Below are 72089 nucleotides of genomic sequence, written 5' to 3'. Positions count from 1 at the left end.
GGCACCGACCACTCTGGTGAAATGAACGGTGACACCAAAAGCATAACCCTGCCCTTGGTGCGGTAACCACAGCAATAACCACTGTGAGAAAGCGGAGGAAAGCCACCCCGGAGGCCACCAACCCTTTGCGCGGACGTCCTGGAAAACCAAAAGACCGAACGTCGACAAGAGTCGGAGATCTCCAAGTAAAAACCGCAAGGCCCAAACAACTCCCAAACCGGTGAAGTGTCCGTTCCCGGGGTTGGGAAGGGGAGGACGAAAGCCTCGTTAAAATGAAAGACAAACACCACCTTCAGAAGAAAGGAAGAGACGGGATGGAGAACAGCCCTGTCCTGAGGAAAGAGAAGGCTCGGAACAAGAAGGGCCGCCACCCAGGCACCCGCCAGAGACACGACGGCTACGGAAACATAACCGTACAGGACAGAAGGAGTAGAGAGAACTTCTGTAACGGCTCCAAGGGAAAGATTGGTGTGCCAAGAGCCCAGTATGCAATGCCCAAGGCGGTACCCAGGGGCAGTACAAGGGAACCCCAAGCCGCTCCACGGAAGAGGGTCCTGACAGGCCCAGAGGGCCGGGGAACGCTGAAAGGGGAAGGACAGCGCTGACACTTGACACTTCAAGCAACAGCGTCCCAGTCCCAGATCTAGGTCGGACTGGAGAAAGACAGAACCATGGAGAGAGAAAGGCAGAGTGGGGGAACGCCCAGCTTCCCACAGAACCCCCGGTAAAACCCCTAAGTCCTACAACAGATCCTGGACAAAACTCGGCCAGGAGCGAACACTAGCGAGCCCGCTAGAGTCGCCTGGGCAAGCGGGAAAAAACCCAATGCGAACAGGCGCAGACCAGTAACACGGGCAGAACGGTCGGCAAAACTGGACCCGTCGGCCCCCGAGCAACGTTGTCCTGTAACCACCCGGAGTGGGGGAGCAGAAGGACAGACGGAAAGGAACCGAAGGGTCCGCCCAGCAACCGCCAGGACAAGACAGGCTAAAGTCCATGTCGATGTAGCCACCACAGGAAGACGTCCTACAGTCCCGGTGTGGGAGATCTAATGACAATCTCGACCGAATGGGAGTCCTCCCAAGTTACAGCCAGAGTGAACAAGGGAGACAGTACGAGGCCAAGAGGAACATCAGAACCACCCACATGAACAACCAAGCTCTCCCCAGAGGGGAGGGCAGCGAAGGAACCGCCACTGAAGCGCAGCCGGGGCAAAAGCCACATCGGAGGGAGCCGAGCCGAACCGAGCGGGAGCCAAGCAGAGCCGGCGAGAAAAGGCAGTCGAGACAGAGGCCGGCATAACACCCTCCAACCGAAAGGAGGAGTGGGCAACAGGGGAGCCATAGGACAGCTCAAAGGCAGAACCCCGCTCACTGAGACGCCCGGTTCACAGCCACGCAGAAGGCGAATACCCTGAAGAACCCAAGGTGGAGGTCCTACGGACCTGGGTAAGCGAGCACCCAAGAAAAGTTGGGTGACCATCCCGAGAAAAGCGGCCCGAACCCGGTAGCGGACCAGCCTGAAGCGCAGAGGGGGCGCCAAAAGAAAAAACTCATACTGCACGACACCCGAAGAGGAGGAAACAGTAGTAGGCGAGGGAACAGCAGTCCCGCCAGAGCCAACGCAGAAATCGAGTGGCACTGCAAACGGCACTCTCGACCCAGTGACCACTTGCGCCGGGAAGCGAGTGCACGGGAGAACGAAAGGGTACGTATCAAAGAACCACGAACACTCCCCAGGTGGAAAGGCCAACGGACATGGTGGATGCCGACACAACGGGACCACAATATACAGGCCAAACCAGAGAACGAGCACCACCCAGCACGGCGAAGTAGAGAGCAAGTAGAGCCCATCTACTCATATCTAAAGAATACACCTTTGAATACAATGGCATTCTTTTAATGTTTGTAATACAGCACCCAAGGGTTATACAGGTGGACAGAATGATCTCTTTAGAGAAGAGTGCAAGGCCCGTGACAAGCACCACATCCCAAGAGAAAGTGGTATGTCGCAGGAGGAAGTGAGGCATACGTACGAGCAGCCCCGCAAGCAGTGAGAAGGCCAACCCACCTATAGGAGGAGAAGGCATACACGGCCCAAACAACGGACAGAGCGCACCAGAAAATTCCGCTCACTGCAAAAAAATAGTCACCCAGTGAAGGGGATCAGCCACAGAGTCCAACAGTATCAACGGAAGTGCAAAGTGCAACCTGAAAAGGAGTTATGCACAAGACATCAGTATGGCATGCGATGGAAACGCAGGCAGGCCCCCCAGAAAAGGGGGAAATGTACCTGGCAACACTGCAGCTGGTAAGAATGCAAAGGCCCGTCCCAAAGGGGGGATGCCCAAGGCCAGTAACAACTTCAGAGAAGTAGAGCATACCATAGTTTGCCCAGAAGGTGACCATGCACATGGCCGCACAGTACCCAGCGGGAACGCAGGAGGTCCGCCCAGTGAAAGGAGGACATGCACGGGGTTATCCTAGCATTAAGCGAGTGCGCAATAACCCACCTAACACCGAATACTGTGAGAGTGCAACTACTCCACATTGAAGGAGAACATGCAAGAGTCCCACACAGCATATCAAGGACAGCCATGGGTCACGTGAGGGTGCAAATTTTCGCCCATGGATGAGGAGGGCCGTGTATGGCCCGCAACACATCCGGCGAAAGAGCAGTATTCCACCCAGAAAGGGGCGGGGTAATGCACACGGCCGTCATCGCATCCAGCAAAAATGCAAGCACCCCGCCAAGGATGCGGGACATGCACATGGCCAGCAACGCACTGGCGAGAAAACAACCACAGTCAGTGGCGTTGTGCGTATGCCGCCTGAGGAAAGGATACATGCTCATTGCTGGCAGCGATTCCAGTGAGTGCAGCACACCACCCAAGGAAGGGGTCGTGCACATGGCCAGCAGCGAATCCAGTGATAGTGCAGCAATCCACCTATGGAAGGAGTTCATGCACATGGCCGGCAGCAAATCCAGAGAGAGTGCAGCATTCCGCCTATGGACGGAGGTCATGCGTATGGCCGGCCGCGAATCCAGAAAGTGCAGCATTCCGCCTATGGAAGGAGGTCATGCACATGGCCGGCTCATGCATATGGCCGGCAGCGAATCCAGTGAGAGTGCAGCGTTCTGCCTATGGACGGAGGTCATGCATATGGCCGGCAGCGAATCCAGAGAGAGAGAGCGCAGCAGTCCTCCTTTGGACGGAGGTCATGCGTATGACCAGCAGCGAAGCCAGAGAGAGTGCAACATTCCACCTATGGAAGGAGGTCATGCATAAGGCCGAAGCGAACCCAGCGAGAGTGCAGCATTCCACCTATGGAAGGAGGTCATGCATATGGCCGTAGCGAACCCAGCGAGAGTGCAGCGTTCCGCCTATGGAAGGAGGTCATGCATATGGCCGTAGCGAATCCAGCGAGAGTGCAGCGTTCCGCCTATGGAAGGGGGTCACGCATATGGACGTAGCAAATCCAGCGAGAGTGCAGCGTTCCGCCTAAGGAAGGGGGTCGTGCACATGGTCAGCATCGTATGCGGTAAAAGGGCAGTATTCCGCCTACAGAAGGGGGTCATGCACAAGGCCAGCCCGCAGCCAGAGAGAGTGCAGTATGCTGCCTATAATGGGGGGTCATGCACATGGCCAGCACCGCGACTGGAGAGGGCGACAAATTCTGCCTATAGAAAAGGCGGCCTGCACCTGGCCAGCGCCGTACCCTAGGAGAAGGCAAGGGTCCGCCTAGAAGGGGAACATGTATACCTGGCCAGTGCCACGGAGCGCAACATGCCACCTATGGAATAGGGGCAGGCATACGGCCAGCGCTCTAAGGTCAGGCTGCAGTATCCTGCGCAGCCAACATAAAATACAGATATTTCTTATATATATATATATATATATATATATACACACTTCATTATTAGTATTTATTTATTTTATTTTTTTATTTATTTTTTATTATTGTAAAACACAGCCTCTTTGAGGCAGAAAGGGGCCACCATATAAGAGCACAGCCTCACTGAGAGGCTAGCCATCCTAGGGTCTCCTCCAGATGGGAGCCGTCGGCATCCAAAAGGTTAATACGGATCGGACCTGAGGGCGGTGCAGCGATCCCCTGGGGGCGGGGGGACCTCCGGCGGGAAGAACTCGCGCCTGTGAATGCCCGCCCCCTCCAATCGAAGCCGGGGCCTAAATTTTGCGGTGCCCGGAGGTACCGGCCGGGATCTGGAGGGAGCGGAGCGGCGCATGCATAATACCGGCCGCGGGAGCCCACCCCGCGGGCCGGAGAGTCAGGGGGCCCAGGAAGGAGCCCGGGATAGAATCTTTCTGCGGCGCCCGACCGACCGGAAGACAGCCTCTCTGAGAGCACCTGCGGTCGGCCGGGGTCTGCTGGAAAACCGCAGTCATGCCGGCCGCGGGTGCCCACCCCGCTGGCCGGAAACAAGGGCCCTACGCCGCAGCAGTCAGGAGAGGGCCCTGGCCCTGAGCCGTCTCAAAGGAGGGATGCCTGCGCACCGGTAAGGCGATAGGGGGAGGGGATGGGGGACCCTGCAAGGAGAGAGGCAGCTCCCTGGGCGGCATGATAGGGACGCCAGCATAACCCCTCAGTGGATGCACCTATAGTGGAGGGGGGGAGAGGGAGCTAATAAAACAAACTAGGATGGCCAGACCAGCATGGGGGTCAGTCAAGCAGGAGACCGGGGTGGGGGGGAGCGGGTCGTAGGGCTGGAGAAGCCACTCTCTCACCACAGCCGACTTCACCCTCGGTCCGTTCCAGCAGGGTCGCCCCTTCAGCTACTGGCACCGTAGTGGCAGGACGCTGGAAGAGGGACTTGGCGTGCGGGCGACCCTTACGCTGGCGGGATGCAGGGGAGCTGGGCTGCCCTGGTCCACCTTGCCTTCTGTGGGGGAGGCAGCAGTGCGGATGACCGGCACTGGCGCAGCTCAACCCCGGGAGAAACAGAGAGGTCTAGTGCGTCTCTGTTGTCCCGTATTCTGGAACAAAAAGAAAAGAAAAAGTAAAAATCAAAAATTTTAAAAACAACAAAGGAGAAAACAGCCCTGCAGAGCAGGGAGTGTCTTGCCTCCTTGGACACTAAGCAAAAAACTGGCAGCCTCTCTCTCCAGGCTGAGGGTATAGCTGTGGAGGAGGGGCTTAACAGTTTTCACTTAGTGTCACGCCTCCTATGGAGATGAGCTATACCCAAGGTCTTCTGTGTCCCCCAAGGAAACTGGGCGAGAAATAGGCCTTTGCTAGTATGTCCATTTTTAAACCTGACGATTTGAATCTCCTGCATAGTGAAAAGAGAGCAGAAAGAAAAGTAAGAAAAAACATAAGGCATGCAAGCTCTACACATAGATAGGATATTCGGGTTAGACCTTTTACTGGGCTAACCCCGCCCTCCATGGCACATGGCTGCCTAGTAATGTTACAGATAGGCAGGTACATTACACCTCATGCCTTGACCAATAGAAATTCTTTTTAGACCTGGAAGGTACACATTCACACATTTCCTGAGAGTGCCGGTGGGTGGCGCTCAAACAATCACCATCCACTACCACACCCAGAACACGCGCAAATGCTCCCAAATGAATGAGCCCCTTTTTTTTTAAAACAAATGTGGCCCTAATCGGACAGCATCTATTTAATCTGGTACAAAGATGCTACTAACCCACAGTGAATCTCTGTTAGACATGGTTCCGAAAGGGGGGATCAGTCCCTGAGAAAGGTCTTTTAAAACAGGGTCGACCAAGAAAGGTGATATAGCATTCACATGGACACCAGTCCCACCAACCAATGTTTCATATTGGGGCGCCCATGGTTCAGTGAGATCGGCCTTAGCGTGCTATACCCCACCGTTGCTGATGAGGACCCACTGGCAGCTTTCACTTAAAGGGAACCTGTCACCGGGATTTGGGGTATAGAGCTGAAGACATGGGTTGCTAGATGGCCGCTAGCACATCCACAATACCCAGTCCCCAAAGCTCTGTGTGCTTTTATTGTGTAAAAAAAAGATTTGATACATATGCAAATTAACCTGAGATGAGTCCTGTCCCTGACTCCTCTCACATACAGGACTCGTCTCAGGTTAATTTGCATATGTATCAAATTAGTTTTTTTACACAATAAAAGCACACAGAGCTATGGGGACTGGGTATTGTGGATGTGCTAGCGGCCATCTAGCAACCCATGTCCTCAGCTCTATACACAAAATCCCGGTGACAGGTTCCCTTTAAGAACATTGCTCTCAGAGCCAGCAGCCATTAGATCCCTCTCAAACCAACGGTGGCGGCTTTCACATGGGAAGTAGGAACCAGAGTGCTGATCTATAGACCTACATACCATTCTTGAGCTAAAAAGAAAGTCTACTATAGTCATCCTATGCTTGATAAAACTTTCCACGACAGTTCCCTCCTCTCTGTAATATGTCCCCTGTGTTTTTTGAATCTCTTGCTGAATCTTTGGTTTCCTCAGCTTGCCCTCGTCACTTGTGGTGCTCCTTGGGTGTAATTGCCTCCATGATGATGCTCCATCCTTCGGTTCGATTCTTCGGAGAGTTGACTCTGAGCGATGTCCTGATGTGGTAAGGTGTGGCGTGGCGATGAACGTTTAGTTGGACATCATTTCCATCAAAGACATAGGTTGATCCGTGGTGTATCTGGGAGCTGCGATGAGGATGTGATTATCTGCACGTGACTGGGCGATCCGATCGATCAAACGGCAGGAGCATCTCACCAGGATATATATGATAAAGAGAAAAACAACAACATGAGGATATATACTCCTATTTCCTTCAACCAGTTACCTATGGAAAACAGGAAATCTCCAAAACCACCCAAAGCTGTGAAAGGATTCTATCTCTCATTAGTAATAGCCCTATCTATGCCCTGAATTACAATGACTTTATCCATATGGGCCTGGACTTTATCCCTGGTATCTGCAGTCCTCTCCTATAAGCTCACAGAAACCCCCCCTTAGAAGCTAAAAGATAATCCAGTGCCATCTTTTCCTCTAAGACGAGGGTTGGGTTGGTGCACCTGTTGGCAAGGGAAACAAAAGCGAAATATCATCATAATCAATGTTTTTATTTTTCAATCAGTTTTGTCATATATTCCTTTTGTATCTGCTGCAAGTCTCCAGGCATCAGAGTGGGTCTCCCCATCCAAATACTACTCCTCCCTTTGACTATAGACCGTTAGCGTCTTTGGTCATCCCTTGAATCTTTGATGCCCTTGCATATATTGTTCTATTGGGCTGTGCAGACTGTACAATAGGCTGATTAGTATTCTCAGACAAAACTTGTTCCTCAGGTTCTGTAAAGCCAGAAACTGTGGTAGAGTCAAGTGTGCGCATATCTCGTCATCTGATTCTGTTGTTAATTTTATTACTAAATGGTACAATAGCACATATGGGGGTGGGACAGGAGTTAGAGTCACAAAGGGGGTTTCACTTTGCTGTCTTGTATTTGAACTGCACAAGTCAGTCCCAAACTTTTACACAGATAGCCATGCTTGGCCGCAAGTATTCATATATATTTTATTCCAGTCAGGGTCTCTTTGTACCATGAAAAAGTGTCTATGTCATTCAGACATAGGCTCTTGATCATGGCCATATGAAAGTCTGAAAAAGACCCTTCTTTTGGGAACGGGTCAGTACATTTCATTCCTTCTGTCCATTTACAAGGATCAGTATAAAATGGACCTAAACACCTCTGGACAAACATTTTTGGACTTTCCCCCAAATCATTTTTAGGAGACAGAGCCATAGAGCTTTGCAGCAGACTTAGGGTACATGATTTTCAGTTCCACATTTTAAAATTATGTTTCTTTATGGGATCCTTCTTACCATAAGAATTGCCCATTTTTACTTAGCTAAAATATACAGTGAGATCAGCTGAATTTGGAGGTTTATCAAAGGATGCCTGTTTGTGTTCAGTGCAAAAATACTTACTGATAAACCTTATGCTTATCAGTTTATGTGGTTTTTTATCCTATTTCTTCTAATTCAGGTTCATAACTACTCCTGAATTTATGGCAGATTTTTAAACTATTCTGGATGGTATTACTTCTAATTCAGGCTCATATTACTCCTGAATCTATGGCAGATTTTAAACTATTGATGGCCAATTTTATACGTTCAATTTCAGCATGAACTCACATACAATCTATACATAATCTATACACAGTCTGTACAGTAAAATTCAACCTTATATATATATATAATGACTAAAAATGCTTAAGCAACTATACAGCTATATACAGGTTTTAGCAAAGGATGTTCGTTGCACGCAATACTGTTTTTCAGATTAGGGGACTACAGACCCCATTTTTTCTTCAGGAATATCAGATTCCTGCGGGATTTCAGATCCCTCTATTTCTTTAGGAATATCAGATTCCTCTGGGACTTCAGATCCCTCTATTTCTTTAGGAATATCAGATTCCTCTGGGACTTCAGATCCCTCTATTTCTTTAGGAATATCAGATTCCTGGGAGACGCTTATCAGAAGCACTTACTGGGTTCAAATAATCCACTCTTACAGTATAGGGCAGTAATAATATATATCTTAAATATAGAATCACTTACCCGATACTGTATTTTTGGTGGATCCCACCTTCTAACACCAAACTGTTAGCGGTTTTTCTCAGGCAGGTTTATGATGGTTATATGATGAGGCATCAGACCTCCAACCCGTGAATATTTCCCTGTGCAACGAATATCCGGTTTGCTTCTGATCAAGAGACAAATTTCAACTGTGACTCAACATAGGTTGTTAAATGTCTGAAATCTTTATTTCCCAGCACATATTTATAGGGCTTATTGGGGGTGGGAGCATATTGTTTCTTAAGATCCAATTGGAACAATCCTGGTAGTTCTTAGCAGGCCTTGGGAACATGTTTGTCAAGATACAGTTGAAACTTTGCTAAACAATACTGGTATCTGCTATATACAATTCATGAAAAGGGTTATTTTACATTGAACAGGTTTTCTCTACATGCTAATAAGTTGAATAAGTTGCTGTCATTGTATGTGAGGTGAGATGTTAAATAGCCTTTTGTTCAGGAAGGCTGCTATTGTGTCCAGGACTGGCAGAGTGTGTGAGATATGTTAATGCAAGGTACTGTATTCCACAAGGGATGAGGTTTGTATAATATCTATGTTTAATCTGTGATGTATCAAAAGTAAGATTATGAAAATCCCTTTCAGTTACCATCCACAGGGTTTTGTAAAAACAACCAATAACCACGTACAATACACTCAGACACTTCCACACAAAATCCTCCCCTCTGCCTGTGATACAATTACCTCACACAATGGGTTGATGCAATTGTATCACAGGCAGGAGAATACACAGTGTCTTCTGTCCTGGAGACAACCGAGGAGTAAGTCAATTATCTCTCAGGACAAAGGAAAATCGCCAATACACATGTGGGGACAATAGGACAGACATCACAATTCAAATATACAATGTCCCACCCTTTACAGTACACATAGACATTTAAAATATCCAAAAATGGCACGAATTAGACCAGGGGTTCAAACGTTAGTAAAAGTCCTTTGTGAACAAAGGAAGCCTGGCTGATGAGAGGGGCCCTAATCCTGGGGCAAGAGGCTGGTAGCCAGGCCTCTCCACTACCCAGTGGCGAGGTTGGTTTCGTCACACTATCTTACAGCCTGCAAAGTCTCCAGCTGTGCAGAGAATGACATGCATTCCTGCTCGTACAGAAAAGAAAGGGTCACAGGTAAGAATGCCTGCAGAACAGGAAAACGATTTCACTTGTCATTCAAAATATTTGTGTTCCTTTCAGGAAATAGAACATCGATATTTTATCAAATTGGCTTTGTTGGAGAATTTCCTGCAAATCTGGCTTTACAGGGAGTGCAGAATTATTAGGCAAGTTGTATTTTTGAGGATTAATTTTATTATTGAACAACAACCATGTTCTCAATGAACCCAAAAAAGTCATTAATATCAAACTGAATATTTTTGGAAGAAGTTTTTAGTTTGTTTTTAGGTTTAGCTATTTTAGGGGGATATCTGTGTGTGCAGGTGACTATTACTGTGCATAATTATTAGGCAACTTAACAAAAAACTAATATATACCCATTTCAATTATTTATTTTTACCAGTGAAACCAATATAACATCTCAACATTCACAAATATACATTTCTGACATTCAAAAACAAAACAAAAACAAATCAGTGACCAATATAGCCACCTTTCTTTGCAAGGACACTCAAAAGCCTGCCATCCATGGATTCTGTCAGTGTTTTGATCTGTTCACCATCAACATTGCGTGCAGCAGCAACCACAGCCTCCCAGACACTGTTCAGAGAGGTGTACTGTTTTCCCTCCTTGTAAATCTCACATTTGATGACAGGTTCTCAATGGGGTTCAGATCAGGTGAACAAGGAGGCCATGTCATTAGATTTTCTTCTTTTATACCCTTTCTTGCCAGCCACGCTGTGGAGTACTTGGACGCATGTGATGGAGCATTGTCCTGCATGAAAATCATGTTTTTCTTGAAGGATGCAGACTTCTTCCTGTACCACTGCTTGAAGAAGGTGTCTTCCAGAAACTGGCAGTAGGACTGGGAGTTGAGCTTGACCCCATCCTCAACCCAAAAAAGGCCCCACAAGCTCATCTTTGATGATACCAGCCCAAACCAGTACTCCACCTCCACCTTGCTGGCGTCTGAGTCAGACTGGAGCTCTCTGCCCTTTACCAATCCAGCCACGGGCCCATCCATCTGGCCCATCAAGACTCGTGTGTGTCTTGTTCAGTGGTGGTCGTCTTTCAGCCTTTCTTACCTTGGCCATGTCTCTGAGTATTGCATACCTTGTGCTTTTGGGCACTCCAGTGATGTTGCAGCTCTGAAATATGGCCAAACTGGTGGCAAGTGGCATCTTGGCAGCTGCACGCTTGACTTTTCTCAGTTCATGGGCAGTTATTTTGCGCCTTGGTTTTTCCACACGCTTCTTGCGACCCTGTTGACTATTTTGAATGAAACGCTTGATTGTTCGATGATCACGCTTCAGAAGCTTTGCAATTTAAAGAGTGCTGCATCCCTCTGCAAGATATCTCACTATTTTTGACTTTTCTGAGCCTGTCAAGTCCTTCTTTTGACCCATTTTGACCCATTTTGCCAAAGGAAAGGAAGTTGTCTAATAATTATGCACACCTGATATAGGGTGTTGATGTCATTAGACCACACCCCTTCTCATTACAGAGATGCACATCACCTAATATGCTTAATTGGTAGTAGGCTTTCGAGCCTATACAGCTTGGAGTAAGACAACATGCATAAAGAGGATGATGTGGTCACAATACTCATTTGCCTAATAATTCTGCACTCCCTGTAATGGATACAGGTATTTTTAACAATTACAAGATGTATCTTCTGAGAGGTATAAGTTGAAAAGTTTTAACGCTAATATTGAAAGCGTTTCAGGTTCCGCCCTCAAGGTTTTAGGTAAGGCGTGGCTGGATTTCAAAGTAGGAAATAAAGTAATCAGCCATCCCACATTGATAGTGGATATGCCCTGTGATCGCTTAATTATTGTCATGGAACCATGAACCAGACGTACAACAGAGATGAGTGGAAATAAGAAGGCTTTATTGGAAATCAAGCCGTAGCAAAAGTCCAAACGGATGGCTAAACCGAAGCAGGGTCTTGCGTAGACAGAGGTCAGGAACCAGGAGGGTGGTCAGACGAAGCCAGGATCAGGAACCAACGGGGTAGTCAGACGAAGCCAGGATCAGGAACCAACGGGGTAGTCAGACAAAGCCAGGATCAGGAACCAACGGGGTAGTCAGACGAGGCCAGGATCAGGAACCAGAAGCAGCAGCAGTCTTAGAAGCATGTGAACACAGGAGGACCAAGCAAGGAACTGAAGCCACAGACCTTCTATATATATGAGCTAGGCATCCAGCTCCTCCCAGTGGGAAGGAGAAGCCGCAGGGTGGGAGGCTACAAGAAACCCAGAAACCAAGATGGCCGCCAGCACATGTCAAACGAAGGTAAGACCATGACAGTACCTCCCCCTCAAGGGCCCCTCCTCCGCGGAGTAAGGAACGGTTTCTGAGGGAAGCGTGCGTGGAAGGCTCGGAGCAAAGCAGGAGCATGGACATCTGCGGAGGGAACCCAGGAACGCTCCTCTGGACCATAACCACGCCAATGGACCAAAAACTGCAACCGACCGCGGACCAGGCGTGAGTCCAGGATATTGCTCACCTCATATTCCTCACGATTGCCCACTTGGACCGGACGGGGCCGAGGAACCGAGGAAGTGAAACGATTACACACCAACGGCTTCAACAGGGAGACATGAAACACGTTGGAGATCCGCATGCCAGGAGGAAGCGCAAGGGCATAGGCTACCGGGTTTACCCTGCGAAGCACTCGGAAGGGACCAACAAAGCGAGGCGCCAGCTTGGGAGTGGGCACTCGAAGGTTGAGGTTGCGGGTGGACAACCATACACGGTCTCCGACCTGGTAGGAAGGAGCGGGCGCTCGTCTGCGATCAGCCTGGAGTCTCTGGCGCTGCGCAGAGACCTCAAGGGACCTCTGGATCTGTACCCAAGAAGCACGTAGGAAGGAAAGGTGATCCTCCACAGCCGGAGTATCCTGGGGAGAGAATACCTCCGGTAACACGGCAGGTTGGAACCCATAATTGGCCATGAAGGGAGACGTCCCAGAGGAAGAGTTCACCGCCGTGTTCCTGGCAAACTCAGCCCAAGGCAGGAGGTCAACCCAATTGTCTTGGTGATCGGAGACATAGCAACGAAGGAATTGCTCCAAGGCCTGATTAGATCGTTCTGCGGCCCCATTGGACTGAGGGTGGTAGGCCGAGGAGAAAGAGAGATGAATCCCCAACTGGGAGCAAAAGGCGCGCCAGAACCTGGACACAAACTGACTCCCCCGATCCGACACAATCTCCTTGGGCAAACCGTGCAACCGGAAGACCTCCCTGGCGAAAATCGTGGCCAACTCTTGTGCAGAGGGTAACTTCTTGAGAGGAACACAGTGGCACATTTTGGAAAACCGGTCCACAATCATGAGAATGACCGTATGGCCTCAGGATGCAGGGAGGTCCACAATGAAATCTATCCCCAGGTGTGACCATGGGCGCTCCCCGGTGGCTATGGGTTGCAAAAGGCCCAACGGAAGGTGCCGAGGGGACTTACTCTGGGCACAAACGGAGCATGCCGCTACATATGCGGCGATGTCGGAACGTAGAGAAGGCCACCAGAACAGACGTGAAACAGCCCAGGACAGCTGGTTCTTTCCAGGATGCCCCGCGGCCTTGGAGTTATGGTAGGTTCGCAACAACCGAGTGCGCAACTCCTCAGGCACAAAACACCTGCCGTTGGGTCTCCCAGAGGGAGCACCAGATTGAGCCGCCAAAATCTGCTCACCCAGGGGAGAGGTCAGGCTGGTGCGAATGGCGGCCAGGATCTGATTCGGAGGTATGACCGAAGTCGGAATCGACTCCTCCCCGGACAGCTCGGAGTACTGCCGTGATAAGGCATCCGCTCTGATGTTCTTGGAACCGGGTAGGTAGGAGACCACGTAATTAAAACGTGACAAGAACAGAGCCCATCTGGCCTGACGTGGTGTCAATCTCTTGGCCTCAGAAAGGTAGGTCAGATTCTTGTGGTCCGTCAGGATGAGAACCGGAACCACCGAGCCCTCGAGCAAGTGCCTCCATTCTTTAAGGGCCTGCACGATGGCCAATAACTCCCTGTCACCAATCTGATAGTTGCACTCCGCGGAAGACAGTTTCCGGGAGTAAAACCCACAGGGAAGCAGAGGACCCTCTGGTGTTCTACGCTGAGACAGAAGGGCGCCTACTCCCGTCTCAGACGCGTCCACCTCGAGGACAAAGGGCAACCCAGGGTTGGGATGCGACAGAATCGGAGCCGACACAAAGGCGGACTTTAGAGCCTCAAAAGCTCGGATGGCCTCGAGCGGCCAGACCTGGAAATTACTGCCCTTCCTGGTCAGATCCGTGAGAGGCTTGGCTAGCATGGAAAAGTCCTTGATGAACTTCCGATAATAATTGGCGAAGCCCAAAAAGCGCTGCAGGGCACGGAGACCACTGGGCTGGGGCCACTGTAAGACAGCCGAAACCTTCTCAGGATCCATGGAGAACCCCTCAGCGGAAATGATGTAACCTAAGAAGGTTACCTGGGATCGGTGAAATTCGCATTTCTCAAGCTTACCGAACAGCCTGTTCTCTCGTAACCGTTGCAACACTCGTCTGACATCCATAATGTGGGCCTCCATGGATTCAGAATATACCAAGATGTCATCCAAATAGACCACCACACACTGCTGCAACAGGTCACGGAAAACATCGTTGATGAATTCCTGGAAGACTGCGGGCGCATTGCACAACCCAAAGGGCATAACCAAGGATTCATAATGACCGGTCCTGGTGTTAAACGCGGTCTTCCACTCATCGCCCGCCTTGATCCTTACCAGGTTATATGCCGCCCTCAGGTCGAGTTTGGTAAAGACCGTGGCCCCTTTGAGGCGATCGAACAGCTCGGAAATCAAGGGTATCGGGTAAGCGTTCTTGATCGTGATGCGATTGAGACCCCTGTAATCGATGCAAGGCCTCAACTCACCGCCCTTCTTTTTCACAAAGAAAAATCCAGCCCCTGCCGGGGACGAGGATCTGCGAATGTGTCCGCGTGAAAGCGCCTCCCTCACGTACTCCTCCATGGCCTCATTCTCCGCTACCGACAGTGGATAGACTTTGCCACGAGGAGGAACGGCACCGGATTGTAACTCTATGGCACAATCGTATGGGCGGTGCGGAGGTAGGGCAACCGCGCGCACCTTATCGAATACATCCCGGTACTCTTCGTATTCAGGAGGCAACAGAGAGTCCGAGGAAGTACACAGCAACTTGACAGGCCCATGGATGCAACTAACCCCACACTGCGGTGACCACGAGAGGATCTCGACCGATCTCCAATCGAAAGTCGGATTATGCTTCTGGAGCCAGGGGTACCCCAAGACCACCGAGTAGTGTGGAGACGAAATAACCTGGAGACAGACCGACTCTCTGTGAACGGCACCAATGGCTATCCCCACTGGAAGGGTCTCATGAGTCACGTGTGGCGGCAGAAGGGGTCTGCCGTCTATCGCCTCAAGAGCCAGTGGGGAACCTCGAGGCTGCAGAGGAATGGAATTGGCGGCAACGAACACTCTATCAATGAACAAACCACCAGCACCAGAGTCCACCAACGCCTGGGTCGTCACCGAGCCCCCGACCCAGGAGAGGACAACCGTGATCAGTGGTTTGTCAACACGGGAAACCGGGGACGAGGAGACTCCACCCAAGATCTGCCCCCGACAGGACCTCAGGTGCGAGCGTTCTCCCGGACGGTTCGGACATGCCAACCGAAAATGCCCACCGAGACCACAGTACATGCATCGGCCCTCGCGTCTCCGGAGTGCCCTCTCCCCCTCGGACAGGCGAGCAAACCCCCGCTGCATGGGTTCATCCCCAGACAAGTCATCCCCAGGAGGCGTGGGAGGAGAGGGAGGCACGGGTGGGACAGCAAACGTAGGCGCCAATCTGTTAGGAGACCTCCGCAGGCTCTCCTTAAAGGAAGGTCTCTCCCTGAGTCTGGTGTCAATCAAAATCAGGAAAGAAATAAGAGACTCGAGCTCCACTGGTAGGTCCTTAGCTGCAACCTCATCCTTCAAGGCATCCGAGAGACCATGAGAGAAAGCAGCGACCAGAGCCTCATTATTCCAGCCCACCTCTGCTGCCAGGGTACGAAACTCAATGGCGTATTCAGCTACGGATCGTGAACCCTGTCTGATGGACATAAGGAGCTTTGCAGCAGAGGCAGCACGAGCCGGCACATCGAATACCTTCCGAAGAGAAGCAACAAAACCGGAAAACTCGGCAACCACCGGATTGTTGTTCTCCCATAAAGGGCTGGCCCAGGCCAAGGCCTTGTCCGAGAGCAGCGAGATCAAGAAGCCCACCTTTGATCTCTCAGTAGGAAAGGCATGTGGCAGCAACTCAAAATAAATGCCCACCTGGTTAAGGAAACCTCGGCACTGAGTTGGCTCTCCCCCAAAGCGCTGTGGAAGGGGGGCAGAACCGGTCATACCCCGAGACACCGCAGGCGCAGCAACAGGTGTCGGGGTAGACTCTGGCGCAACAACCGGGGCGGCAGTAGGAGCGGGCCCAGGAGCGACAACCGACCCATCGGCAACAGAAGCGAAATGAGCCGTGCGTTCAAGCAGGGTTTGCAACGCCACAGCGAACCGACCCAACAGGTGATCCTGCTGATCAAGTCTGGCAACCAGCGTAGGTAGCGAGGATGGCCCTGTACCGTCAGAATTCATGGCTTGGTCCTAATGTCATGGAACCATGAACCAGACGTACAACAGAGATGAGTGGAAATAAGAAGGCTTTATTGGAAATCAAGCCGTAGCAAAAGTCCAAACGGATGGCTAAACCGAAGCAGGGTCTTGCGTAGACAGAGGTCAGGAACCAGGAGGGTGGTCAGACGAAGCCAGGATCAGGAACCAACGGGGTAGTCAGACGAAGCCAGGATCAGGAACCAACGGGGTAGTCAGACGAAGCCAGGATCAGGAACCAACGGGGTAGTCAGACGAGGCCAGGATCAGGAACCAGAAGCAGCAGCAGTCTTAGAAGCATGTGAACACAGGAGGACCAAGCAAGGAACTGAAGCCACAGACCTTCTATATATATGAGCTAGGCATCCAGCTCCTCCCAGTGGGAAGGAGAAGCCGCAGGGTGGGAGGCTACAAGAAACCCAGAAACCAAGATGGCCGCCAGCACATGTCAAACAAAGGTAAGACCATGACAATTATTGGCATCGATTTCCTCAAAAGGTTAAATCCCATTGTTGATTTTATTAATAAGGTAATTTGGTCCCAGGTAAGAAAGCCCATAAATTATGGGAAGTCCCAATCCTATCACAGTCGGCGTAATTGCCATGTGATAGAGGAAAGGCCGGATTCTATTGAAATACATTTGAGGAATAGCCAGTGTCCTGATGTTTCTTTCCTGCAAGCCACCCTGAACTACCCTGTAGGTGGACAGGAGGATAACACTATATGTGTATCTCCTGAGAGAGTTGAAGACGTTTGCCTAGAAGGTGATGTTCTCACGATTCACCTACATCCAGAATCTACTTACCCTACTGGGTTCAGTAATCATGAACAATTCCTAGTGGGGATTGAAAAGGTGGATGATGAGGTGTTTTCTCCATTGAAGATTAATGACATGGGAAGGACTAAAAAGGCTAAACTGAATTTACGCCATGAGAACCGATATAATAGTAGGGACCTGCTAAAACAAATAGCCAATCCCAAGGTAATTAGGTATCCAAATCCTCAGGATAACTGGGTACATGATGTGGATGATGACACTGATAATCATAATCCACAAAGTGAAGCAGCCGGCACTCGCTGAGTTAGATGAAAAAGCTTCTGTTTTATTGCCACATGGAGGACAAGTGACGCGTTTCGAGTCTACAAATCGAGTCTTTGTCAAACCTTTGACAAAGACTCGATTTGTAGAGTCAAAAAGCGTCACTTGTTGTCCTCCATGTGGCAATAAAACAGAAGCTTTTTTCATCTAACTCAGCAAGTGCTGGTCTTCTTCTTTATCTGATAATCATAATGTGATTGCAAAATGTATGTTATCCATTTCCATTGCAGGTAAATCGGCAACTCATTTATTCTTGGTACTCAATGAGCCCCGATATCCTATTTACATAGGCAACAATATATTACATTGTTTTGCCATATAAGTGGATATGGTGAATTCCACATTGTGGACTAGATTAAAAGGAAATCCTGATGGTTTTATGGATGAACATGAAGCCCTTAACCTCTTAAGCACACAGGGCGTACAGGTACGCCCTGATGTCCTGGTACTTAAGGACACAGGGCGTACCTGTACGCCTTGTGTATTTCAGATCACCGCCGTGCGGCAGGCGGTCATCGAAACAAGGTGCCTGCTCAAATCATTGAGCAGGCACCTTGGGTCAATGCCAAGGGGGGTCCTGTGACCCCCCCGTATCAGCGATCGCGGCGGATTAACCCCTTCTATGCCGCTACCGTAAGAGCTTGCTCTATAAAAATATCACATGACCTAACCCCTGAGGTGGAAAAAAAAACGGTCTAAAAAAAGCAATTTTTTGTCACCTTACATCACAAAAAGCGTAATAGCAAACGATCGAAAAGTCATACGCACCCCAAGATATTGCCAATCAAACCGTCATCTCGTCATGAAAAAAATGAGCCCCTATACAAGACAGTCGCCCCAAAAAAAAATCAATTTCAAGGCTCTCACAAGCGGCCCCAAACGGATCAGTTTAGCCCCAATGCATTCTGAATGGATGCGGATTCGTTCAGAATACATCAGTTTGGCTGCGTTCCGCCTCCATTCCGCTCTGGCGGTGCGGAGCCATACGGATCCGTCCTGACTAAGGCTCCATTCACACGTTCGTGGTGTGTTGCGGACCCGCAAATTGCGGATCCACAACACACCCGCCCGACACCCCTATAGAAATGCCTATTCTTGTCCGCAGCTGCGGACAAGAATAGGACATGTTCTATCTTTTGCGGCGAAGATCGGGGCCGCGCTCCGCAATTGCGGATGCAGACAGCACACTGTGTGCTGTCCGCAGCCATTCCGTCCCCATAGAGAATAAATGGGTCCGCACCCATTCTGCAAAATAGCGGAACGGATGCGGACCCATTTGCGGACATGTGAATGGAGCCTTACAATGTAAGTCAATGGGGACGGGTGCATTTACATTGACACAAATATGGTGCAATTAAAAACGGATCCGTCCCCCATTGACTTTCAGTGTAAGTCAGGACGGATCCGTTTGACTTACACTTAGACTTAAAAAATTTTTTTACTAACTGATGCAGACGGATCCGTACTGAACGGATACCAGCGTTTGCATTTATAGGTGCGGATCCGTCTGTGCAGATACCAGACGGATCCGCACCTAACGCAGGTGTAAAAGTAGCCTAACCTGTCAGATGAATGTTGTAAATAACAAAAAATAAAAACGGTGCCAAAACAGCTATTTCTTGTTACCTTGCCTCGAAAAAAGTGTAATATAGAGCAACCAAAAATCATATGTACCCTAAACTAGTACCAACAAAACTGCCACCCTATCCCGTAGTTTCCAAAATGGGATCAATTTTTTGGAGTTTCTACTCTAGGGGTGCATCAGGGGGCTTCAAATGGGACATGGTGTAAAAAAACCAGTCCAGCAAAATCTGCCTTCCAAAAACCGTATGACATTCCTTTCCTTATGCGCCCTGCCGTGTGCCCGTACAGCAGTTTACGACAACATATGGGATGTTTCTGTAAACTACAGAATCAGGGCCATAAATATTGAGTTTTGTTTGGCTGTTAACCCTTGCTTTGTAACTGGAAAAAAAATGGATTCAAATGAAAAATCTTCCAAAAAAGTGACATTTTGAAATGTTATCTCTATTTTTCATTAATTCTTGTGGAACACCTAAAGGGTTAACAAAGTTTGTAAAATCAGTTTTGAATACCTTGAGGGGTGTAGTTTGTAAAATGGGTCATTTTTGGGTGGTTTCTATTATGTAAGCCTCACAAAGTGACTTCTGACCTGAACTTGTCCTGAAAAAGTGGGTTTTAGAAATTTTCTGAAACATTTTAAGATGTAAAGTCCCCAAAAAATAAAATGACATTCCCAAAATGATCCAAACATGAAGTAGACATATGGGGAATGTAAAATAATAACTATTTTTGGAGGTATTACTATCATAAAAGTAGATAAATAGAAATTTGCTTATTTGCTAAATTTTCCAAATTTTTGGTAAATTTGGTATTTTTTAATAAATAAAAATGCATTTTTTTTTACTCCATTTTACCACTGTAAAACGCTTTTACTTATCCAGGCCATTCTGAGATTGTTTCAGTAAGCAAACAATCTCAGAATGGCCTGGATAAGTAAAAGCGTTTTAAAGTTATTCACACATAAAGTGACCCTGGTAAGATTTGCAAAAAATGGCCTGGTCCTTAAGGGGTTAAATCATCCCAGAAACTGTCATATGCAGTCAGTGTATTGGTTGTATTGGTACCACAGGATGTCATTATCCCTCCAGATACTAATAATTTCCTGCCTATTCAGGCATCAAAAGGCTAACAATTAAAGAATTCTGATGCATTAATATGCCTTTCAAACATTTAGGCATTTCTAACCCTATGGTGAATTTACAACCCTTTAAAATCCATATAATTGTGAATAATGGTATGCCAAATGAAGTCCATTTGTCATTGGTATGGCATTAGATTCAGATTATTATACTTTTGGTTTTCAAAATGTACCGTATTTTTCGCCCTATAAGACGCACTCCCCCCCCCCCCAAAAGTTGGGGGAAAATAGCAGTGCGTCTTATGGGGCGAATGCTGCTGATTTTGCTGAATTTTCAAAGATACACCCGCCGCGATGCCGCGCGGCGGGTGTATCAGCTGAGAGGGAGGAGGGGCTGGGGGCCGGCATCTGCTTTTATAATGACAGCGGGGCCCATGCAGTGACTGTATTCTACTACACGGGCCCCACTCACTGTATAATCATATCTCTAATAGTTAATTGTTATGTATATACCGTATACTATGTCACTATGTCACGCGCCTACGCCGCCTGCTTTATGAATGAAGCAGGCGGCGTGGGCGCATGACGTATGACTCACGCTGCCAGCGCCCGTCCTCCCGGCCTGCCTCCTCCCTCCTCTCTGCTACCTACCGAGAGCTTGTAAGTATACAGGCGCTGATTATGCGATTACGGTATATACATAACAATTAACTATTAGAGATATGATTATACAGTGAGCGGGGCCAGTGTAGTAGAATACAGGCACGGGCCCCGCTGTTATTATAAAAGCAGATGCGACCCCCACCCCCTGTATTGAGGGTCATTTACTACAGGGACACTAATGGAGGGGATCTGTGGATGACACATAGCATAAGATGCTATATATGTGTCATCCACAGATACCCCCCCATAACTGTCATACACAGATCCCCATAACAGTGCCATCCAGAGACCCCCAATAAGAGCCACCCACAGATCCCCCATAAGTGTCACCCACAGATCCCCCATAAGTATCACCCACAGATCCCCCCATAAGTATCACCCACAGATCCCCCCATAAGTGTCACCCACAGATCCCCCATAACAGTGCGCCATCCACAGATCCCCCATAACAGTGTGCCATCCACATATCCCCCATAACAGTGTCATCCACAGACCACAATTAGTTCAAAACCCACCAAAAGCACACCTTTTGGTTCAAAATATATTTTTTCAGATTTTCCTCCTCAAAAACCTAGGTGCGTCTTATGGGCCGGTGCATCTTATAGGGCAAAAAATACGGTAATTATTGACCTGATACCTGAATCATATCTCACGGAAGAGCAATTGATTGAACAAACATTTTATTCTTCTCCTGAAGGATTGTTCACCATTAGTTCAGTATATCCTTTTGATCTTGAAGTAGGTACCTGCAAGGTGGAAGAATCCTCCCTTACCTTTGATCATACCCTTAATGATCAGGAAGCTGAAGAATATCATGAGTTTGCCAAAAAGGCTGGTGAGTCGAATCATGACCTCACTGACAGGCTGGAGGAAGCCTATGAAATAGCTCAACCTGAAGTTTTTCCAGGGTTCTTTGAGATGGTCCAGCAGCAAATATCCTTAGCGGATAGATGCTCCAATGACCTAGAGCACCAACAATTAAAAGAAGTTCTCTTAGAATTCAAGGATATCTTTGCAAAAGATTCCTATGATTGTGGTCTGACTGACATACACATTGCCAGAATTCAGACTGATCCTGATGCACCTCCCATTTATATTAGGCAATATGGTCTTCCACTAGCATGTTATGATTCGCTAGCGGAAATAATAAGGAATCTCAAGGAAAGAGGTATTATAAGACCGGTGCACAGTTCTTATAACAATCCTATTCTTGGTATCCTTAAACCAAATGGTCAATGGCGTTTATGTGCTGATCTTCGTCAGCTCAATAAACAAGTATATATGTCCGGCTGGCCCGTGCCATATATAGACCAATTCTTGGTACAAATGCAAGGCGCCAGGATCTTTACCACACTAGATTGCGCTCAGGGGTATTGGACCATCAAGGTAAGTCCTGAAGACCAATATAAATTGGCATTTACTTTTGGTAAAAAACTGTTTGCCTGGACCAGACTACCGTTTGGTTATATTAACTCAGGTCATGAATTTGCTGTATTTTTACATAAGGCGATGCTTGATGCCACGGAAAGAGGAAATTTACCTACATGGATGATATTTTAATGAAAAGTACCTCATTTGACAAGCATATCCAAGAGATTAGGCATGTGCTTAATCAGTTGAGAGAGGCAGGAGTTAAAATCTCTTTACAGAAAGCTCAATGGTGTCGTACCAAAGTCAACTTCCTTGGACATGAGGTTACTTTGAAAGGCCTAAATCCCCAAAAGAAGAAGGTGGAGGATGTGATGAAATCTAAAACACCTACCAATAATGTCAGCGAACTGAGGTCAGTTTTGGGTATGATAAACTATTCAAGTAAGTTTATTGATAACAATGCCAAAATCAGTAAACCATTGTTGACCTTACTAAAGAAAGGTGTACCATGGACGTGGGGGGAGGATCAGAAGCAAGCCATGATTGAGCTTAAAAGAAAGCTTACCCAAGTCCCATGTCTAGCTTATCCAGAGGGGGGTAAACCCTTTTATCTGGAAACTGGGTTTACAGACCTCAGTATTAGTGCAGTACTATGTCAGAAACAGGATAAATTGCATAAAGTTATTGCTTATGCAAGTAAGTCCCTGCCACCTGTAGAGGTAAAGTTTAATGACTGCGAAAAAGCTTTATTAGCCACAGTCTGGGACCTGCAAAACTTCAGAAGTTATATTCAGGGTGAGAAAATCATAGTTGAAATGGCACACCAACCCCTCCAATATTTACAAAGTGACAAAATTAGGGATGGAAATGTATTAAACAGTAGAATCACTGCTTGGACTTTGTCTTTACAAGGGTGGCCCTTAGAAGTCCAGTATAAACAAAATAAAAAGAGTCCAGTAGTCCAAGGACTTGCAGAACTTCATGATTGTGCAGATCCTTCTCAAAAGGATGAGATAGTAGATGATTTCCTAGAGGAACAAAAGTCTTCCCCTTACAAGGTGTATGATGAAAATTATTGCCTGTTACTTTCCTGTGTCTATATTGATGGTTGTGCTTATCACACCACTATAGGGGATGAAAGAAAACTAGTGGCAGGAATTGGCATTACTTGGACAGATGCATTTCCTAATATTTCAGTAGGATACAGTATTGGTGCTAAAAGTAGCCAAGTTAGCCGCTGTATTCCAGACTGTTCAAATTGATTTAGAGCATAATATTAAAGAGTTTATTATACTTACTGATTCTAATTATGTACGGAACAGTTTTTTCGAATATATGCCCACATGGAAAAGGAATCGTGTTGCGGTCTAATAACAAACCGGTGAAATATGCTAAATTATTTTGTGCCATAGATGAACTAGTAGTTAATGGTTTAGTCCTTTATTGGAAGAAAACCAAAGGTCATTCTAAGACCCAGAACATGGACAAGGAAGATAATGATCTAGCCGATACTGGCCAAACAAGGGGCCATAAATGGTGACCACGTGAACATAGATCATTTACTAGAGACGATACCCATTAAAGCTGTTACTAGACAAGCTAGGGCACAAACTGAAAATAATGTGGCTCAGTGGAATTAAGAGTCTACCAGTGAGGATTTGATTAAGAGCCAAAAAGAAGATCCTATAATTGGAATTTTCTATAAACATATTGAAGATCCTGGTAATAATCCCACATCGGAGAATGATTATGCCGAAAAAGAAGATCTCAGATTATTGATGAATACCAAATGGCATTTTGGTATTCAAGATGGTTTATTGATAAGAACCTCTAAAAATGGTATTCAACAGTTGGTAGTTCCTACTACGTTTAGAGGCTTGATGTTACAGCATGCCCATGATGCTCCTACAGCTGGTCATCGGGGAGAGAAGATTACTTATGAATCACTACGTGATTATGCGTATTGGCCTCATATGTTGAAAGATGTACTAATTTACTGTCAAGGTTGTTTGGTATCTGCTCAATTTTAACCTCAAGGTCCCACGCATCGAGCCCCACTTCAGAAAAAGGGGTTTTCATTACCGTGGTCCGATATCCAGATTGATTTTATAGGTCCTGTTACCAGGTCATCCCAAGGAAACAAATACATGTTGAGAGTCACTTATGTATTTACCAAGTGGGTAGAGTGTTTACCAGCTTGTAATAACACTGCCGAAACATGTGCTGCTTTACTTATTAACCATGTATTTTCCAGATTTAGGATACCGCTAAGGATCGATTCAGACTGTAAATCACACTTTGTAAGTGAGGTAATGTCCAAGATGTTTAAGATCTTGGGAGTAAAAAGGAAGTTACATATTGCTTATCGTCCAGCATCTAGTGGATCCGTTGAGCGCTATACCCAGTCCATTGTCAATGCCCTGAAGAAGTATGTTAAAGAATCAGGTAAAGACTGGGACGTGAAGTTACCGTTAGTGCTCATGGCTATTAGAGCCACTCCTAGTACGGCTACCAAGATGTCACCCTTTGAGCTGATGACGGGTAGGAGAATGGTACGCCCACAACATCTGTTGTATCGTACGTCGGATCAGAATCTGATCAATGTGGCCACGACACATCAGTATATGGAGAACCTATGTCACCATCTTCAACAAGCGTTTGCTTTCGCACAGAAGAACCTTGAGAAAGCAGCCATAAGTAATAAAACTTATTACTATCTTAAGACTACTAAAAAAGAGTATGAGGTAGGAGATAGAGTGTATCTTTATAATTTTGCCCGGTATCGGGTAAAAGAGAGGAAGTTCCTTCCGTCATTGATAGGTCCGTATGGTATAATCGATAAAAAATCACCTGTAGTCTACAAGGTGAAGATTTATACAAAAGATGTGCAAATCAATTGAGAGTGTGTCATCCTAGGTCACAATTGAGAATCATAGAATGTGACACTGGAGAAGAGAATTGATAAATGTATCAAAGAGAATATGATAAATGATCGGCATTTTGACTTCTCTCAGCTCCCAGATTTTCAGATTCTGTATTTTATTGTCAAGTATTTCTACATAGCAAAGCTAGGGAAACTGTAAACATAAATTATTAAGAATATGTATTTATGCTCTCATTTTCTTTTTTTCAATCAAATCGTTTTTTATTAAACAATTATAATAAACATATCTGAAAGTACATGGTCCCTTCAATAATCAGACTTAACACAGTAGAATGAACTGTCAGAAGTCATCCTCATCCAATGACAGAGCAATCCATCAAAATACCAGTGTACTCGATCAAGAGCAAACAAGACATGGTGCAGACATATACCATAAGTCTAACCCCCCCACCCCTCCCCCCACTATAAGCAGATGCGCTAACACCACATACCTATCTTATATCACTATATGAGTATGCAACAACCATTCATTCCAAAATTTCTCAAATTTCTGAGGACAATCTCTCTTCACAAACACACTTCTCTCCATAGTCAACATGTCATGCACTTTCCGCACAAATTCGCCCACTGTCGGCGGACTCCCCTGGATCCAACACTGAGCCACCAACTTCCTGGCCACATATAGCAGTCTCCCCACCGCCACCTTAACAAACTCATTCCCACCAATCTCTGATACATAGCCCAACACACATACCTTGGGGTCCTTTTGCAACCCAATCGCCAAATTATTATTAATCAGTTTCAGCACCTCATCCCAATATCTCCCTATCACTGGACAAGACCATAGCATATGCAACAGGTCCGCTCCCTCCTCCGAACATTTCGGATACTTGTCGTCAGACCTAACACCAACCATCCGCAAAAATACTCTGTGGATGATAAAGAGTTCTGAAAATATACCCTGCTCACTTAGGGACACTTTAGGAACCGCCTGTGATATATCCTCCCACTGATCTCTAGAAATGGTGCCTAAATCACCGTCCCATTTCATCATCCGCGTCAGCGTGAACCCAGCTAAAAACTTGTCTAGCAAAAGAGTATACACCTGAGATATCAATCCTCTCTTTCCCTCTTTTGGCAGAATGAGCTTATATATCACATCCATCTTGGCTATAACACATCCTTTCCTCACCGTGACATCATAGGCGTGCCTTAGTTGCAGAAATTGATAGAACCAACCCTTGGGAACATTGAATTCTTGCTGCAGCCCCTGAAACGATTTAAACACGTTGCCATCCAGCAGTTGACCTATTCTCCACACCCCAAGAGATTCCCAATTTCGAAGTCCTGACAGAGACATAAACTCAGGCAGTAAACTGTTGTTCCATATTGGGGAAAGCTCTCCAATTCCACCCACACCTCTAAGCTGTTTAACTTTCACCCATACCTTCTTCATGGGCTCAATAAGCAGGGCCTTCTCCCTCCTCACTTGCATGCCTGCACCCTACAGTATACACATAAGGTCCCGACTGCCCAACCAGTGCTGCAGCATCCTACCCGTCATATCCGGGAGCTGACAATCCATCCAGCCCTTAAAGTGCTGGCACTGAGAGGCCAAGAAATAGATCCATGCATTGGGAACAGCCAACCCTCCTTCCGTTTAGGGTACTGCAACGTTTCCAACTTAATCCTTGCTGCTCTCATTTTCTTTAATAGAAAAATGACGGTCTAAACCATGACGTTGATCCGCCTAGACCAGGGATGGGCAAACTCCGGCTCTCCAGCTGTTGAAAAACTACAACTCCCAGTATGCCCAGTCTACCTACAGCTATCAGCCTACAGCAGGGCATGATGGGATTTGTAGTTTTACAACATCTGGAGAGCCGCAGTTTGCCCATCACTGGCCTAGACGATGATGACAACCCTAAGAATGCAGATATTGTGTGGATGATGTTCATCCGTGATGTCCAGTTCAAGACTGTACCTGACAGCGAACCGGATCCCTCAGCGGGAATCGTGCTACAGATGTTCCAGGATTCGTATTGACAGAGAAGAAGATGTCATTGTAGAAGATTTTTTTTTAGGATACAAGGATATCCAGTAAAAGGGAATTACCGTATATCCCAATTGTAGCTTGGGAAAGGTACCAAACCGGTGTATTGAGCTTGTGAACAGAACCCACAGGAATAGTGGCATGATTTATGCCAAATCCAGCTCTAAACTGCATGCCAAGACCCTTGGACATAAAATTCGTGTGAAGAGGTATATTTCCAGGATATAACCTTGTGAGATAAAGAAAAGACTAAGATGAAAAATAGATGGATGGAGTTCCATGAAAAGACAATACCTTTCTTCATCAGGATGGATAGAAAGGGGCTAACCTCTTTCAAAGTAAAATATACATTTTGATGGATATGAAAATTCTTCTGACCTTTTTTCCAGTTATGTCCAGTACAGGCTGGAATAAAGGACAAAGGGAGGGGGGGGAAGATTTGTCAGAACTTTTGAATATATATATATATAGAGTTTGATATTATGATATCTGTGCTGAATGTCAGCCATATTGTCCAGGTTTTCAAGAGAGGACAGAAGGTGAATTCAAGCCTCTTGAACTGAATATTTAACTCTAGCTAAATATCTCTGTAAGATTGTTTGCAGATGTATATATCTTAAGAGAAGGGGGCTTAAAAGGTATTATCCGAGACCTGATAATGGACTAATAATATGGTGTTTGCAGGCTCCACAGAAAAATATACATAGACTTAAGAGAAAAATATACATAGACTTAAGTAAGGAAATGTCCAAAGGTCATGGTTTTTCCTTTAAATGCATAGAGAAGGAATCATATGTATTACAATGTCAGATGTTATATCGTAAATGCTTAGGTTTTAGAAATAAGATGGAAATGTAATATAAAAATGATCATCGAGTTTAACTGTTTCTTAGCATAAAGTAAGGTTAAAGGGTTTCTACCACTTGCATATCACATATTTGGTGATCAGACACTAGCGATCCGCTAGTGTCTGATGTAGCTTACAAGCTAATTATTACCTTAATCCGTTCGGCCCATACCTCAAAAAAAGCACTTATATCTTTATGCAAATGAGCCTCTAGGTGCTATGCAGGCGTTTTTCCAGCACCTAGAGGCTCCGTCTACCTTGCAGTTTGCCGCCCATCGCCTCGCTCCAGCACGCCCATCTCTTACCGTATTCGATCCTCCCCCTGCTTCAGCCTTCAGAAATCCCGCGCCTGCGCCGTTCGTCGCGGCATTCGGAGGCATTCGGCGCAGGCGCAGTCAATGTCTGACCGCTCCGTGCTCAGACATTTCCACTGCGCCTGCGCCGATGTCATCGGCGCAGGCGCAGTGGAAATGTCTGAGCACGGAGCGGTCAGACATTGACTGCGCCTGCGCCGAATGCCGCGACGAACGGCGCAGGCGCGAGATTTCGGAAGGCAGAAGCAGGGGGAGGATCGAATAGAGTTGAAGATGGGCGTGCTGGAGCGAGGCGCTGGGCGGCAAACTGCAAGGTAGACGGAGCCTCTAGGTGCTGGAAAAACGCCTGCATAGCACCTAGAGGCTCATTTGCATAAAGATATAAGTGCTTTTTTTGAGGTATGGGCCGAACGGATTAAGGTAATAATTAGCTTGTAAGCTACATCAGACACTAGCGGATCGCTAGTGTCTGATCACCAAATATGTGATCTGCAAGTGGTAGAAACCCTTTAATATGGATTTTTATATATGTTCTAAAATTAGGGGTTTTATATAACCAGAAGGATGTTAATTACATTATATATAAGGTATATTCAAGGGATCTATTATAAGAATTAGGTGAATTTCTTCTAGAATCTAAATGTATTGGTGTTGTAGACACAGGTGATAATAAGCAAACACTGTGTCTTCACCAAGACAATAGCCAAGATGGTTATAGTGTGTGTCTTATCTAAATAGGATATTAAAAATAAATGGATAGGTAGGACTGGCACTCTGTATGCGTGATATAATATGGATAAAAATAGTAATACGATAGCAGTGATCACACAATTTAATTCACCAAAAAAACTAAAAACATGTTAAAAGTACATACTGGTATGTATATGTAAAAAAACACATTCAAAAATAGGTAGAAAATGACTAATAATTACAGCAGCAGTATTATTTCATAAAATGGTCCAGACTTGTAGAATTCCAATAATCAATAGACCCAAGAAAAAGTTCTTCCTGTGTATAGTTCTTTGATTGGGAGACAAAACCAGGAGAAAATATGTCCTTTCACTCAATAATGTCTATATGAAGAAAAGTGGATATCGCTTAATTCGGTTATTGTAGATGTTATCCACAGTTAAAAAGCACTATGAGTAAAGTTAGTTCCCAAAAATATCCTTGGTCGCAGCTTGAATTAATATGTAGATAAAGTGCTGTGTGCTCAGAGGTAGAGGAAAAAATATATCTTACCTCGGCCTGGATGATGGTTCAGAGTCACGGTAGATGCTGCTTACCTGACAACTAGAGTGAGCGTAGTCCCGTACTGTTGAGGCCAGACGCTGAAACTGACGCTGAAGTCGCGTGGTCTATGGCAGACTTTCAGCTTACGGCAAGTTGCTTGTATCCCAGGGCGCCCGCGTCTCACGTGGTCTGTGACGTACCTCTAGTTTGAAGGCTGTAGCGAGGTATCGCGGGAACTGACGTGCTCCTGCTCCGCAGCTATAGTTGAATCTCGCGGGAACTTCGCTCTGCGATGTCTGTGTGTGAAGTTTTTTTCTTTAGAGCGCTCCAAATTTTGAAACAGAGTGTTCACAGGTTTTATATCATCTGTGTCCTCTATACAAAGGCCTTGGTAGAAATAGGAGTTATGAGCTTGATCACGTCAGACGCGTTTCGGGGTCCTTTTACCCCTTCCTCAGTGGTATCTCTATATATGTCTATGTAAGGAAATATGATGAAGATCTGATACATCTGTGGCTGGGAGAAATCAAGTGTACGGTTAAGGAATTGTCTCCTTGGGTCATTAGTAAGATATCTAATTATATTATTGATTAGAGGCATATTCTTATTTGGTGTTTCTTAGTTGCATATCTTTTTTTTTTTTTTACTATTGTCACCAATTTTATAATTGATTATTATTGGATTGTAAGCCATTTTTATATTATAAAGATTATTATTCACTGAATTATTATTAATAAATATATATTTTGTCTTCAATTCAACGCAGATCAAGAGCTCTGGTGGACTTGTTTATGAGAACAAATTTGGATCTCTTCTATTATAGATCCTAATTTGTTTACATAAATAATATAGACTGTTAATCAGAGCAGTATAAATATTCTGACACCGTGTGCACTCCGCATCACTGATGCAGACCCTTTCACTTGAATGGGTCCGCAATCACGGAGATGCGGAACAGAAGCACAAATCGGAAGCACTATGGAGTGCTTCCGTGGTGCTTCTGTCCGTGCCTCCGCACCGCAAAAAAATAGAACGTGTTCAATTGTTTTGTGGTGCGGACGGATCACGGACCCATTCAAGTTGAATGGGTCTCGATCCATCCCGGGCCGCCACACGCACGTTGCCGTGCATTGGGACTGCAACTTGCGGTCACCAATGCACGGAATGGATGCACAACGTTTGTGTCCAAGAGGCCTACGTCATCACTATCTTTTCCGGGATAACCCCTTTAACTGTCAGTTTTTAATTAAAAGTTTACAAATTTCCCTAATAAAGAACATTACAAAATCACAAAAAATTACTGTCTATATAAAAAAAAAATTGAAATGACAGTACGTCTTGCCTGATACAATAAAGGTATTGTTTTGAAGCTGAAAGTGGTTAATTACTACTTTTCATTGTAATAAATTCAGTATTGAGGATACACTATTCAGCTGTTTATTGTATTAGGTGATATGTGGTTTTCAGGTAAATTTGGATATGTAAAATTTTTTCCTTCAAGGGGTTGTCCACAGGATATACCATAAATGTCCAATAAAAACACACACAAGTACAGTCAGCTCACCCGTTGTGAAATGATCGTTTTAAAAATTGGGTGCAAGGACACACACTCCGGTGTATGATGCAGATAACAAAAAGATGATGCAGATGCCCAGCAACAGAAAAGTAGAACTTCATTTAGAAATAAAAGCCTTTATTGAAAATACAATAAAAGCTGAATGTAGTACATGGGCAGGTGGTGTATGCTCACACGTTTCAGTAAGGAACCTTAGTCATAGCATAACCACAAACAGGAATAATTTCCTTGGACCTGGAGGTCCAGGCCGCATGATTAAAAACATTTTTGAAAAATATCTCTAAATAAAAGAGTACACGATTATTCAAACCAAGAAAACTTTCAACAGGATGTTTTTGACTACAAAATAATGTAAGATCTATTTTTATAGACAAAGAAATTGGGTTATAACAGAAACAGAAAAAAACTTAAGAATAGATTGAGGTTCTCTGATATGGATGGTTCTTTGATATTTCTGTAGTGTCCAGATTGATTCTTTAGTGGGATCCAGAAGGGATACAATTACCAACCTGCTTTTGTAATATTGATGACGCTATCCTCAGGATAGGTCACCAATATCAGATTGGCGGGCGCCGACTGACGACACCCCTGCCAATCAGCTGTTTGAAGAGAATGCAGCGTTGATATGGCAGCAGTGAGCAGGTGTCATTACGACTCACCGTCCTATTCACTTCAATACATTTGGGGGTCTGATCCCCTCTACAATGCCTTACTGTACATCCTGTGTAGTAATACATTGTGTGTCAACACTGCCTTCACAGTTGCCTTGGAGACCCAGCCTAATAAGGCTGGATCTCATAGGCTCTCTGTAAGGCATCAGGCTTCCTTCTCAGCCATCGGGTCACCATCACCGCAGCGCGGAGACCTGATGGGTTGGGGGGGGGGGGAGTCGGAACACTCAGTAAGCCCTGTGTATGCTGCGGTCAGCGATGACTGCGGCATACAGAAGGGTTAATCCGCCGGCATCTTGATGCTGGTGGATACAGCAGAGGCCTGGCTGTCGGTGACGGCATCCATGTTATGCGGACCACGTGGTCATGTGCATGTAGCCTTAATGTAGAAAACCATGTTTATAACGAGATTTTAAATTTACGTTTTATATATTAAATGGCTTTTATATTTTTCCCTCTCTCTCTAAGGATATCGCTGGTTACACTGGAAGGGGAGAAGGAGGTATGTCGGTATTTTGTCAGCTGCAATTTTGTGCCCAACATTTTTTATGGTAAGAATTTTTTTTTTCTCCCCCTTTTTCACTTCAACATAATTTTGGACCATACTGCACTCTCTGGGGGGAATTTTCCATGAGGGGAATTAATAAAGTCGGCTTTGCAGGAATCTGCGTTGCCTTAATTTGCGCCAAATTTATCACGTTACACAAAGCTTGATACATTTGGTGCATCTTTAAGTCTAACACTTCTGTCATGACTAGGGATGAGCGAACTTCTGTTTTTAAGTGCGGCGCAGTATTGGTATGTGGTAGCGGAATCTATAACGGACTTCTTAGATAACCCAAACCTTGTACACCGAACTTGAAAACGCAAGTTCACTCAACACAAATCATGACGTGACCCTCCTCACAGGCCACCCCTTTCTTGAATAAGATAAGATGAGAGAATTTGTAGCTGCACCAAAGATATAACAATGCGGATCAAAGATACTTGCTCACTGAGCACTCACCCCACCTTGTGATGGATGGTCTTCACACTAGCCTGTGTGCGCTCTTGTGTGCGCTCTTTGAGCGAATCGGTAGGGTAGAGTGGGGTCCAAATCACATGTAGCTGTTCGATATCCTTTGTATGTGGCTCCGTGTATGATTCTCGCGGGAACCTGGATGCAGAGTCACGGGCCTTACCTCTTCTCACAATGTTTGCTCAGTGAGCAAGTATCTTTTATCCGCATTGTTATATCTTTGGTGCGGCTACAAATCCTCTCATCTCGACATTGATATAGATTGCATGTAAGAGTCATACGCTATACAAGAGCGTTTGCCAGCGGCTATACATTTGCTGGTCCATCAATCCTGGAAAACTCAGCGGCAACAGTGTCATATTAATTTGATGCGATATAAAGGGCACCTTCTGGAACAACTATTTCCTTCCCTGTAGGAACTTTTTGTGTGTGCAATCAAAGTGAGTACGAACATCTGCTCTAAAGTGACCATCCTCAGAGATTTTATGTGTTTTAATCTTTATTTTTTTTTGTATTTTAATTATGTATTTTAATGATGTATTGATGTGTTGATGTACCTTTATTAAATCACTGTATTTCCGCTAAATCTGGAATGTTTTGAGTGCTTGCCCATTCAGGTCAATTATTTCCATTATCTTTGAATAGGGTGATTCAACTTCTGGGTTTAAGCACCTATCCACGGCCATTTGGGGTGAGCCACCCTAACATTTAGTATTTCTCTGTTATTTCTTCACCCAATTAGGTGAGTGAGCTCCCCCAATATGACCATAGACATTTGGAGCCATGCGGAAAGAAAAAAATAAAAGGCTGAAAACTATATATTTGACAAATTTAGTCACACCCCTATTCAAGGAGAAAACCCAATGACAGAAATTTTCAGAGAATTGGAGGGACTTCTACATAAACAACTAAGACAACATTGGGAAATCCGTTTACTAAAACAGTACATTGAATTGGGGAAAATACCAAAGGGTCTTATGATAAATAAGACTCCTGCACAAGATTTATATTTGGAGGAGTTTGATAAGGAATGGAATGACCTATTATTCACCCAATCCATAGCACTGATACAATTAGTGATTAAAAGAAGATCCCAAATTTTAGATGGCCTAACAAACAGAATAGGTAAAATGAAGGCTATAGTGGATAAATTACCAAGGAATAGTGAATTTGAGTCGTGGCAAGAAAAACTATGTAAGAGTTTGGATAAAACTGAATTGGACATTCATATATACAAAGAAATTAACACCGGGCACAAATATATGAAGGGAATACACAAAGAGGAGAATCCTCTAAACAAAATAAAGAAAAAATAGATGGACCCAATAAATATCCTATACCTGTTTATAATAGATATGAATCACTTTCAGAACACCATTTTTTAGACCGAACCCCACCCCATCACAGGTCACATCCGAGACACAGAACACCAGAAACAATTCATCACAAACAGAGGGCTCCTGTTGACACATAAAATCTAAGACAGAAAAACACTTACCACCAATTAACTCCAGAAAGAACCTTGTTGGAAGATGTGTATAAAACAATGCTTGTGTGTTCAAATAAAGAGTTCCTGTTTTTTCCCGTTACCAAGTTGAGGCTGGTGTTTGGGTAACTGATCGACACTGGGGGTTTGCTATACGCTGAAGATTTGCTATACTCCCCTGGCATAACTACTAGCTCTTGTAAGAGCTGTTCCTGCTCTCTGGTTTTAGGAGAGGTTTACCCACTGGAGCCTTGTCATAGGTCGAGGGTGGGTAGGAGACGGTGAGACCTCAACCAAGCTTTGGCGGTTCGTGGGGTCTGCAATGCGTACAGTGTCAGGTGGAGTGCTTGGAGTCCTCGGAAAGCACTAGGAGCATCTATCGACGGAGGTACCCGGTCGGGGTGCCAGGAGATCCGTTACAGTGTGCAAAGCAGTAATCAAAGCAAAAGGTGGCTACTTTGAAGAACCTAGAATATGACATATTTTCAGTTGTTTCACACTTTTTTGTTATGTATATAATTCCAAATGTGTTAATTCATAGTTTTGATGCCTTCAGTGTGAATCTACAATTTTCATAGTCATGAAAATAAAGAAAACTCTTTGAATTAGAAGGTGTGTCCAAACTTTTGGTCTGTACTGTATATTGGTATTCAGAAATGTATCCGCAAACTCTGTTTAAAAAAGTATCACTTGAAAAATCCAATAGTGACTCAAGTAGACAATACTATACAGGATTCAATAAAACATACAAACCTACGGAATAAATCCACCAAATAGCCACATTTCAAAAGAGTGTTGAAAGCGATCTACAGAAAATAAAGGATGGGTACACTCATAAAAACAATTTAAATAACAGAGAAATACAGGCTATTAAACAGCTTCAGAAGCAAGCGACCATTAAGATACGCCCGGCCGACAATGGAGGGGCTGTTGTGATTCTTGATACAGCTTATTATAATAATGAATGCTAGAAACAATTGTCTGACAGTAGCACTTATCTAAAATGAAAAAAGGATCCTTTGGAAGATTTCCATAGGGCTCTGAAGGAATACTGTCATAAAGGTCTGGATACAAATATACTATTGAAACAAGAATATGATTTCATTTTGGGCACGCAGCGAAGACTCCCCGTCTTTTACTGCCTGCACAAGATCCATAAGTACTTGAAAGAACCTCCCGGCCGCCCTATATCAGGGTTAGGATTGTTAACGTCCAATCTTTCAAAGTATATCGATAGTCTTTCACAACCATTAAAACGCTGAGTTCCTATATTAGGGACACAACACATATAATACAGACTCTAGAGAGTTTAGAAATCCAACCAGACTGGATTATGGGGACATTGGATATTCAGTCCCTAGATACAGTCATAGACCACCGACAAGGTATGGAGGCGACCAAATCCCAATTGTTAAAGGATGGTTCATGGGATTTATCACAAATTAATTTTCTAGTTGAAGGTATAGGTTATATTTTAAACCACAATAATTTTTTCTTTGAGGGGGAATTCTTTCTCCAGAAACGGGGCAGCCCCATGGGGATCAGGTTCGTCCCCAGCTACGCCAATTTGTTCCTGTCCGATTGAGAGCAGACTTTCATTGAGTCTAGGCTGGGGGCGGACCTGGCCCTATGGCGGCGCTATATTGACGATGTAATATTCATCTGGAGAGGTAAAGAGGATACATTATGGGAGTTTTTGAAAGAAATTAATAATAATACACGGTACTTGGTCTTTATACCCAATGTTAATAAGATGCACACAGAATTTCTGGATTTACAAATCGCTAGACAGGACAAAAAATATATCTGCAGCACCTTCCAGAAACCAACGTCCAAAAATAGCTTTATACTTTTTTCCAGCTGCCACCTGTCACAACCAGACATCTGAGAAGCTCTGACAGATGCCTTTCAGAACCTCCTCCTTGAGCTTTCTCTGTTTTGGTTTTCAGTTCCTCATCTTGTTAGCCTCTCCCAGCTGTCTTGTAGTTGGACTGATTGCATCCCTTTAAATTCCTCCCCATAATGCATTAGTGTGCGGTTTATGCAACTTCCTGGAGTGTGTGTGCATGCTGATCCTATTTCCCAGTCTTCTACAAGATAAGTGTTGTACATTGATTTGTGATTTTATGTTTGCTGGATCCCAGGTGACCCTGACTCTCTCCGTGTCTAGTGTAGGGAGCCGGTAGTCATGTCCCCTCACTATTGTAGGGTGTTCAGGTGTTATATAGTCGAGGTACGAGGATATGCGATCATCCACCATTGGGGTGTTCGCATAGGCTGAGCAGAGTCAGGGAGAGTGCCAGGTCTTATGCAGGGGTCTCCCTTTTGTTCCTTAGTTTTGGATCCAGTGAGTCATATATTCATTTTGCATTTGTCTTGTTTCCTGTAAACCTTCCGTGACATTATAAACTGCCAAAACCGTCTCAAGCATGGATCCGGTTTCACTTTTGACTAAACGCTTTCAGGGTCTTTCATTGGAGGTAGCTGATCTCCGTAAGACTCTTTCTCAGTTTCTAGTGACCGGTTCAGCTTGCGTTCATGGAGTTTTCTCTGAGCCTAAGATCTCGCTCCCAGATACGTTCTCCGGGGGTAGTGAGAATTTTGTGCGTTTCAGAAAGGCTTGCAAACTCCATTTTCGCCTTCTTCCCCATTCCTCTGGTGATGAGGAACGGAGGGTGGGGATCATTATATCGCTGCTCAGGGGTAACGCTCTTTCGTGGGCCTTTTCGCTGCCGGTGGGGGCACGGCCCCTCCGTTCAGTGGATGAATTCTTTTTAGCCCTGGGTCAGATATATGATGATCCGGATCGTGTTGCTTTGGCTGAGTCTAGACTACGTCTGTTATGCCAGGGTAAACAATCCGCATATACTGCTCAGAATTTCGGAGATAGGCAGCTGATACTGGTTGGAATGATGCTGCACTCCGAAGTCAATTTTGCCATGGTCTTTCAGAGGGTTTGAAAGATGCATTTGCCTTTCATGAGAGGCCTATCTCCTTGGACGCTGCTATGTCTCAGGCCGTTCGTATTGACAGGTGTCTTAGACAGAGAGGAGAGATCTCTCCTTCCTGTCATACTCAGTCCCAGGACAGTGCAGCGGTCTCATTCTGTGCGCAGGGGTCTCAGTCGCTGTCAGCCCCTTCTGAGCAGGAGCCCATGCAGCTGGGGTTGATTGCCTCTGACAATAGAAGATTCAGCCCGCATGGGAAGGTTTGTTTTTGTTGTGGAGGTATAAATCATTTGGCAAATGTTTGTCCCTCTAGGAGATTCAGGCAGATTTCTGGGAGTAATAAAGAAACAAAACGGAAAAAATCTTTTAAAAATGTTTCATCTGTTACTATTGGCAGGGTTGAGGCGGAAATTGAAGGTTTTCCGTTTGCTTGTAGTTCCCGTTTTGTCCTGCCTGCCAGGGTGGTGCTAGAGAGCAAGAACATTTTTTGTGAGATTTTTGTAGATAGTGGAGCAGCTGTCAATCTCATTGATAATCATTTTGCGATAACTCATGGTTTCCAGGTATGCACTGGGAAAGGATATTCCAGTTTTTGCTATTGATTCCGCTCCACTTTCTCAGAAATCATTAAAGGGCATAGTTCACAATATTCATTTAATTGTGAGTGATGCTCATGTTGAGGATGTGTCATGTTCCGTCCTTAGCGGATTGCCTACTCCTCTTGTGTTGGGGCTACCCTGGCTCACTAAACATAACCCCACCATTGATTGGCAAGTGAGGCAAATACATGGTTGGAGTGACTTTTGCAGAGAGAATTGCCTCACGACATCTGTTTCTGAGGTTTCTACTAAGACTGTACCACCTTTTCTCTCAGAATTTTTGGATGTCTTCTCTGAGAGTGGAGTTCAGGATTTGCCCCCGCACAGGGAGTACGATTGCCCTATAAATCTCATCCCAGGCGCCAAGCTGCCTAAATCTCGTTTATACAATCTTTCCCACCCTGAAAGGGTCGCTATGCGTGCTTATATCTCTGAGAGTCTAAAAAAGGACACATACGACCCTCAAAGTCACCTGTTGCCGCTGTTTTTTTCTTTGTTAAGAAAAAAGATGGTTCTTTAAGACCTTGTCTGGATTTCAGGGAGCTGAACAGTATCACTATTCGTGACCCTTATCCGCTTCCTCTGATCCCGGACCTGTTTAACCAGATTGTTGGGGCTAAAGTATTTTCCAAATTAGATCTAAGAGGGGCATACAACCTGGTCAGGGTCAGAGAAGGAGACGAATGGAAGGCGGCCTTCAATACCCCTGAGGGCCATTTTGAGAATTTGGTTATGCCTTTTGGTTTGATGAATGCCCCAGCCGTTTTTCAGCATTTCGTGAACAGCATTTTTTATCATTTAATGGGAAAATTTGTATTAGTGTATTTGGATGAAATTTAGATTTTTTCTCCTGATTTCAAAACTCATAAGGAATACTTACGTCAGGTCTTGCTCATCCTGCGGGAGAATAAATTATACGTGAAACTAGAAAAATGTGTGTTTGCGGTTCCAGAAATTCAATTTCTGGGGTTTCTTCTCTCCGCTTCTGGTCCGCGCTGTGCTTGAGTGGGAGCTTCCTGAGAATCAGAAGGCGCTGATGCGTTTTTTGGGCTTTGCCAATTATTACAGGAAGTTTATTTTGAATTATTCCTCTATTGTTAAACCACTCACTAATATGACCAGAAAGGGGGTAGATTTTTCTTCCTGGTCGGTAGAGGTGCGTAAGGCCTTTTCTAATATCAAGGAGAGTTTTGCTTCTGCTCCCATCTTGGTACAACCTGATATTTCTCTACCCTTCATAGTTGAGGTTGATGCTTCTGAGGTGGGTGTGGGTGTAGTCTTGTCTCAGGGTTCCTCTCCTGCCAAATGGCGACTGTGTGCCTTTTTCTCTAAAAAACTCTCCTCTGCAGAGAGAAATTACGATGTGGGAGATAGGGAATTGTTGGCCATCAAGTTGGCTTTTGAGGAATGGCGCCATAGGCTAGAGGGAGCCAGACACCCTATTACCGTGTTTACTGACCATAAAAATCTGGCCTACTTGGAGTCAGCCAAGCGTCTGAACCCGAGACAGGCCAGATGGTCTTTGTTCTTTTCAAGGTTTAATTTTGTTGTCACGTTCCGCCCTGGGGTTAAGAATGTGAAGGCAGATGCCCTGTCACGTTGTTTTCCTGGAGGTGGGAATTTTGAAGACCCGGGTCCCATTTTGGCTGAAGGTGTGGTAGTCTCTGCTCTTTTTCCTGAATTGGAGGCAGAGGTGCAGGCAGCCCAGTCAGAGGCTCCTGATCTTTGTCCTCCTGGGAGGTTGTTTGTGCCTCTCGCTTTAAGACACAAGATTTTTAAGGAACACCACGATACGGTCCTTGCTGGGCACCCGGGGGCAAGAGCCACAGTGGATCTCATCGCTCGGAGATTCTGGTGGCCTGCGCTTCGTAAGTCGGTTGAGGGATTTGTGGCAGCCTGTGAGACTTGCGCTCGTGCCAAAGTCCCTCATTCATGGCCATCAGGTCCTCTCCTTCCCTTACCCATTCCTTGGACACATCTGTCCATGGACTTCATTACGGACCTGCCTCGTTCCTCGGGGAAGACTGTGATTCTGGTGGTTGTGGACAGTTTTAGCAAAATGGTGCATTTCATCCCTTTTCCTGGTTTGCCCAATGCTAAGACGCTGGCGCAGGCATTTATTGATCACATTGTCAAATTGCATGGTATTCCTTCAGACATAGTCTCTGATAGGGGCACGCAGTTTGTTTCCAGATTCTGGAAGGCTTTCTGTTCTCGCTTGGGGGTTCGGTTGTCATTCTCTTCTGCTTTCCACCCGCAGTTGAATGGCCAGACAGAGTGCGTCAATCAGAATCTGGAGACATATCTGCGCTGTTTTGTGGCGGAGAATCAGGAGGATTGGTGTTCTTTTTTGTCCCTTGCTGAGTTTGCTTTAAATAACCGTCGTCAGGAGTCCTCTGATAAGTCACCATTTTTTGGTGCATATGGGTTTCATCCGCAGTTTGGGACTTTCTCGGGAGAGGGGTCTTCTGGTTTACCTGATGAGGACAGATTCTTCTCGTCTTTGTCATCTATTTGGCAAAAGATTCAGGTTAATCTAAAGAGCATGAGTGAGCGATATAAGCGTGTGGCGGATAAGAGACGTGTGCCTGGTCCGGACCTGAATGTTGGTGATCTGGTGTGGTTGTCTACCAAGAATATTAAATTGAAGGTTCCCTCCTGGAAGTTGGGTCCTAAGTTTATTGGGCCTTACAACATCCTGTCTGTCATTAATCCTGTTGCCTACCGTCTTGATCTTCCTCAGACTTGGAAGATCCATAATGTTTTTCATAAGTCCTTATAAAACCTTATGTTCAACCCATTGTACCCTCGCCTTTGCCTCCTCCTCCGATTATGGTTGATGGTAATCTTGAATTTCAGGTCTCTAGGATTGTGGATTCTCGTGTTGTCCGCAGTTCTCTCCAGTACCTCGTTAATTGGGAGGGTTATGGTCCTGAGGAGAGGATGTGGGTCCCAGTGACGGACATTAAGGCCACTCGTCTCATCAGGGCTTTCCATAGGTCCCATCCTGAGAAGGTGGGCTCTGAGTGTCCGGAGTCCACTCGTAGAGGGAGGGGTACTGTCACAACCAGACATCTGAGAAGCTCTGACAGATGCCTTTCAGAACCTCCTCCTTGAGCGTTCTCTGTTTTGGTTTTCAGTTCCTCATCTTGTTAGCCTCTCTCAGCTGTCTTGTAGTTGGACTGATTGCATCCCTTTAAATTCCTCCCCATAATGCATTAGTGTGCGGTTTATACAACTTCCTGGAGTGTGTGTGCATGCTGATCCTATTTCCCAGTCTTCTACAAGATAAGTGTTGTACATTCATTTGTGATTTTATGTTTGCTGGATCCCAGGTGACCCTGACTCCCTCCGTGTCTAGTGTAGGGAGCCAGTGGTCGTGTCCCCTCACTATTGTAGGGTGTTCAGGTGTTATATAGTCGAGGTACGAGGATATGCGATCATCCACCATTGGGGTGTTCGCATAGGCTGAGCAGAGTCAGGGAGAGTGCCAGATCTTATGCAGGGGTCTCCCTTTTGTTCCTTAGTTTTGGATCCAGTGAGTCATATATTAATTTTGCATTTGTCTTGTTTCCTGTACACCTTCCGTGACACCACCTCCCGAGATGGCTAATTAATATTGTGGTTGGACAATTCCGCCGGATCAAAAGGTAAATATAGTAAATTTGAAGAGGAGTCTACAAAAATGAAAGATCGGGTTAAAAGACTAGAAAGACAGTCCTTTTTTTTCGATGCTTCGGATAAAAATATAATACAAAAAGAAACGGAATTGAGAGTCATCTTACCATTTAATGCACATTATAAGAAAGTCCAACATATTTTAAAACAACATTGGCATTACATATTAGATGACAAAATAATAGGACGTTTATTACCTAAGTCACCTTTGGTTTCTTTCACAAAAGTGCCTAATCTAGGCCTTAAGGTAGCTCCCTCTATTAAACAACAAAAAAGCAAAAAAACTTCTATGTTTCAAAGTTGGACAAAAATGAATAGTTTCTTTAGGTGTGGCAGGTGCATCGGCTGCAAAAATACAGTATTTCCTAGAAGAACGATAGAAGTGTCATCCAGACAGAATTCATTTTCCTGGAAGATCAGGGACGGTCTATCTTGCAACTCCTCCAGTGTCATCTACATCACCCAGTGCCCTTCTCAGAAGCAGTATATTGGACGCACTAAGCGACCATTTAAAACAAGAATATCTGAACACATGACTAAAATTAAGAATGGGTTCGACAAACATTCTCTGTCGAGACATTTCAGGGAGGTCCACAATAAAGACCCCACTAAATTGACATTTGCGGCAGTGGAGAAGGTGGATCGGCACTGGAGGGGTGGCGATCATATCCACAGAATGTCTAGGATTAAATCTAGACGGATTTATGAATTCAGTAGTTTACTTCCAGCAGGCCTCAATGCCGAACTAGAGATTTTTGGCTTTTTGTGAGTGGGGGATGGGCGCCCATCTCCAACGAGAGATCGCAGGTCTAGTATCTCATTGGCACTGCGGTGTCCCTTTGGAGACCGGCCCCCATTCCAATACACCGAGAAAGATATCTCTCAAGTATCCCGCAAGCTGATCATCTTTAAGTTATTCAATAGAAATCTTATACCCCTATGTCTGTATAGTTGTACTTTATATTTATATAAACATATGTGTTGTTGTTTTTAATCTATTATTTTTATTTATTTTTTGAAATTTCTGAGATATAGAAATTAATTTAAAATGTTGGATATATAGAAATGAATTAGATCTTTAATTCAGCAGTCTTGGTTATAAAAACGCATCTCTGAAAATAACGCATCAATGACGCATCTAAATCGCAATGGACTTCATCTATCCTCTGTTAAGATCTGCTGTTCCAGGATTTACTTACCACCGATTAGAGTATAAATAATGGGGTCTAAGCATATAGAGTATAACCAATGAGGAAGAGGTCAGTAAGACCTTCGAAACGCGTCTGGTCTCGCATACTAATGCTTTCGAAGACCTGATAATTATATTAAGCATGGCCATGCGTTAAAAAACTTTACAAACAAATTTATCGGTCTGTGAGACGATTTTCCAGTCATATTACAGCAAACACAGCGAGAAGAGGTAAGGCCCGTGACTCTGCATCCAGGTTCCCGCGAGAATCATACACGGAGCCACATACAGAGGATATCGAACAGCCACATGTGATTTGGACCCGACTCTACCCTACTGATTCGCTCAAAGAGCGCACACAGGCTAGTGTGAAGACCATCCATCACAAGGTGGGGTGAGTGCTCAGTGAGCAAGTATCTTTTATCCGCATTGTTATATCTTTGGTGCGGCTACAAATCCTCTCAAATCCTATCTGCATGTAAGAATCATACGCTATACAAGAGCGTTTGCCAGCGGCTATACATTTGCTGGTCCATCAATCCTGGAAAACTCAGCGGCAACAGTGTCATATTAATTTGATGCAATATAAAGGGCACCTTCTGGAACAACTATTTCCTTCCCTGTAGGAACTTTTTGTGTGTGCAATCAAAGTGAATACGAACATCTGCTCTAAAGTGACCATCCCTCAGAGATTTTACGTGTTTTAATCTTTATTTTATTTTTGTATTTTAATGATGTATTTATGTGTTTATGTACCTTTATTAAATCACTGTATTTCCGCTAAATCTGGGATGTTTTGAGTGCTTGCCCATTCAGGTCAATTGTTTGCTTTATTAAAAATTGTGAAAATTTGATCATTAAAAAAATTATATTAAAAAGTAAAATCACCGCGGTTGTTCACTTTGAAGGCTGCAGACCCGCTTACGGCTTATCACCAAGCAGCATCCTTCTGGACACTGCTGCGGGTAGCCGTATAAAAAAATCCCACTGCATATTGTAGAACAGGATAGCAGAGTATGGATGAGGTTTATCAGATGCAGGCACGAACAGTGCGGCTGCTGATTGGTGCCTTAGAAGGCCCATTGGCGAGTATGGCTTGTGCCTGTGCAGTGCAAGCCGAACACGTCGATGGGGAATATCAGGGAACAGTTGGGTGGTTGACGGGGAGGAGCAGCAAGGGGGGCTGATGATGTTCCATCGACATCAGCGCTGGGGATTATGGGACCTGATGACTAACTGGAGCGGATGTTTTCAAGAGAAGGCATGTCATGTGACTGCACATCAGAGGGGGCAAACGCATTCGAAACTTGTACTGGGGGCTACACTGAGAGAAACTAAACCAGGTTTTAGGTCTTGGACACACTCTTTAAATTATCCCGAAAAAATCTGGTTGGCAACCCTACACCTAAAAGAGAAGCTCCATAATGTTAAAGGTGTTGTCCCATCTTGGATATTGGAGTCATATCGCTCGGAGTTAGGACCCACACCTATCTGTGGAACAGAGGCCACAAAGTGGGGGATCGCATTTCTATGGGAGTGGTGAAAACAGCTGAGTGCTGGCTCGGATATTTCCATAAGCCCCATAGAGGTGAAGGAGCGGTGGCCGCACTTGCGAGGTGCACTTCCCATTCATTTCAATGGGACTTCCGAAAATAGCCTATTCACCTATTTTCCGTTCTCCCATTGAAATGAATGAAGGGCGGTCGTGCATGACCGGTGCACCCTCTGGGGCTTTGAGGGACCCCGTTCTAAGTATAGGTGTGGATCCCAGAGGTTGCTATCAAAAATTGAGGGCACATCCTAGTGATATGACCTCAATGTCCAAGATGAGACAAGCCCTTTAAAGGGTAACTGTTATATATTTTTTTATTTGCTAGTTTATTACAGCTAGGCATGTATACCTGAGTTAGTCTGTCAATGATTGCCAAAAGATCTGTAATTACCTTATAATAACAGCTTTCATTAATGTCCTCTGTCCCTTTCCACTGCTCCCTTAAAAGACTGTTGCTATGGCTTGTCTGTCTTCCCTTTAGTATAAACAGAAGACAGGGGTGCGGTCCTCCACACTGCATGCCAGCATTAGGCTTCAGAGTGAGGAGTCGTGTCTCTCAGTAATCCAATCTGATTGGCTGGCAGGGAGCTGCTGGCTGCAGCAAGTGTGTATGGTAAGTGAGGGAAAGCGGTTTTGGCCTCAGGGAACTGGCAGAGGAGCCAACTTGAGAAGATCCTCATATTATAATTGTTTAAACAGTGCGGAGCGTTCATTAGTGCAGCCTTTACCTCCTCCATTTGCTCGCGCCTGTGTTTTTTTTAATTGCAGAAGCAGAGATGGGGGGGGGGGGGGTGGCATTATTCTAACAGGGGGCAATAATAGGGGCATTATTCTAACTGGGGGCACTAATGGGGGGCATTATTCCAACTGGAGGGCATTATTCCAACTGGAGGCACTAAAGGGGGCATTATTCTAAGTGGGGGCACTAATGGGGGCATTATTCTAACTGGGGGGGCATTATTCCAACTGGGGGCACTAATGGGGGCATTATTCTAACTGGGGGGGCATTATTCCAACTGGGGGCACTAATGGGGGCATTATTCGAACTGAGGGCACTAATGGGGGGCATTATTCTAACTTGGGGCATTATTCTAACTGGGGACACTATTCTAACTAGGGACAATATTCTTTCTAGGTCGCACTAATGGGGGCATTATTGTTACTGGGTGGCATTAATGGGGCAATTATCCTTATTGGGGGGCACTAATAGCATTATTCTAACTGGGGAAAATAATGGAGGGCATTATTTTTCCTGGTGGGCATTAAGGGGAATTATTGTTACTGGGTGGCACTAATGGGGCCATTACCCTTATTGGGGGGCACTAATATTACTGGGGGTACTAATGGGGGGCATTAATTCTGGGGTGCGCAAATGAGGACATTACTATTATTGGGGAGCCCTTATGTGGCCAGAATTAATTCTGGGCAGCACTAATGGGGGCATATTGGGAGCCACAGTATGATAGCCCCGTTTAAGCCACGCCCCCACAACCACGCCCCTTTTTGGCTTAACTTGGCCAGTATTTTTTATTGGTAAAGGTGGCAACCCTGGTTATTTAGTGCAGTGCCAGTATTAGAAATTGCGCTACGTGTTCTTATTCAGCACGTTCCGATGAACACGTCATCAGCTCCCGTAAATGTACACAAGTTATTCAGTCGATGCTGTCTGGAATTCAATTTTTTATCAACCTCGATAATTAGAAGTTACTTGCATACAAAAAAAAAAAAAAAAAACACACCGTCATCGCCCCTTACAAAACCGCCGCACATCATCGCAAAAAAAAGAATGAAAAAAAAAAACCAGTTTGACGTGCTTCTACGCTCTGTCCCCGCCCCAAAGCCAGTTCCTGACCAATGGTGAGGCGAGATATCCTGATTGACAGCGCCCAGTCTTCCGCTTCGCGTACAAGGAAGTCACGTGATCAACAAATGCCGAAGCCTCCGCAGATCCCGTGGGATGTGACGTAAGCAGAGGGAGATCTCGCGGGTTCCGGCGGGAGGACAAGTTCAGGAAACATGGCCACGTCTCATCTGTTACGGGTAAGGATCCTTCTCCCTTGCTCCGCTTTGTCGTTTCCCATGGCTGCGGTGTGGACGTGGTCTCCGGTATGAGTGCAGGCTCAGGCGGTGCAGAAGCCGCACTTAGTTCTTGCGCTGTAGTGTCAGTCTCCGGCTGCTGTCACTGCCTGGAGCACCGGCCTGAGGCGGCCGCCCTGGTCCCTGTCACCGGCGGTGGCCCTCCGTGTGAGGCCCGTCACGGGCGGTTCTGTCAGTGATTGCATGTACTGCTGTGATGTGCAGTAGTGGTCTCTGTTGGAATGATGAGGCCATTTAAAGGGCTTGTCCAGAAATCTTACGGGGAACTGAAGTAAGGTGTTGTGAGGAAATGGCCATAAAACAACGTGGTCATGTGACTGCGGATCACAGCTGTTATACAGAGCTGGCCTTTATGTTTCTGGAGATTCTCCTCTGTCAGACCTGTCTGTTAGGTGACAACTAATATGGCTGCTGCCTGGGGTTGTCAGACCGGTATTCCAGCTAAATGCCGTAACTAGGCAGGTGCACCAGTCAAGGATCTGGGGATGGAATCCTAATGGTGACCCCCTTGGAACACACATCCCACATATACAGGTGTGTACTGAATGTGTATACTGTGCGTCCTAGAGGGGCGGGGGGTATACAGGATATAGGTGTATACTGCGTGTCCTAGAGGGAGGATGTACAGGATATAGGTGTAGTGTATAAAGGAGTGAACACATCCCACATATACGGGTGTATACTGTGCTTCCTAGAAAGGGGGGGGGGGGGGGTGTACAGGATATAGGTGTAGTGTATAAAGGAGTGAACATGTATTCCGCATATACAGGTGTGTACTGAATGTGTATACTGTGCTTCATAGAGGGGGGGGTATACAGGATATAGGTGTAGTGTATAAAGGAGTGAACACATCCCACATATACAGGTGTATACTGCGTGTCCTAGAGGGAGGGGAGGGTGTACAGGATATAGGTGTAGTGTATAAAGGAGTGAACACATCCCACATATACAGGTGTATACTGCGTGTCCTAGAGGGAGGGGGGTGTACAGGATATAGGTGTAGTGTATAAAGGAGTGAACACATCCCACATATACAGGTGTATACTGCGTGTCCTAGAGGGAGGGGGGTGTACAGGATATAGGTGTAGTGTATAAAGGAGTGAACATGTATTCCGCATATACAGGTGTGTACTGAATGTGTATACTGTGCTTCATAGAGGGGGGGGTATACAGGATATAGGTGTAGTGTATAAAGGAGTGAACACATCCCACATATACAGGTGTATACTGCGTGTCCTAGAGGGAGGGGAGGGTGTACAGGATATAGGTGTAGTGTATAAAGGAGTGAACACATCCCACATATACAGGTGTATACTGCGTGTCCTAGAGGGAGGGGAGGGTGTACAGGATATAGGTGTAGTGTATAAAGGAGTGAACACATCCCACATATACAGGTGTATACTGCGTGTCCTAGAGGGAGGGGAGGGTGTACAGGATATAGGTGTAGTGTATAAAGGAGTGAACACATCCCACATATACAGGTGTATACTGCGTGTCCTAGAGGGAGGGGAGGGTGTACAGGATATAGGTGTAGTGTATAAAGGAGTGAACACATCCCACATATACAGGTGTATACTGCGTGTCCTAGAGGGAGGGGAGGGTGTACAGGATATAGGTGTAGTGTATAAAGGAGTGAACACATCCCACATATACAGGTGTATACTGCGTGTCCTAGAGGGAGGGGGGTGTACAGGATATAGGTGTAGTGTATAAAGGAGTGAACATGTATTCCACATATACAGGTTATACGGGGTGTGCAGGATATAGGTGTAGTGTATAAAGGAGTGAACATGTATTCCACATATACAGGTTATACGGGGTGTGCAGGATATAGGTGTAGTGTATAAAGGAGTGAACATGTATTCCACATATACAGGTTATACGGGGTGTGCAGGATATAGGTGTAGTGTATAAAGGAGTGAACATGTATTCCACATATACAGGTGTGTACTGAATGTGTATACTGTGCTTCAGAGAGGAGGAATAAGCAGGTTATATGTGTAGTATACGGCTGAAACGATTACTCAAATAAATCGAGTAACTCAACCCCCAAAAAATCCCCCCAAAAATCGAGGATTTGTTTGTACCATGTGACCACGGAGCGTGAGCGCTTACTATTACTCACTGCTCCATGGTCTCCCGCCGGCCCGCACAACGCTGCACTGTATCCTGACGTACACCCATCGTGTAGTTTATAGTGAAGTGAACACACAGGGGGAGATTTATCAAACTGGTGTAAAGTAGAACTGGCTGAGTTGCCCATAGCAACCAATCAGATTCCATGTTTAATTTTCCGCAGCTTTTTTTGAAAATGAAAGGTGGAATCTGGTTACTATGGACAACTAAGCCAGTTCTACTGTACACCAGTTTGATAAATGACCCCATAATCTACATATACAGGTGTATACTGAATTCTCTGTATTTATTTATTTTATGCACTTATATAGCACTACTATATTCCGCAGCGCTTTACAGACCTTAGCCTCAAACTGTCTCTAATGGGGCTCACAATCTAAGTTGGTTTCGAACCTAGGTCCCCAGTGCTGCAGTGCTAACCACTGAGCCACCGTGCTCCCCTATGTGGGGTATGTGTTCATTCCGCTATAAACTGCTTATATATCCTGTTCACTACCACCGATCCTGAAAATGAAGGTGCTGCGGCTCTGATACTATGCCTTCCAAGTTTGCAGGGGTTTCCACTCTGCCATATTCACCTGAATGGCGCTGTGCTGTACTTCTCGGGGGGGGGGGGGGGGGGGGCGCGCCACCACAATGGAAGTGAAGATTGCTGGCATCTGCAGAAATTAAAATCCTTTGAGTTAAAGGGTTGTCTCACTTCAGCAAATGGCATGTATCATGTAGTTAAAGTTAAAAAGGTCCTTTCACGGGTTTTTTGTTTTTAGGGTGGATTCACATCACATTTTAGGTCTCCGTTTGACGTTTCCACGTTCTTGTATCCTGTGGAGTCCGGTAAAAACAAAGTATGGCTGTCACTGTGTGGCATAAGTCTCAGGCATCTGTTTAATGTACATGTTTTCTGTGTACTTTAAATGGATGGGAAAAACGTGATGATCCCGAGTACCTTTAGGCCCCTTGCAGACGAGCCTGGGCAGATTAGGTCCGGATGCGTTGCGAATGCATTCAGTGAAAAATGTGCAATTTCTCATACAAAGTCATTCAGTTTTGTCTGCGACTTCGTTAAGTTTTTATCGCGCGGGTGCAATACGATTTAATGCGTTTTGCATGCGCATGGTGAAAAAACTGAAGGTATTACCTCTCTTAGCAACCATGCGTGAAAAACACATCGTATCTGCACCTGCTTGCGGATGCAATGCGATTTTAACTCGGTTCCATTCACTTGTATGGGCCTGCGTTGCATGAAAATTGCAGAATATAGAACATGCTGCGATTTTCACGCAACGCACAAGTTATGCATGAAAACCAACGCACATGTGCACAGCCCCGTTGAAATGAATGGGTCCGGATTCCGTGCGAGCGCAATGCGTTTACGTCACGCATTGCACCCGCGTGGAATACTCACTCGTGTGAAAGGGGCCTTACATGGGGAGTACCCTCTGCTGATGCTGTCAGAATTTTTCTTCCTTTTTTTTTTTTTTTTCTTTGACATTTTGGTGCCAATGATGTAAATGCAGAGCATGGGTACAGGGAGGAGGAGGAGATGGCTGCGTTTCTCAGTGGGCGTGATGGGGACATGCCTCCCTAACATCACCCGCGATGCTAGGGAGGCTCGTCCCGTCACTGCCTTTAGAGATGAGGGCTACAGATGAAGCCTGCAGAGCAGCGCTTTGCTGCTTTCGTTGAGAAGGAACAGTCTGCAGATGCATTGAAACTGAAGGCTGTAGAGGGAAGAACTGCTGAAAATGCTTAATAATGCTACTTTGCATAGTAGCCGCCTCTGGCAGCGCCAGACCACCCATCTCTGCCAGTGATGTCACCGGGCTCACTGCTAGGCAGAAGTGATACGCAGGCCAGTACGTCATTCATCGGCACAAAACAAACAGAGCCTTGTGCTGCGCAATGCAGCGTGACACATGGAAATGCGCCTGTGCTCCACTCCTTAGCCCAGGTAAGACGCTTCTGACTTTGTCTCGGGGTCATGAGTGGCTTGACGCAAGGAAATGTGACAGTTGTAGCCCTTGTCCTGGATACGTCTGTCTGTGTGTGGTGGCTCATGAAGCACTGACCCCAGCAGCAGTCCTCTCCCTGTGAATCTCCTCCAAATTCTTTATTGGCCTTTTCTTGACAGTCCTTTGAAGGCTTGGGTTACCTTGCCTCCCAAAAAATGTAATATAGAGCAATTAAAATTCATATGTACATCAAAATAGTACCAATAAAACTGCCACCTTATCCCCTAGTTTGGAAAATGGGGTCACTTTTTGGATGTTTCTACTGTAAGGGTGCATCAGGGGGGCTTCAAATGGGACATGGCATCTAAAAACCAGTTCAGCAAAATCTGCCTTCCAAAAACCATATGGCGCTCCTTTTCTTCTGCGCCCTGCCGTTTGCCCATACATCAGTTTATGACCACATGTGGGGTGTTTCTGTAAACCGCAGAATCAGGGCAATAAACATTGAGTTTTGTTTGGCTGTTAACTAGGGCTGAAACGATAACCCGATTGAATAGAGTAATTCGACGCAAAAAAATCATTGATGCAAATTTTTTGCATTGAGGATTCGTTTGTGTCATGTGACCACAGAGCGGGAGTGAAGCACTTGCTATTACTTACCGCTCCATGGTCACCTGCCGGCCCGTACCGTGCTGCACTGGATCCTGACACATCGTCAGGTCATAGTGCACGTAGCCACGCACTATGACCCGACGCTGTGTGACATCAGGATCCAGTGCAGCGCGCAGAGAAGAAGAGGAAGGAGCTGTGGAGCGGCGCCCTTACAGGAAAGGCAAGTATTTTATTTTGACTGGCGCTGGGGACATGGCACTGAAGGGGGACAGTTGGCAATGGAGGGGCAGATGGCAGTGGGGGACATGGTGGGGCGAAGCTGATGGCAGTGGGGGACATGGTGGGGCGAAGCTGATGGCAGTGGGGGACATGGTGGGGCGGAGCTGATGGCATTGGGGGATAGAGGAGCTGATGCACCTAGTCATTAGCACCTAGAGGGCTCCGTCCACTAACCATTTCAGCCGCCCATCGCGTCCCTCCAGCCCGCCCCGCTCCTGTTGATTGACGTAAAACTTCTCAGTATCTCGTACCAATTCCTGCGCCGTGCGCTTCTGTATTTGGTGCAGTGAGTGAATGCCGCGCTCGTGGTGCCGGCTTCCTCACTGTAACGTAGTTGGCGCAGTGAGGAAGCCGGCGCTGGGAGAATACAAAAGCGCGGGAATTGGTACGAGATACTGAGAGGTTTCAAGTCAATCAACAGGAGCGGGGCGGGCTGGAGGGACGCGATGGGTGGCTGAAATGGTTAGTGGACGGAGCCCTCTAGGTGCTAATGACGTCCACATAGCACCTAGGGGCTCATTAGCATATCTATAAAAGTACGTTTTTAAGGTGAACGGCAGCGGACAGATGATAAGTAAGAACACTGTTATGGACTGCTGACACTAGCACATTGCTAGTGTCAGTCAGCTAAATAGGACCAAATCTGGTGGTAGAAACCCTAAAAAAACATTTACAAAATGATGCTAACATTAAGTAGACATATTGGGAATGTTAAAGGAAACCTGTCACCCGGATTTTGTGTATAGAGCTGAGGACATGGGTTGCTAGATGGCCGCTAGCACATCCGCAATACCCAGTCCCCATAGCTCTGTGTGCTTTTATTGTGTAAAAAAAACGATTTGATACATATGCAAATTAATGTGAGATTTGATGCACAATAAAAGCACACAGAGCTATGGGGACTGGGTATTGCGGATGTGCTAGCGGCCATCTAGCCACCCATGTCCTCAGCTCTATACCCAAAATCCAGGTGACAGGTTCCCTTTAAGTAATATTTTATGAGGTATCACTTTCTGTTTTAAAAGCAGAGAAATTGAAATTTAGAAAATTGCGAATTTTTCAAAATGTGGGATTATTTTATAAATAAAGGTGAAATATATTGACTTAAATCTACCACTATCATGAAGTACAATCTCAGAATGGCCTGAATAAGTAAAAGCGCTCCAAAGTTATTACCACATAAAGTGACACATGTCAAATTTGCAAAATTAGGCTCTGTCGGGAAGGATGAGAAGTGGTTAAAGATGCAAATTCCGCTATACATATATGGCGGTGGTTGCAAAGGGGTTAAAGCCACTTTTCTGGTGCTAGAGAGATGATAAATTCTACAATATTTCCACAATATTCTAATTTTTCTGAGATACTGACTTTTGGGTTTTCATTAGCTGTAAAAGAAACAAACGCTTGAATTCGATCACTCTGTGGAATGAATCTATAAATGAGATTCACTTTTTTGAAATAAATTACTGAAATCAATAAACTTTTCGGTGATATTCTAATTTATTGAGATGTAACTGTACATGTTACATTCCATTTGTTGAAGAGAGACAACCCCTTTTAGTAGACTCGGATGGACCTCCCCACAGCAGCGCACATTCATAATACAGGCAAATGACAGAAAACTCATGCAAGAACATGGGTCACGTAAAGTCCCAATAGAAATGATTTACAATGGGAAAGCTGCTTAGCGAGCACACTGACAGTCTGCCCTGGTGCTCCCTCCACACTTCACTTGTCTGCTTGTATGTTATTCACATTGGGGACTGTACAAGTGTTAGGTGTGACTTTATGCTTTTTTGTTGTGTTTTTATTTTATTTTTTTATTGTGATTTGTTTATTGCTTTTAACTCCCCTTGTGTCCTGTGTGTTATATGGTGTCATAAAAGATTTGCTGGTGTGCACGGGTACTTTGTGTTCCTCTTATTGTATTTATATTGAAGTTGTGTTTACACATAAGTTGCACCCTATTTTCCTCAGTTACTTTGGCTGATTTCCGTGTGGTCCCTGCCAACTTTTTTTTTTTTTTTTAATCTCTCCATATTTTATAGTACAGTTGCTCGCAGAGCTGCTGTGTAGCATTTGATGGACCAGTCGTGGGCTGGTTGTGTAGGCCACTGATGGGATTGTGAATCTGTGAGCTGCGGGGTATCATCTACTTCTCCTTTGTGTCCCGCAGGTGATGTGTCCATGGCTGCTGTTCTGTTTCTCCCTCCTTTATGAAGCCAGCGCGTTCTATGTCCCAGGTGTGGCACCAATGAATTTCCGCCAAAATGACCCTGTAGAAATAAAGGTAAGCTGATACCTGGTGCCAGGGTCTACGGTAACACCCGCCAGTCACTTATGGGTGCTGATCCCTGTGATCTCCTCTTCTGCAGGCTGTGAAGCTGACCAGCTCCCGGACTCAGCTGCCTTATGAATATTACTCTCTGCCATTCTGCAGACCACTGAAGGTCACTTACAAAGCGGAAAATCTGGGTAAGGGGCACTGTGGGTGCACTATTTGTTTCATTGGTGGGTAAGGCAATCAGAATACATCTCTTCGTCGGCTCTCTATTCTGGCTGATAATGGGGTGACTCTGAACACCCCTCCTCCTTTTTTCTTAGTCTATAACCTCCATATGGCTTATCCGTGTAGATCAGGGATGCCCAACCTGCGGCCCTCCAGCTGTTGCAAAACTATAATTCCCAGCATGCCTGCACAGCCTACAGCTATCGGTCTTTAGCATGGCATTGTGGGAGCTGTAGTTTTACAACAGCTGGAGGGCCGCAGGTTGGGCATCCCTGGTGTAAATAGTCAAGGTTTGCAGTCCATCTTCTAGTCCAGGGCAGTGAATGTAAGGCCTGTTGCCTGCAGCGCTATTTGTCCGTCTGTTTCTGCCAAATTTCTATGACAGAACTCATTATAGTTAACGGGACTAGACGGCATTCCAGCAGTGTCTGATCCATCAGGCTGTCCTCGGCCGGAACAGCCTGCCAGATCGGTGAACGCTGGTGTGCAACTAGCCTAACTCGATTCCCTGTCGATTTTTCTCCATCACTAGGTGAAGTCTTGAGGGGCGACCGAATCGTTAACACCCCTTTCAAGGTGTCAATGAACAATAACAAGAAATGTGAGATTTTGTGCAACACTCCCAGCAGCCCCCTGGTGCTTAATGCGGAAGAGAGCAAACTGATTGCAGAGCGCATACAGGAGGACTACTACGTGCACTTGTGAGTCCGTCTATCTTCATTGTATTAGAACATTAATCTGAAAGTAGAGATGTATCCAGTGGACACTCATTGCCTTTCATTAGTCTCGCCTCTTGATATGGCAGCGGTGGGGGAGCCCTTTAATGGCATGGCATGTTCACACAGAACGGATAAACTGTTTGTGAGCAGAAAATCTGGATGAGATTTTGACAGATCTTCTCCACTTACTACATACAAAAAAAAAAAATTATAAATCTGCATGGAAATTGACCCACCAGCAGATTTTAAATCTGTATCATGTAAATGTTTGAACACGGATTTCGCTCTTTTCAATACATAGGGTAAAATCCACAGGGAATTTGCCACATATCGTGTCCCGTCTGGACACATTGTAAGAAGTGATAAACTGATTCTGTGTAACACCAAATGTCTGTGGCCCCATATTGCGGAGGGTCCTGGAATGATATCAAATTTTGTGTGTACCTGGTTTTAGAATAGCAGACAATCTACCCGTGGCCACCAGGCTGGACATTCATCTTGGCCATGATGAGGACGATAAGAAGAAGGAGCGAGATGTTCAGTTTGAGCATGGCTATAGACTGGGATTCACTGACAACAACAAGGTATCTCCAAAGTATTTTAAAAATGGAAGAAAAAATTGTTGCCAATAGTCTTTAAAAAGAAAAAAAGTGCAGTTTTGTGTACACAGCTCTAGCATTGTCCCTATGGTGTAGAAATGCACCCTGTGGTGTCTGGTCCTACAGTCATGTGCTCTGCCTTATCCTCTTGGAAAGTTAGACAGTGTAACAGGAGGCAGAAGAAGCCGAGTTGTTCATAGGATCAGTCTACACCAATACATGCCATAGCATAAAAGATTTTGTAAAGTATAGACCCCTACATATATCTGCCATAGTAATAATGCCACCTTTCGTCTTTCAGTTTTATATCCACAATCACTTGTCGTTCTATTTGTACTTCCATCGGGAAGAGGTGGAGGAAAACCAAGAGCCAACATTTAGGGTGGTGAGGTTCGAGGTCGTCCCTCAGAGCATCAAAATGGAAGGTAATGAAATGGGAAAATGTGACTTAGTAGGGTTGTCACGATACCAAAATTTTTATTCAACTTCGATACCATAAAAAAGTATTGCGGTACTCTATACCATTTGATACCACGCAAAAAAAATAAAACGCGTGCATTCTGCATTTTATGGAACGTCCGGCCCACAATAGAACAGTCCTATCCTATTTTTTGGGGGGAACAAGGTGACAAAAAAAAAATGGCAATTTTTTGGGTGTGGCGATATGTCATTTTTATTTTATTATATTTTATATGTAAAATTGGGAAAGGGGGCAATTTTAAACTATTAGGGTGAATAGGATTTTACACTGTCCCTGCTGCCCTGTGCTTTGTGCACAAGTAACCGATCGGAGCCCCGCGATTTCACTGCTGGGGCTCCGATCGGAAGCTGCCACCAGTAAAGAGGGTGGGAGGGACCCTGTGACCACTGTGCCACCAATTATTATAATCCTGGGGGGGCGCACTGTGCCACCAATGATTATACTTTATAATGCGGGGTGGGTGCGCTGTGCCACAAATTAATATAATTAACCCATTAATTTAAGTGTAGGCAGTGTGTCCTGGTGGCGGTATCACATAGCCGGCACCCGCCCTCTGACAGGGCGCTGAGATCCCTGGCAATTAACCCCTCAGGTGCCGCACCTGAGGGGGTTAATTGTCAGGAATCGCAGCACCCTGTCATAGAGGCCGGGTATGTGATGCCGCTGCCAGAACCCGCTGCCTACACTTAAATTAATGGGATAATTGTATTAATTGGTGGCACAGGGACGCAGTACTAAACTCCCATTGGTGGCCCTCTCTCCTTCCCCACTGTGCTGCTGAAGAGAACATGGTGCGTGTTGAGAGCGGCGCGTGCCATGTTCTCTAACAGATACTAGGCTGCATAGCCTAGTATTGTTAAATAGTAAGACCTGGTATTGTATCGATCCAGGTCTAAAAGTATTGATTGGGTATCGAAACTTTTGATACCCGGTGCAACTCTAGTGACTAGCAATTGTCCTGCCCTGTAGCCCACACCAGGGGCTTAGCTATAGGGGGGGCAGAGTTGCACCCAGACCTAAGGGAGCACAAAGGTTCCACTGCCATACAAAACACCAGTATTATGATGGGTGGTGGGATCCCTTTTACAGATTTTGCCACTAACTCCCTCAGTGTTACAGATCTGAAAGGAACGCAGGAAGGAAGCTGCACTGTCCCAGAAGGCTCCAATTCCGCCCCCCAGGAGATCGAACCTTCCAAGGAGAACAAGCTGCTGTTTACATACTCCGTGCGCTGGCAGGTGGGGGGGATTTCTGACTGATTTTGAAGGGGGTACGATCGATGAACATCTTGCAGTAAGAGGTTTCTTCCTTCATCTTCCAGGAGAGCGACATTAAGTGGGCCTCCCGCTGGGACACATACCTGACCATGAGCGACGTGCAGATTCACTGGTTCTCCATCATCAACTCTGTGGTCGTCGTCTTCTTCCTGTCAGGTGAGCTCCTAATGCCGTAACTATGGTATTATTTTACTGTAGTAATATAGAGTTCAATTATGCCTTCTGCTCCAGTCACATCTGAAGCTGCTTTCACAGTTGTGCTAATGTTTGGTTTGTAGCCTGAGGATTTCAGGCTTCCTCTTGCTCAGATGAAGTTGGTTGAATTGTGGCTGCAGCTTTGGATGTTACTAGAATGTAAGACCAGTAACCAAATAATTGAAGCAAGGTTATAATGAGAGGTAAACTGTAAGAGGAGGGTCCTGTCTTCTACTGTGCTCAGACCTTGTCTTCTGGCCTACAGGTATTCTGAGCATGATCATCATCCGAACCTTGAGGAAGGATATCGCAAACTACAACAAGGAGGATGATATTGTAGGTTCCTTTCACTGACACCATCACTGTTCCAGCTTGGTGACCCTTTTGCCCTGTGACGTTTCTTTGTTTCTCCCCAAAGGAAGACACGATGGAGGAGTCTGGCTGGAAGCTGGTGCATGGTGACGTCTTCAGGCCTCCTCAGTATCCCATGATCCTTAGCTCACTGCTAGGGTCTGGGATTCAGCTCTTCTGCATGGTCCTGATTGTGATCTGTGAGTGTATGGTCATGGTAGAGTTTATGGTGGGCGTGTGGGCGGGGAGACCAGCCATTTATAAAGTGTGGGTCTTTGTCTCCTCCAGTTGTGGCCATGCTGGGAATGTTGTCTCCATCAAGCCGGGGAGCCCTGATGACCACTGCCTGCTTCCTCTTCATGTTCATGGGGTATTATTATTATTATTATTATTATTATTTATTATTTATTATTTAAGCGCCATTCATTCCATAGCGCTGTACATATGATAAGGGGTGCACATACATAATACAGACAATTGCACTAATCATAAACAAAATGAGTTACAAACTGGTACAGAAGGAGAGAGGGCCCTGCCCGTGAGGGCTTACAATCTACATGGTATGGGAGAAGGACACAGTAGGTGCGGGTGAAGCAGGTCGTGGCGGTATAGAGGCAGCAGGGTCACTGGTTGTAGGCTTGTCTGAAGAGGTGGGTTTTCAGGTTTCTTTTGAAGGATTCCACTGTAGGTGAGAGTCTGATATGTTGGGGTAGCGAGTTCCAGAGTATGGGGGATGCACGGGAGAAATCCTGGAGTCGGTTGTGGGAAGAGGCAATAAGAGGAGAGGAGAGAAGGAGGTCTTGTGAGGATCGGAGAGTGCGTGTGGGGGTGTATCGGGAAATTAGCTCAGATGTAGGGAGGGGACAGGTTATGGACGGCCTTGTATGTATTTGTAAGTACTTTGAAGTGAATTCGTTGGGCAATGGGGAGCCAGTGAAGGGATTGGCAAAGGGGAGAAGCAGAGGAATAATAGGGTGAGAGGTGGATTAGTCGGGCAGCAGAGTTGAGGATAGATTGGAGGGGTGCGAGAGTGCTAGATGGAAGGCCACAGAGGAGAATGTTGCAGTAGTCTAGGCGGGAGATAATGAGGGCATGTACAAGTATTTTCGCAGATTCAAAGTTAAGGAAAGCGCGGATGCGGGAGATGTTTTTGAGTTGGAGACGGCAGGTGGTGGAAAGGGCTTGGATGTGCGGTCGGAAGGAAAGGGCAGAATCCAAGATCACTCCAAGGCAGCGGGCTTTGTTGACTGGGGATAGTGTGCAGCCATTGATCGTGATAGATAGGTCTGTAGGGGGGGTTGAACAAGATGGGGGAAAGATTATGAATTCTGTCTTATCCATGTTAAGTCTGTCACGACCACCCCCGTTTAAATCAGACTTCCGACCACCAGGACGCCCCAGCGTGGAGAAAAGCCCGACCGAGGGTGGACCGCGACAGGGGGGAGATTCAGAATTACCCAAACAGTCAATCCTGGACCCCCCTTATTTTCTGCTGCCACCACGTTCGTCAGTGAACGACTCTATAATTGTAGGTATAGGGGTTCAGACCACTAACAGATCAGCCCCACTATCACACTACAAGCTAACCACAATTGAATCATAAAACAGTTATGTCTCGAATATCAGTCGACTATAAGACAGGTAGGTCTCTTCAGGGCGTACGAGTACTTTGTTGCAGTGGGGCTTAGAGCAATAAGAGAGAGACAATTTAAAAGATATGAAAATATGTTATATGGTATAAATATGTTATAGCTTCTAGTCACAATATGGCTTCTTATGTAGGTGACGGATCTCCTTTACCAAGCTGTCTCCACATGGCTAACTTTTTCTTTTACCTTGTTACATTAAAGGGGTTGTGTCACTTAAGCAAGTTGCATTTATCATGTAGACAAAGTTAATATAAAGCACTTATTAATGTATTGTTATCCATATTGGTGGCTGGGTTAATTTTTTTTTCCCCCCCCTCGTCTATGACAGCACCCATGGATAGCATCCGCCCCCTTCCTCAGGACAGGAAACAGGAAGCACAGCCTCTTCAAAAGGGAGGTACAACCCCCATCATGCCAGTTCTGTTTCCTGTCCTAAGGGACAGGGTGGATGCACAGCTGTTAAAGAGCAGAGCTGCGGGAGCCCCTTGGTTGATACCCGTGGGAGGAGGGACTACCCGAGCGGCGTAAGTCTTCCTCGGAAGCCGCTGCTGAAGTCTGGCCCCTTTGGACTCCCTCTCGTCCGGTCACTCCCCCGTCGGGGCTGCTTCGGTGTCCCCGGCCTGGCGAACCTCTGCGGCCGTGCCGTATGTTCGGCTGGCGTTCGCGCGCGTGACGCGATTATTTCCGGGTAAGTCGGGCCGGCGCTGACGTCATCGGTGGGCGCCGGATCTTGGCTTCCGGCTTTTGGCAGTGGGAGGAGGCGGGCCTTGGACCGGAAGGGGAGGGTGCCGGCGCGCGCCCGGCAAGTTCAAAACCAGCCAGATCTCACTGCAGGCTGGTGTTTTGGCCTGCAGTGAACTCCATGGATGAGAGCCAGTGGCAGAAAATGGAGCCCACACAGCGCGCAGAACCCACTGAAACCACCAACGAATCCTCGGTACCGGTGGGGGTAAGAGGGGCGAATGCCCTACATTTTCCATTTATCTCAGTACCTGATGGTTGTCTTTGCTTTATGTGTTTAGACTTCTAAAGAGAGAAGGGGGTCAAGATCCAAGGAGCGGGGCTGTGCTATTTGCAAGAGGAAGCTACCGTCCGGTTGGGGCAAACCTGCATGTCAGGCCTGAGTAGGCAAATTATTGGAGGATGAGGCCCCCTCTCTCTTATCAAGCCTAAAGAAGATTATCAAGGATGAAGTCAGAGAAACAGTTAAAGAATCCTTGAGTAATCTGCTTGAAGATCGCCCTAGTACTTCCGCCGCGGTCTCTATTCCCGCTTCAAGCGATCAGGAGCTGTTATCCGGGTTAGAGGAGGAGGGAGAACTTCCATTCTCGGATCATTCACAGGACGAGCAGCTGGCGGGGAAACCCTTGTTCCTCCCAGAGAACATTAATGCTCTAGTCAGGATTGTCAGGGCAACTATGGGGCTTGATGATCAAGCAGAACCCCAGTCTATGAGGGATTCCATGTTCGAGGGCCTAGGTCCTAGAAGATTGAAATGTTTTGATGTGCACGAGAACATAACTTCGGTTATTAAGAATGAATGGAGCAGGCCGGACAGAAAATTTTTCGTGCCTTCTGCCTTAAAGAGGAAGTATCCCTTTGAGGACAAAGCCTCTGCGGATTGGGATAGAGCCCCAAAGTTGGATGCTCCGGTAGCAAAAATCTCTAAGAGGGCAGCCCTCCCGTTTGAAGATGCAGGAACTCTTAAACATGCTATGGACAGAAGAGCAGAAGTCTATTTAAAGAAGAACTGGGAGGCGACGGCTGGTTCTTTTAGGCCCGCTATAGCCGCCACTTCTGTGGCCAGGTCCTTAAAGGTCTGGATGAAGGAGATGGAGGAGCAGATGAAGAAAGGAGCGCCCATGGAACAACTCCTCTCGTCATTCCCAACTCTGTACAGTGCAATTGACTTCTTGGCGGATGCCTCAGTGGACTCCCTGAAGCTGTCAGCAAGAGCCGCAGCTCTTTCAAATTCCGACCGTCGGGCGATTTGGCTAAAAGACTGGAAGGGAGATGCGGGGTCGAAGGCAAAATTGTGTGCTATCCCCTGTCAGGGTGAATTTCTCTTCGGGCCCACGTTGGATGATCTGCTGGAAAAGGCCTCTGACAGAAAGAAGGGTTTCCCTTCTATTCATCAGCAGCCTCCTAAGAAGCCCTTTCGTTCTCAGTCGGCCAGATTTAACTTTAAGAGAAGAGAAACTCCCAGGCAGTCTGGTAATGCGCCTAGAAGGAGCAAGGGGTTTATTTTTTCAGGTGGAGAGGCCTCTAAGAAGCCTCTGCAATGACGCCAGATGCCCGGTTGGAGGTCGTCTCTCCCTCTTCGCAGATCAATGGCGGAAGATCTCAAACAGCCCCTGGATCCTCTCAATCATTTCACAGGGCTATTGCCTGAACTTCCTGAGAACTCCTCCAGAAAGGTTCGTTTTGACGGACTATCGCTCCAGCCCAGAGAAGCTACAAGCATTGCGTCTGGAAGTGGCAGATTTACTAGAGAAGAGGGTCCTGCAGGAGGTTCCAGCTCAAGAGAGGGAGAGGGGCTATTATTCGACACTTTTTCTTGTAAAGAAGCCGAATGGCACCTTCCGAACCATAATAAATCTGAAGCTGCTCAACAAATACCTGGTGTACGAGAGGTTTCGTATGGAGACTATCAGTTCCATAATTCCAAATTTATTCCTGGGCTGCTACATGGCGACCCTGGACCTCAGGGACGCTTATTACCACGTCCCAATCCATCCCAGTCACCAGAAGTACCTGAGAGTAGCAGTTCAGTTCCCGGACAGACTCCTACACGTACAGTTTCGGGCCCTGCCGTTTGGGTTGTCTCAGGCACCCAGGCTTTTCACGAAAATTGTAGCAGAGATGATGGCTCATCTGAGGGAGAAGGATCTGATTGTCATTCCCTATCTAGACGATTTCCTCCTTCTCTCTCAGACACCGGGACAATTATCCGAAGGGATTGCCTGGGTCAGGGAGGTGCTGGTAAAGTTGGGTTGGGAGTTAAATCTCCAGAAATCCAATCTCGTACCAAGTCAGATATGCACCTTTCTGGGGCTGCTCCTGGACTCCCAGAAGCAGATGTGTTTTCTCCCGACACAGAAGGTTTCTCTGCTAGTCTCCAGGGTTCAGGACATTGTGACTCGCCGTTCTATCTCTCTAAGGGACGCTATGTCAGTTCTGGGCCTAATGACGGCCGCAATCCCGGGGGTGGAATGGGCCCACTTCCACTCGAGGTCACTTCAGCTGCAGATCCTGGGAGTTTGGGACAAAGATCCCCTATCTTTGGATTCCCTCTTCTCCCTTTCAGCTCGTACAATAGAAGATTTAGAGTGGTGGACAGTACCTTCCAACCTTCAGAGAGGAGTCCCTTGGTCAAGGCAGGATCCCCTCTCTCTGACTACAGACGCAAGTCCTTGGGGGTGGGGAGCCCACACAGAATCTCTATTTCTGCAGGGACGGTGGGATCAGGAGATAGTCCCCAGATCTCACAACTTCAAGGAACTCCTGGCGATCCTCATGGCCTTGAAGAAGTGCCTCCACCTTTTAAAAGGCAGAAACGTCTTAATCTACTCCAACAACATGACGGCAGTAGCCTATATCAATCGTCAAGGGGGGACGAGATCTCCAGATCTGATGTCTCTCACCAGAGAGATTTTCGAGATAGCAGAGGATTTCCTTCCATCGATCAGGGCAGTACACTTAAAGGGAAGGGAGAATGTGAAGGCAGACTTTCTGAGCAGGCATTGTGTTCGGCAGGGGAAATGGTCCCTAGATCAACAGGTCTTCAGCGACATCGTGGCTCTCTGGGGTCTCCCGGTGGTGGATCTCTTTGCCACAAGGGGGAACAGAAAAGTGAAAAGGTTCTTCTCTCTATCCCCACTAGAACGGCCCACGGCAGTGGACGCTTTGGCGCAGTCATGGAGAGTAGGCCTCCTGTACGCCTTCCCTCCTATAAAGCTACTCCCGAGAGTCCTGAAGAAGATTCGGGAGGAGAAGGCCCTAGTAATTACTATAGCCCCCTTTTGGCCCAGGAGGGTCTGGTTTTCCTGGCTAAGGAGGATGTCTGTAGCAGACCCCTGGGTACTTCCCGTCTTCCCGGGGCTACTAGTTCAGGGGCCATTACTTCATCCACAGTTGGAGAGCCTGCACTTGACAGCCTGGCTGTTGAGAGGCAGATCCTAGAGATGAAGGGTCTTTCCGGGGAGGTGATAGACACCCTTTTAGCCAGCAGAAAACCTGTTACCTCTAAAATCTATTTGAGGGTTTGGAAGGCCTTCCTTCGATTTGCAGACAAGCCAGTTAATGTCTTGGAACCCCCGGAGTTGCCTCTAGTCCTGAGCTTCCTCCAGGAAGGTTGGAATAAAAAGCTGAGGCCCAGTACTTTAAAGGTCCATATCTCTGCCTTAAGTGCTCTCTTTGAGTATAAGTTAGCAGACCACCCCTGGATTAAGAGATTTGTAGTTGCAATTTCTAGACTCGCTCCCATCCAGAAATCCAGAGTCCCCCCCTGGGATTTGAACCTAGTCCTGTCTGCCTTAACGGAAGATCCTTTTGAGCCCATTGAGGACATCTCTATTAAAATCTTGACCTTTAAATTAGTTTTCTTGCTAGCTATTACTTCCGCTAGAAGAGTCAGTGAGATTTCGGCCCTCTCTATCGAAAAACCGTATCTCAATATCTTAGAAGATAGGGTTATTTTATCTCCTGACCCTGCCTTCCTTCCGAAGGTTTCATCATCCTTTCATCGGTCTCAGGATATAGTTTTACCTTCCTTCTGTTCCTCACCCAAGAATCAGAAGGAAAAGGAATTTCATTGCCTCGATGTTAGAAGGTGTCTAATCCAGTACCTTTTGGCCACTCAGGACTGGAGGTTGTCCTCTAAGCTGGTGGTTTCCTTTCAGGGACAGAAGAAGGGCTCCCCTGCTTCCTCTCAGTCCATAGCCAGGTATATAAAACAAGCCATCTATCTGGCATATTCCTCTAAGGGGGTTCCTCCTCCTGCCGGGTTTGGAGCACACTCAACAAGAGCAGTGTCTACATCCTGGGCAGAAAGAGCTTCCGCTTCTATTGAACAGATTTTCAGAGCAGCTACTTGGAGTTCTGCCCATACCTTCTTTAAGCACTATAGGCTGCAGCTTCCTTCACAGGAGGGTTTGGGATTTGGGCGTAAAGTTCTCCAAGCAGTTGTCCCACCCTAGGTTGATCTCGCCTAGATATCCATGGGTGCTGTCATAGGCGAGGGGGGAAATATGGGATTACACTTACCGGTAATCATTTTTCCTTGAGCCTATGACAGCACCCGCCTAATTCCCTCCCCTACAAAAAAAAAAAGAGAATTTTAGAATATATAGATATATATATATATATATATATATATATATATATATATATATATATATATATATATATATATATATATATATATATGTGTTTGCACACAGAGATGAGCATTTTGTTCTGTTGTGGTTTTGTGGTGTAGTGTTTTTGTCTCCTTAGTTCTTGGAATAAGACTGGCATGATGGGGGTTGTACCTCCCTTTTGAAGAGGCTGTGCTTCCTGTTTCCTGTCCTGAGGAAGGGGGCGGATGCTATCCATGGGTGCTGTCATAGGCTCAAGGAAAAATGATTACCGGTAAGTGTAATCCCATATTTCCCACTACATAATACACTACTTGTATTCATGGTTACGACCACCCTGCAATCCAGCATCGGTGGCTGTGCTTGCACACTTTATAAAAAAAATGTAAAAAATGCAAAAGCTCTGGATTTAAGGGTGGTCATAACCATGGAAACGAGACATGTATAATGTAATGGGAAAAACGAGTCTAGCCAGCAAAGGAAGCAATATGGACAATCACAATACATTAGTAAGTGCCTTGTATTAACTTTCTCTACATGATAAATTCCATTTGCTGAAGTGAGACAACCCTTTTAAGATTATGCCCCTTCCCCATTCACACTTTTTTTCTTTGGGCATTTCTTAGGGTCTTCGGAGGATTCTTCGCCGGCCGCTTGTACCGTACTCTAAAGGGTCATAGGTGGCGCAAAGGAGCTTTCTGTGTGAGTAATGTAATTAATAGAGCATAGGTCCTCTAAACACACACCTTTTTACTCCACTCACATCTCATGCTGCATTCGTATTCGGTAAACAGGTCCCTTTTTTGATGCCTGTGATATGTGGTGCATGCTATTGGCGTACATTGTAGGATACTCTGTGGCTGTTAATATCACTGTGCACTATAGCAGACCGTGGACTGCACAGACACTGAACCAGCAGGCAGCCACTGTGAGATGTGATGTCCTGCTGTCTGATAGCTTGCAGGATATTAGTAGAACAGTGCATGCAGCTCTGGAGGTAATTGGCGTATAAGACACGATATAGGTCAGGCTCTGTTCACATCATGTTTTTGACCTCCATTTAATGTATACCCCATAATGTATCTGTTACATTGATGCCTCTTATGGATACCATACAGTGGTATCCGTCACTGGGTCCTGTTGTAAAAGAAACCATATACGACATAGTATACTTTTTTTTTGTTTTGTTTTTTAACGCTGGATACGGTTTATTCTTTTCAATAATCTCATCTCTGACCCTGTCCCTGCAGACGGCAACTCTGTACCCAGGAGTGGTGTTTGGCATCTGCTTCGTGCTGAACTGCTTCATCTGGGGCAAGCATTCCTCTGGAGCGGTGAGTCTCATATTATTGGGCCTGGTTCCTCAGATTGGCCCTTGGAAACCCTATAACTCCTGTGTATGTTCTGCAGGTCCCCTTCCCAACCATGCTGGCTTTACTGTGTATGTGGTTTGGCATCTCGCTCCCGCTTGTCTACCTCGGATATTACTTTGGTTTCCGTAAGCAGCCATATGACAACCCTGTCCGAACCAACCAAATCCCCAGGCAGATTCCAGAGCAGCGCTGGTATATGAAGAGGTTTGTGGGGTAAGTTTTCTTCTACAGTCAGAATCTGTTTCTGTGTGATCTACCCTGTTAGTCCTGTAGCTATTGATCGGGACATTTAGGAGCCTGGACTTTCATTTGATTGTCCAAAATGGATAGTAGTGTGGGCCACCAGAGAAGACAAAATATTGCCTCCCTGGTGTAGGCCAGTAAGGGGTCCTTCATCCCTCAAGGGTCTAGCATAGTCAATTTTGACTGGCGCTGGTAATATTAGGTAAGTAGGTGACTGATGCAGACTTGAGCTCTTTCTTCCTCTTCCCTCTATGCCAGTAAACATTGTCTTGCAGTGATTTTGTAAGGTGTAGTAAATCTTTCATCCCTGTCTCGCTAGGGTTTAACCCTGTAATATTATTATTTTTTTCCCTCAGAATCTTGATGGCCGGAATATTGCCATTTGGAGCCATGTTCATTGAGCTGTTCTTCATTTTCAGCGTAAGTTGTCTTGTCCTTGTATGTATCGAAAAAGCCAGTTATCTGCTGTTTTGTGTATACAGAAGCACTAATCCGGCCTGTTTAACTCCTTGCGTGCAGCATCTAAGCGGTTACAGTGGGAGCGAACGTCTGTCTCACATCGGCACTCCACGAATGAGATGTCTGTGTACGGTAGCCTGGAGCAAGTGAAGACCTCAGGCTTGCCTCCAGTGTTTCCCATCAGGCTGTGCCTCTCTAGTGCATCCTGATGGTGACTATCAGTATAGCACTTACAGAATAATGCATAAGCTGTACAATGCATTATAGTGGCAATCAAAGATCACCTGGTACATTTCCCTTGTGGTACTACTAAATAGTAAATTTACTAATAAAAAAAAAAAGCTCCCAAGTTTAAAAAATACACCTTGCTGCCCACCTCCCCCCAGAAACAGTTAAAAGGGGACATAACCCCTTCTTCACCCATTCAGCCTGTATGATTGGAGCATCGAAGCATTTCATGCTCCCGTTGCTCTGTGCTGTATTGCACAGGAGGCTGTTGTGTTTACATTCTCAGCAGTGATCCCGGTGACGTCACCGGGATCACTGCTAGGTGGAAGCTTCCACATAGCATTCCCATTCAGAGACCCGGTACATCACCGGATCTCAGGAAAAAGGCCTTGCCCTGTGCGATACAGCAAGAATAACTTCTTTAAAGCATGAAATACTTTAAAGAAGTTATCAGCCCATAATATTGATGACCTAACCTCAGGATAGGTCATCAGTATCTGACTATGACTCATCTCACTGTGTCGGTGGCATAGTGCAATTACAGGCACCCACTCCATTCATTAGAATGTATTACACCGCACGTCTGAGACAAACGTGTAGCGGCGCTTGTGTGGAGCGCTGTCTCCTCCTCAAACAGCTGATCGGTGGGGGCGCCGGACCCCCGCTGATCAGATATTGATGACCTATCCCGAGGATGGCTCATCAATATTATGGGCTGGATAACTCCTTTAATAAAAATCAACAGGTTGTGTGTACCCCAAAATGGTGCAATGGATAATTACAACTTGTCCCACAAAAAACAAGCCCCCTTACGGCTACATTAATGGAAAAATAAACGTATAGCTCTTGGAAGGCGACAATGAAAAAAGAACAAAACAAAACCTTTGTCATTAGGGCTAAAAGCAGGCTGGTCACTAAGGGGTTAATGTACAAAGCTGAATTGAATACATAGAGGCCTTGTGGCTGTGATGTGATTTTGCCTTTTTCAGCTGTAAAATTTAGGAAAGATCTAGTTATATGTAGATCACCCTGCAGCACATTGGAAGAGGTGTGTGACAGTAAGCAAAGGCTGATGCTTTCGACCAGTATTTCTCCTATTCATGTCAGTCTCTCTCTGTTCCAGGCCATCTGGGAGAATCAGTTTTATTACTTGTTTGGCTTCCTGTTCCTGGTATTCATCATCCTCGTGGTGTCCTGCTCCCAGATCAGTATCGTCATGGTCTATTTCCAGCTGTGTGCTGAGGTTAGTGGTGTTTCAGTTCAATAGGAACCGTGTTAATCTGTATGCAGTGAGCTCCCCATAGTGGTAGCGGCAGGCAGTGAGAAATTGGACATGCATCTTAAAGGGGTTATCTGATGCTAAGAGTTGCCCAGACCTGCCTGACCTGCTCACCTGATCCCCCGTGCCCCCATCCACGGATGTTATCCTCTGCGCACGTGGGAGCGGAACTTCCAGCCCGGAGCCCGACAGACTGGATCCCAGCGGTATGGATCAGGTGAACATCAACTCCCACCATGGGTCGGGCAGGTCTGGGCCACTCTATTACAGTTGGATAACCCCTTTAAAGGTTATGCATGGGTTTTGGACTTAGCTGACCCCTATATAAGATGTTGTTAAAGTGTACTTTAACTTTAGAAAAACTTTTGATATGTCATATTTACATCTCAAGGGTTTTGATTGGTGAGGGTCTGAGTGCCAAAACTACAGACGGGCTCATTTATTTTCTATTGATCATGTCTTCAGCCGTGAGGAGACACAGTGCTCTGTGTGAGTTCATTTTCCTTGTTTTAGTGATTGGTGGGCATTTTAGCACTCAGACCCCCACTGATCAAAACCTTTTGGTATGTCACTGACATATCAAAAATTACAGGTACACTTAAGTACTACAATGATTTTTGGGTCTGTGTACGACAGGATTACCGCTGGTGGTGGAGAACGTTCCTGGTTTCTGGAGGATCTGCTTTCTACGTTCTGATTTATGCCGTCTTCTATTTTGTGAATAAGGTATGGTTATTCCCCCCCACACACACACACATCGGTTCCTTCCCCCCTTCACACTGCAGGTATTTCATCCCTATTTTGTCTCACAGTTGGATATTGTGGAGTTCATCCCTTCCCTCCTGTATTTCGGTTACACTACCCTCATGGTCCTCTCTTTCTGGCTCCTCACTGGGACCATCGGCTTCTATGCTGCCTACATGTTCATCCGGAAGATCTACGCAGCGGTGAAAATAGACTGATTCTGAGCTCCTCTGCAGCACTTCCAGCACAAGGCAGAGCCGGTCTCCTCCGCCAAGACGCCTCCATCAAGGGGACAGTAACTAATAAAAAATAATAATCAACAGCCACCTTCATCATCTTCCTCATGATCCAGAATGTATTGTTTGGTACTGTGTCCATGGATGGGCTGAGGAGTTGTATCCTATAACTGCATTTTAACCTTTTTGGTTTTCCATTTTCCAGTGCGGGTTTTTACTTTTTAGCCAGATCATTCCAGTCTTTACCGTTCTGTCCACTTTCTTTTCTGTTTTTTAAAAAAAAACAAATGATTATTCCTGCGTGTTATTGATCAGTGGGGACAAGGTGCAGGCGATGAAGGCACTTGGACTTTGTGATTGGGTGTCTATGAAGGAGGGGAACTAACTGGAACAACTGGACTGTCCACTAGGCACAGTGAGACTTCTGCGGTTCTCCTGGTGGATACCATCATAGATGCCAGCTGAGGGTTGAATCTTTGCCAAGAACTGAATACAAAATGAATTATGATTTCTGTAGGGGAGGAGGCGGATGGTTCCTGTATTTTTTTTTATTTGTTCCTTAAAGGGAAAATAATCAGTCTAGATGTATTCAGCACACACCGCTGACTTAAGGGGGGGGGGGGGGAGGAAAGAATCTAGTTCAATGTAATGAAGAAAGAAACGTTCTGCCACTCTAAGACTTTGTGTTGTAATTGGTCACGGTTTCAAAATCTCTTCTTGCTCCCAGCGAATGGTAGTATCCTTATTTTACCCCCTTCCTGACCTATTGAGTTAAATGCCTAAGCAGCATGAATTTGTCCATTTTGTCTTAATAATTCGGTACAGTGTATCAGTGCAGGTAAAATGTCTTACTCTGGAGTCCAGACTGGACACTACTGTGCCAAGTCTTCAGCTGTGAGAGGCATTCCGTGGCTGTAAACAATGAATGTTCTTATTCACTGACAGCAGGCAGAGATCTCGACAACGTTGTGGACCTGAAATGCACGGTAAATTAATAAGTTGCAGAACTGTTCGTTTGACAGTGACAAAGTCTTATTGACATAACATAGGAGAACCCTTTCCAAGGTGGAAGTTCCCCGCACACAGAGGCGACAGACCTGCCAGGATGCCGCTGGGCGTACGGTTCTTATCCTTCCTGCCAAAACCAGGTTTATGATCCTGTAATCTTCATGGACTGTAATTACAGCAGTGTGTTTGCTCCTTTAGTAATACTCAAGTTCTTGATGGGAGACGCCACCTAAGTATATTGTCTGTGCCTGAAGATTGGAATAGTAAGCAGGGGTTCCGTGAGCGGGGACCTCCAGTTTCAATAGGAAGGAACCGGTGGCATTTCTAAATTGCAGACCTCTTCCTCTTATATCTATGGACACATCCAGATATTTTCTCAACCTGTTCCCATGGGAGTCGGATGATACTAGTTTGGCCAATTGACTCCCCCTTTTGACATTGTTTGTGTTCGTACGCCACTCTTTCGCCGACATTTCTGGCCGACTTCGTTTCCATATCTGAGATGTGATGACCTCACGGTGACTTCAGGCACTCATGGTGCAGCCACCCCCCTCTTTTCTGTTTGGGTGACAAGCTAACTTTAAATTATTTTCCAGTTTTTAATGAGCATCCTTCTGAAATTACTGATTTTCTTTTTTTTTATTAACCGTTGTCCCTCTTTATGTCCTTTTTGTAAATAAATGCCCCTTCAGGTGTTTCATGGTATTGGATGTCCTCTGGTGTAGAAGTATGAAGCTGCAGGACTGGGACCAGGCAGAGCTTCCCGCTGCAGGGTTTATCATCTTTCTCCATAGTAATATTTTATGGGGAATTTCTGTTTCTTTTCCACCCTGGAAATCCATTGTGAAAGTTTCTCTTTCAACACTTACCAGTTCTTTAAAGGAGTTGTACAAAATTAGAACGACATTGCTACTTTTCTGAGAAAGCGCCACGTCTGTCCACAGGTCATGTGTGGTACACCAACTCGGTCCCATTTATAATAAAGTTGAGCTGCTTTACCACACTCGACCCATGGAGAGGTGTGGCAGCATTTCTGGAAAAATGCATCCATATTTTACTATTATTTAATAAATAAATTTTATGTTAGGGTGCACTCGCTTTATCCCACAGGGGCTTTCAGCTGAAAGGGAGTCTGTCGCGTAAATTTCACTAACAGCGTTGGCCGTCAGAACATTGTAAAAGCGTTTCATATTTTGAAATTCGTTCACGCTTTGTTTGGTGGTAAAAGGTAAAATTCCGTTACCACCGACCATAAGTAATTTATGGGGAATTTCAGTTTCTTATCCACCCTGGAAATCCATTGTGAAAGTCTCTTTCAGCACTTACCAGTTCTTTAAAGGAGTTGTACAAAATTGGAACAACATGGCTACTTTTCTGAGAGAGCGCCGCGCCACAAGAAACTGAAATTCCCCATAAAATATTACTTGTGGTCCGTGGTAACGGAATCCATAACACAATTCACCTTATACCACCAAACTAAGTGTGAACAAATTTCATAACATGAAATTCGCTCCTCTCTAATTATAACCATACGTTTGGAAAAGCACTTTTAGGCCTCTATCACACTACCGTATGGCTATTTCAGTGTTTTGCGGTCTGTTTTTCACGGATCCGTTGTTCCCTTTTTTTTGTTTCCGTTAAGTTTTTCCGTATGTCATATACAGTAATTACATAGAAAAAAATTGGGCTGGGCATAACATTTTCAATAAATGGTTCTGCAGGAACGGATACGGAAGACATACAGATGCATTTCCGTATGTGTTCCTTTTTTTTGCGGAACCATTGACTTGAATGGAGCCACGGAACGTGATTTGCGGGCAAGAATAGTACATGTTCTATCTTTTAACGGAACCGAAATGCATACGGAGTACATTCCGTTTTTTTTTTTTGTGGAACCATTGAAATGAATGGTTTACGTATACGGAAAGCAAAAAACTGCCTGCAAAATAGAAAAAAACGGTAATGTGAAATAGGCCTTATTCTTACGTCTCCGAACACCCAGTTGACGTAAACGTATGATGGCCAATACTGGTAGTTTATATTTGTGAAATTTACCTAACAGACTCCCT

General features: G+C 45.7%; 1 protein-coding gene across 1 annotated transcript; it reads left to right on the top strand.

Annotated features, from left to right (window-relative positions):
* The first annotated feature begins 46179 nt into the window (after positions 1-46179).
* TM9SF4 (transmembrane 9 superfamily member 4) lies at positions 46180-70717 on the top strand. The gene is made up of 18 exons (XM_044296586.1): positions 46180-46277; positions 53490-53603; positions 53689-53788; positions 54355-54523; positions 54996-55125; positions 55442-55565; positions 56741-56859; positions 56943-57054; positions 57359-57429; positions 57512-57644; positions 57733-57814; positions 65077-65152; positions 65701-65784; positions 65861-66036; positions 66423-66486; positions 67877-67996; positions 68669-68758; positions 68845-70717. Exons 1-18 carry the CDS (start codon positions 46254-46256, stop codon positions 68992-68994), a joined length of 1938 nt encoding a protein of 645 aa, XP_044152521.1. The 5' UTR covers positions 46180-46253; the 3' UTR covers positions 68995-70717.
* The last annotated feature ends 1372 nt before the right edge of the window (positions 70718-72089 follow it).

The sequence above is a fragment of the Bufo gargarizans genome, chromosome 6, assembly GCF_014858855.1.
Source record: "Bufo gargarizans isolate SCDJY-AF-19 chromosome 6, ASM1485885v1, whole genome shotgun sequence".
NCBI lineage: Eukaryota > Metazoa > Chordata > Amphibia > Anura > Bufonidae > Bufo > Bufo gargarizans.
This window is presented reverse-complemented; position numbering and strand designations above follow the sequence as displayed.

Bases quoted from the DNA above. Each gene is read 5' to 3' on its own strand.
- TM9SF4 (XM_044296586.1), top strand. From the start codon at position 46,254: ATGGCCACGTCTCATCTGTTACGG. The intron at 57,645-57,732 runs GTGAGTGTATGG...TGTCTCCTCCAG, and splicing joins CATGGTCCTGATTGTGATCT to TTGTGGCCATGCTGGGAATG. The intron at 65,153-65,700 runs GTGAGTAATGTA...CTGTCCCTGCAG, and splicing joins GGCGCAAAGGAGCTTTCTGT to ACGGCAACTCTGTACCCAGG.